General features: G+C 40.4%; 1 protein-coding gene across 3 annotated transcripts; it reads right to left on the bottom strand.

Annotated features, from left to right (window-relative positions):
• Window positions 1-3,491: 3,491 nt before the first annotated feature.
• LOC100665236 (zinc finger protein OZF-like) lies at window positions 3,492-55,497 on the bottom strand. Of its 3 annotated transcripts, XM_023552303.2 has the most exons (6): window positions 55,152-55,497; window positions 46,658-46,754; window positions 46,248-46,486; window positions 8,187-8,313; window positions 7,032-7,182; window positions 3,492-6,670 (listed from the first exon to the last, which is right to left on the bottom strand). In XM_023552303.2, exons 3-6 carry the CDS (start codon window positions 46,248-46,250, stop codon window positions 5,266-5,268), a joined length of 1,686 nt encoding a protein of 561 aa, XP_023408071.1. In that variant the 5' UTR covers window positions 46,251-46,486; window positions 46,658-46,754; window positions 55,152-55,497; the 3' UTR covers window positions 3,492-5,265. The 3 variants fall into 3 exon arrangements, with proteins under 3 accessions (XP_023408071.1, XP_010591569.1, XP_010591568.1); XM_010593267.3 differs by lacking the exon at window positions 46,658-46,754; XM_010593266.3 differs by lacking the exons at window positions 46,248-46,486; window positions 46,658-46,754.
• Window positions 55,498-60,948: the final 5,451 nt, after the last annotated feature.

The following is a 60,948-nucleotide window of genomic DNA, read 5'->3' on the forward strand; positions in this document are numbered from 1 at the left end:
AAGTGTTGAAAAGCAAAGATGTCACCTTGAAGACTAAGGTGTGCCTGACTCAAGCCATGGCATTTTCAACTGCATCATATGCATACGAAAGCTGGACAATGAATAAGGAAAACCAAAGAAGAATTGACGCCTTTGAAATGCAGAGTTGGTAAAGAATATTGAATATACCGTGGACTGCCAGAAGAATGAACAAATCTGTCTTGGAAGAAGTACAACCAGAATGCTCCTTAGAAGTAAGGATGGCGAGACTGCGTCTTATGTACTTTGGACATGTCATCAGGAGGGATCAGTCCCTGGAGAAGGATATCAGGCTTAGTAACATACAGGGTCAGTGAAAAAGAGGAAGACCCTTAATGAGATGGATTGACACAGTGGCTGCAACAACGGGCTCAAGCATGACAACCATCGTAAGGACGGGCCGGACCAGGCAATGTTTCGTTCTGTGGTACACAGAGTCACTGAGTTGGAACTGACTCGACAGTCCTTTTCAGACTGTGGAAAAAAGATATGATCTAAGAAAGTCTTACGACCCGTAACTGAGAGTGCCAGTCACCACCTGGGTAGATGACATAATACCTTGAGACCATGACCACCAAATCCACCTCAGGAGAGAATGACATTCCACAAGTTCCTGAAACCTATGATTTTGCCCTATAAAGCCTCCAGTCTCCAGTTGGGGAGACAGGCTTTGAAGGAGAACACTCCCCTCCATCTCCTGTATATCAATATACAATAAAGCTCTTCCTACTCACCTCAGCCATCTCAGGAATTGTCTCTGAAAATCACCAGGTGGCTCTGACCCACGAAATTGCAGTTAACAGTTCTGTGACACATGCTTCACTTTTAACCTCCCTCAGGGGGTGCAAGGACCCAAGGAGACCACAGTGCACATGGAGGGGGCTGCCTTCCTCTAGTCAGAGGAGAGGACGTGCAGGCCTGGAAAGGTCACCCTGGTCTTGTGGTAACCCTATGTCACCTTGTTACTTTTCACCAGGAAATGACTCAGGCTAAAAATGTGTTGACAAGCAGTGAGTGTGCAGATATGCTTGAATAAACAGACCAGGGCGCTTCATTACCCAGCAGTGTGTCTACTGAGGGCTGCTAAAGACTCCACCTCTACTTGTGTAACCTGTGCTTATAAAATTAATTTGCTTAGAAAGTCCTTTTATAACTGTATAACGATCCACTTCAGCTCCATCCTTGTCCAGGTTATTTTTGAGTCTGGGATGCATTGAGTCATAGCATCATCTTTTTCATCTACATAGCAGAGCATCTCAGAGTTCTCAACAGAAATCAGGGATCCACTTTGAGCCCTCCAGCCTCACTCCCACACCATCCAGAAGCCCCATGTAAATGCGGAAGACCTGTTTCCACAGCAGCATGGGGAGGAAATGAAGGGTGGAAATTTAGTCAGGTGAGTCTGAAGGGGGTTTGAATAGGCTTGGGCCCGGATGAGGCAGGGCCTCGGGTACCCTGCTCACAAGTTCGGTTGTTCTCCAGGTCTGGATGGGCATCTGCGGTAGCAACAGGTCACCAGAAGTCCTCAAGTCCCTCTTACGGGTGGGGCAAGCCAAGAGCTGAGGCTGGAGACTTGCTCTGCCTGGAGCTCTGTGTCCGATGGGGTGAAACACCATTGGGGGAGGCATAGGCCAGAGTCCTGGGACAGGGGTGGTGGCTGAACTCCTAACCCAGTTTATAAGGAGCCTGGGGAACAGCTAGCAGCTCCTGGCACTTGGACAGCACCCCTTCTGTCTACTGTCATGCCCTAGGCTTCCCATCCCTGTTCACTGTTGGTGAATGCCCGAGGGTGCAGAAGGCCACCAGGACTTTCCCTGCTGTCCCTTTGGTCTCCCAGTCCAGCTCAGTCACCAGTCATTGAGAAGTGTTGCCACGTGAAGCAGGGCTGAGTGATGAGGGACGGAGTCAGAGCTAACCTGGCCGAGTTCCTGCTGGAGTTGAGTTGCTGCTGGAGTAGGGGTGGCCGCCTGGGAGACAAAGTTGCCAAGGAGGGTGTGACCAGGCAGTTACAGATTCTAAAGTTCCTGTATCACTGAGGCATGGGTGGGCGGGCAGAGGCCAGCCCAGGGAGGGAGAACCTCTGGGGCTGCAGTGACCCTGGTGAGCAGGACAAAGGCCTGCAGGAAGCACCCACGGTGGGGCTGGAGTCACCAGGACACATAAAGAGGTTTTGCAGAGCTTGGAGCATTCTCGGGTGCCAGGCTTAGGTCCTCAGATCTGTGTTTCTCCCCTCCCACACCAGGATGCCCCTCTGCTTCCCACGCTATGTCTCCTGTTGGAAGGGTCCCTCATCTTCTCCTTAGATGGTCCTGGGATCTGGGCGTAAACACCAGCACTCCAAGATGCCCTGCATGTGCCCAGCTGCATCTGAAACCTGTACAGTCAGGACTGCCCCAATATGTGGACACTGCAGTTCACAGGCGCTCCATGATGATGGGGGTCCTAAACTGGCACGTAGGTGTCCAAAATTCTGGTCCCCAACCACTTCCTTCCTGGACAGGAAAGCCCTCCTCCACGCAAAACTAACTACCCCCCCCCAAGCTGGGCCACTTGCCCCCTCTGCCTCCCAAGTCCTTTCCTGGGCTCCTCTCTCTCTGCCCGTCACCATGTGTGGTTCTGAGCCCACCAAGTGGAACCCTCCAAGAGGGCAGGTGGTCCTGTCCATTCCCAAGGAGACCTCAGTGCCACCACCACCACCAGTGCTGAGGACATGTTTGGTAGAATGGGTGCCAAGGTCTGGTCATAAAGCTCTGATGCCTACCATGGGACACATGCCCACTCGCCTGCACTCGCCTTTCAGACCCATGGAATCTGTAGGCACTAACTTTGGCACCAGGAGCCACTGAGGACTCAGGAGGGCAGCTCCCCTGAGCCCAGCCCCTTTTCTGCACCCACTGCTGGCCCCACACTTGAGGTTTCATACCTTCATTCCCTTCTTCAGGGGCAGGCATCAGTCGGTCTCTGGCCAGGGGTTAAGATGCCCCCAACAGGTGTTTCTGGTGGTGAGCCCCTGGGCCATTCTCCTCACAGGAGCTCCATAGGCCTGGAGGCAACATGAGGGTTTAGCAGAGGCCCTGAACCTGCAGCGCTCTGCAAAGGAGGGCTACTGTTCTTTGGCGCACAGCACAGGAGGTCCTTCCTTTGAATCTTATCAATGATGTGTTCCTTTGCCCTGGTGTTTTTAGACTTCTTGTTATAAGTTGTTTTTATTAAGGTGTAATTCACATAACATAAAATTAATCGTATTAACGTGAATTCCGTGACATTTAATACCATAAGTATATTGTGCAGCCATCACGTCTATCTGGTTCCAAATCATTTTCATCACCCCAAAAGGTAACCCCACATCCAGGAAGCAGGTAATTTCCATTCCTTCCTCCCTCCAGCCCCTGGCAACCACTAATCTGCTTCCTGTCTCTACGGATTTGCCACTTTCAACATTCCATATAAATGCAATAATACACCATATGGCCTTTTGTGCTCGCCTTCTTTCATTTAAAATAAAATTTTTAAGGTTTATCCATGTTGTGGTCCTTTGTCCATTTTTAAATTGGGTGTTTTGTCTCTTAAGTTTAGTTGTAAGACTTTATCTATTTTAGATATTAGGTCCTTAGCAGATACAATTTGCAAATATTTTATCCCATTCTGGCAGCTGTTTTTTCAATTTCTTGATAATATCTTTTGAGCCACAAGTTTTTAACTTCTCAATTTATCCATTTTTTTCTTTACAGCTCGTGCTCTTGGCGTCATTTCATTGCCTTGGACTCCAGAATGAGCTGTCCTTCCATGCAAATACTGCTACTCGCACTGCCATTTGAGAGTAGGACTCTTCTGTGAGCTGGTGGGAAATACGGTTAAAACTTTCTGTGCAGTTTTCTCAACAATAACCCAGGAAAAAAATCACAGCAGGTGGGAGAAGTAGATGCGATGCAAAACATGTCCGCTACAACTATGAACATACAATAATTCTGTCAATAACATTACTTTGCACACAAGGAAGGTTGAAAGAAAATACCAGAAACAAGAGTGGTGAAGTTCTAATGATTTTTGCTTTTCCATACCCTTGTGTCTGTTAAAACAAATTTTCCACAATGAGAACATATCGCTTTATACACTGATAAAATGTTGAAACTTGGTAATTAATCACAGAAAACATTTCAAAACACCAATGTGTTGATGAGACATTCTAATGAAGATAAGTTTTATATAAATAAAACACAAATTATACTTATCAAAATTCATGCCATAGAACTGAAAGTGGGTTTAAGAAGGATATTTTTCACCTTAATGTTTACATCAGAAAATATAAAGTAGAAATTAATGCCCCTGTGGATAAGGCAGTGGTAAACTCCACATTTGTAACTCTGTTAAGATTCCTCCCCTCGTATGAATTTCCTTCGGCACAAGAAGGGAAATAATATGATCAACGGTTTTTACACAATGCTTACAGTCACACAGTCTCTCCAGCATCTGAGGCCTTGAGAGAGGAGGGACACTGAAGTCTACCCTCATCTTTAACATTCACGGGATCAATCCACAGTATAATATCTCACATGTTGTCTAAGAATGGAAAAGCACACATAGACGTTTCCAGGTACCTTATATTTACATGATGTCTCTCCAGTGTCACTTCTCTCAAGTTCAGTTGGGTGAGTTAAGCAAGGCTTTTCCATGGTGCAGTGGTTAAGAGCTCAGCTGCTAAATAAAAGGTCAGCAGTCCGAATCCAACAGCCACTCCTTGGAAATCCCACAGGGCAGTTCTACTCTGTCCTATAGAGTCGCAATGAGTCAGAATCAACTCTACAACAACTCTTTTGGCTTTTTTGGTTTTTCCATATGAGTGAATTTGATTGTCTTTAAAAAGTATGTGAAGAAAACCCAAAATTTTGCCACATTCCTTACATTTCCGTGGTTTCTCTGCCATGGATCTACTTTCAGGTTTGGGAAAAGATGATGGATGAATGTTATCTAACATTACTTAAGACATACATTGTTTCTCTCCAGTATACCTACTCATGCGTTCTAAAGAATGAGGGATATCTGAAGACTTTCCACATCCCTTGCATCCATTAAAGACACTCTCCACTTTATATGCCTACAGAAGGAGGAATGACTAAAAACTTTGCCACATTACTTACATTCATACAGTTTCCTCCATTATGTCTTCTTTTGTGTTCTGTGAAATACGAAGGATGAGTAACAGGTTTCTCACATTCCTTACAACCAAAAAGTTTCTCCACTCGGAGGTTAATGATGTTCATTAAGCACTGAAGCGTGAATAAAATCTTTTCCACGTTGCTTCCATTCAAAAGCCCTCACTCCACTGTGAATTCTTGCATGTCTACTGAGGGATGAGGAGTCAGTAAAGGTTTTCGCACATTCCTTACATTGATAAGGCCTCTCTCCACTGTGAGTTCTTATATGTCTAATGAGGTGTGAAGAACGACTAAATACTTTCCCGCACTCCATACATCCATAAGGCCTCTCTCCACTATGAGTTCTTATATGTTTAGTGAGGTTTGAGAAATGACTAAAGGCTTTTCCACATTCCTCACATTCATAAGGCTTCTCTCCAGTGTGAACTCTTATATGGGTAGTGAGGGCTGAGGAATTACTAAAGACTTTCCCACATATCTTACATTCATAAGGCCTCTCGCCACTGTGAGTTCTTATATGTGTAATAAGAGATGAGGACTGACTAAACACTTTCCCACATTCCTTACATTCATAAGGCCTCTCTCCACTGTGAGTTCTTACATGTGTAGTGAAAGCTGAGGAACCACTAAAGGCTTTCCCACATTCCTTACATTCATAAGGCCTCTCTCCACTGTGAGTTCTTATATGTGTAGTGAGGGATGAAGAAATACTAAAAGCTTTCCCACATTCCTTACATTCATAAGGCCTCTCTCCACTGTGAATTCTTATATGTGCAGTGAGGGATGAAGAATCACTAAAGGCTTTCCCACATTCCTTACATTCATAAGGTCTCTCTCCACTATGAGTTCTTATATGTCTCGTGAGGGCTGAGGAATTAGTAAAGGCTTTTCCACATTCCTTACATTCATAAGGCCTCTCTCCACTGTGAATTCTTACATGTGTAGTAAGAGATGAGGGATCACTAAAGGCTTTCCCACATTCCTTGCATTCATAAGGTTTCTCTCCACTGTGAGTTCTTATATGTGTAATGAGGGCTGACGAATGACGAAAGGCTTTGCCACATTCTTTACATTCATAAGGCTTATCTCCATGAAATTTTTTATGTAAAGTGAGTGATGAGGGACAGATTTTCCAACATTCTTTATATTCACTCTTATGACCTCTCACATGTGTCTGAAAGGATGAGAATCTACAGAAATCTCCCCCATACTGGTGATATTCATAAGGTTTCTCTCCACTAAGATTATTCACAGGAGTGCTTAGGTAATGACAACTGCAGGCTTCTCCATATTCCTTACACTGACAGGTACTGCATCCAGATCTGATACAATGCTTATGTGATGAATGATCTATGAAGACTCTTCCACTCTCAAGGCACTCTGAAGGATTTACCTCAGTAGTTCTTTTGAACACAGAAAGCTTTGGCATCTGACTGAAAGTTTTTCCACACTGATTACCTTCATTATTTTCATGGAGGTTCTCTACCATATGCCTTCTGTTAAAAATAAGAAACATGCTGTTAGAAATAAACCTGTTACCATTTCACAATTACCAAACACAGTAAACATGTATTTATTTTTTGTCCTAAACTGTATCATGTCTTAGTTTAAAAAATCTAGCAGAGATGCTACCATTACTGTCACAGATTTTCCAAAATACGGAAATTTCTCATAATTGTGTGTAAATAAAATATACTTCAAATACTCAACATACGACTCACATTTATGAAAATATCGTATTGTGAAAATTCACTGAACACAAAATTTAGAGATAGTTTATATGTTTATATTTTAATGTCATCACTCTTTCAGACTTTCTACTGAGGCACTGCTCTCTCTGGTGTAAATGTCACTCACCTCAAATAACTCTCTTGGTTGTTATGTTTGTCTTCAATGCCATGAAATTCACAGATTTCTCCTAACATGGAGGACCAGGTGTCATTCTTCATGAATCGCACTATTGTATGTTCACTGGAAAACGTTTCTCCATCACTAAGGTTTCGAGAAACTGACCCAATAATTGACGTTGTGGTTTACAATATGAAACAAAAAGGAAAGGAATGATTAGGAGGAAAAAAGCAGCTGTGCGCAAAGACAGACCTTGAGGCACTTGGCTGTTCCGGAAATTTGGCAATGGTCAAAAGGCAATTTACTAGGAAACACTTTAATGAATATTGAGAGTGACAGTGACATGGTATGTAATTAGGAGAGCAAAGTAGAAAGATATTGGACACAATGCCCACGTAATATGGAAATGGCCCATGTACATGTAACAGAAAAATGGAAAGGTATTCCTCCATGAACACAGTTGTGAGAAGACTGATTAAAGTCAGAAAAGTAAGCTCAGATATCTGTGATGTTCAGTCTCCTCAACCCAAGACTTTTTCTGACTGATTTAACCAAATCTAATTCCCTCTGCGCAGTGCTGGCCCTTCAAAGGACTGTTGCCTTCCTGGTCCTCTCTAACACAGTGGCCCTGGACAAATCCTATCTCTACTCTCCTGACATCTTTCTCTTGCTTCCACAGTAGAACAAATGGATGTAGGTGACATGGTACTCACGGAAAAAAGGCACGTTATGAGGGAACATAGTTAAGAGCAATGCATGTTTCCCTGACACTGAGGCAATACTTTGGTCTTCCGAGTCTCTGGAGATGAGCAGATGTGAATTTATTTGCAGCAAAATAATCATGTCAAATTTTGTATTAAGCACAGGTGAACTCTTTACAAGGTCCCAGACCACAAATCTTATCTATGTGACCCAAAGTGACCCCTGAAGAAAACGGTCACACGTAATGACATTTTTAACCTCAAGACTTTTAACCACAAGAGGAATAAAAACTCAGTTTAATACACAGTTTTATGGTCATGTGGAAGCTGGGATATTTAAGATCCACAGAGCATATGACCATGCCCTGTCCTATTTAACAATGCATTTCCAAATGCTGGAGCAAGGTTGATGAGCGTATTTGTACACTTATGAATAAATTTTTAAAAATGATGCCATCCTTACCTACTGAGGCCAGGTTTATGAAGGTTTCCAGCATCACATCTATGTAGAGTTTTCTCTGAGCAAGATCCAGCAAAGCCCACTCTTCCTGGGTAAAGTCCACAGCCACATCCTCAATGACCACTGAGTCCTAAAAAATCCCACATATTCTGGTTCAGCAAGGTACGATATACTCCAATGTGTGCAAAAGGATGGGTGAAGCAGACAGTCCAGGGAGAACTGAGAACTCATAGGGGTTAGACAAAAGGTTCTATGTTCTACCAAGGTCTACTCTAGGGTTTAGCCATTAGCCTCATTGGTTCACTGCCTACACTCACTTCCTCACTTTTTGTGCCCTGTCTTATAGGCTTAATAGTATTCCCAACACTCTGAGCTAAGCTTATCTCTCCATACATAACTGTGACCAATCCCAAACTTATTCTTTATCTTTATGGTCTAGAACAGTCAGAGCACCTAGCGGAAATTAGAGAAATGTTCTACAAATGAAAATCTTATTTCCACGTTCATGTCACTTCCTTGTGAAAAAAAATTTTTTTTACATCCTTCCACAAACACACCAGAACTCTCAACAAAACATGAATCACAGGATGAAAGCAGAATGAGATATTAACAACAGTGAAACACTGTAGGACTGGCAGCTCTTCCTGTTGACCATCACCATCCATGGGAGGCCCAGATGCCCATACAAACAAGCTGGCAACTCAAGGCCCCTGAGATGGTAGTGTTTTCTTGGAATAACTCCAAGTAATGAGGAGGTGACAGGATCACCTGCTGAAAATAGAATATTCTTGAAAATTATTAATTTTTAAATATCTGTCACCTATTTTTCAATAATTCAGCAGATGCATTGTCATCCTCTCTACTCCTTTCATGGAGTAAGCCAAGGGTATTGAAAAGTTAAACAGGGTTCAGGTGAGACACGAAACATGAGAATCCAGATTTCCCCACAATTATCAAACTTTTGAGGCTTGATGCTACTGTATATCACTTATTAGTGACCATCTCCTCGACAGACATACACCAGACACCCAAAGAAACACAAGCTAATGTTATAAGAGAACAAACTGCCCTCTCTTTGCAAGAACCATGATGAATGTAATCAATATCACTGAATTATTGTTGAATTGGCAAATATTTTGTTATATAAATTTTTTCCACATACCAAAAAAAAAAGGCATTTGTAATTAACTGAAGTGTAGAGGGATTAGCTGTTAAATTCCCTGTGAATCCTAAGAGGGAGAAGTTTACACACCAGACTTCTACAGGCTCTACTCCAAAAATTTTTCACATTTGCAGCTCCTGGTAGAAACATAAGCTTGACTACCCAACCTCTGACTACTGGCATCCCCTGAAATTTAGAACTGGCTTCTGTGAAACAATACAAACCCACTGGCTTCCATATATTGTAAAGAGAGAAATGGCTGCAACACTACACTTTTCATGCTAACACTGGACTGAAGAGCAGAGCAGCTATAGAACAGGAAGGCTCCTCTTCTCAGGACAGAGAATGAAGTGGGTTGCCTCGGTTCTCTCTAACCAATCCTGGTATAATGGAGTCACAATCTTTGACCCACAGCCAAAATTCAAATGTCTCCTCCATTGTAGTGGGCCAGATTACATACTTTAAAGGTATCAAAAACCCTAACATTCATTACTAAAATATATTAATGATAAAATAGTTCATTTACTGAACAACTACTGCATGTACGTGAAAGGTTCAACAAAAACCTTGACACACTAGCTTATTTATTCTCATCATTACTCTCTTAAACAGGTATTATTTCAAACAATTCATAGCTGAGGAAAGTTACAGACAATAAATCACATATTCAATGTTGCAAAATTGGAATGTTGCTGAGCTAGGGCCAGAATGCGGAGCCAACATGCCTTTGAAGCCCTAATTCCTGAAAACTACTTTTCTGTTCATATGCACTGACTCACTGAATAACAGTTTTGTTGTTATTCTGCAATGACACCATGGATGATATACAGCTCTGTTGCATACTAGGAGTGGAGATTCAATTCGGACACCCTGGAGCTCCTTCTCCTGGCAAAGCCCCGTATCTCAGGCAAGACTGCTTCCCTTCAGGCCCTTATCACTGGCTCCTTTATTTATAAAACTGATTGAATAATACTGACACAGAGCCTACTTCATGTGGGCAAAGTAGACACAGCAGTGAACAAAACAGAAACATCTGGATGCACATGGATCATAACTTCTTTGGTGTGGACAGTAAATAAAAACCAAAAAACCAAACCCGTTGCCATGGAGTTGATATAATGCCTAGTTGATAAGTTCTACAGAAAATGCAGCAAGTAAGTGGATAAGCAACAAGTAACACAAACTTATTTATCTTTAGTGAGTCAGTGCAGGGAAAAGCACAATAACCAGTTTCAAAAACACTTGATAGTGAAACCTGGCTTGGTAAGAAAAAAACATGACACTTTCATGTCTAAAAACTTGAAAGCAGCCTGTGATAATTTTGCAAACATTTATGTAGGTTTCAGATGCCCATCAGCTTCAACAAGTCCCAGTGTAGAGGTACAGGAGTCAACTCCATTGACCTTCATGCCCAGGAAAGAGAAGTTACATTGCTTATTACCAGAAATGAAAGGGTCATTAGGAATAGGCTAAACATATAAATTTGGGACACTGGAAAAATAAAAGTAGGAAAAAATTAATAGTGTAAAGAAACAAAAAGGAAAATACAAACACTATAGTAATAATATAAGCCACAAATGACTTGCAGTTGCTGGTACAATATGAAAGATGTGGCAGAGTGGGAGAAAGATGTGGCAGAGTGGGAGAAAGATGTGGCAGTCTGTTTCCATAAAGATTACAGCCTTGAAAACCCTATGGGACAGTTCTACTCTGTCTTACAGGGTAGCCATGAGTCAGAATTGACTCGGTGGCAGCAAGTTTTATATCAATAATCATTTTAAAAAATCAGTGGTCTAAATAAACCAATTAAAAGATAGAAACTACATAGCCTATAAAAAACAGTTCCTTTATTAATAGTGAAAGAAACACAAAGGGAAGATGAAATAACTCCATTAATTTCAGACAAAGCAGGCTTCAGAGCAAGGAAAATGGTCAGGGATAAATTTATTACGTGATAAAATGGTCTATTCCCTAAAAGTCAAGAGCAAGAAAAAAGATCAGGGATAAAGTGGGTCATTACATGACAAAAGGGTCAGTTCCTTAAAAATCATAACCATCTTTAACGTGTATATGCCTAAGAACAGAACACCAAGTTCTGTGAAGCAAAAACTAAGAAAACTGCAAAGACAAATAAATGAATCCACTATTATACCTGGCGACTTCAACATCCATCTATCAGCAATTGACAGATCCAGCAGGTGTAAAATCAGTAAGGACATAGCTGAAGTAGCATCATCATCAACTGACTGGATCTAATTGACACTTACGGAATATGTCAGCCAAAAGTAACAGAATACACATTTTTCTCAAGCTCACAGGGAACAGTCACCAAGAGAAACAACATCCTGAACCATAAAACACACCTTAACAAATTTAAAGATTACAAATCATCCAAACTATACTCTCAGACTGTAATGGATCTAACCTAGAAATCAGTAACATAAAGATTAGCTGGAAAATCTCAAAAATAAAACACCTCAAAATGATAGGGGACTAAGAAGCAGCCTCAAGAAAAATAAAAAGATATTTTAAACTAGGTAAAAATTAATACAGCCTATCAAAAGTTGTGAGATTCAGAGAAAACAGTGCTTAGTGGGAAATTTATAGTACTGAATGCACCTATTAAAAGGAAAGATCTAACATCAATCAATAACCTAAGCTTCCATCTTTGGAAACTAAAAAATAAGGGCAAATTAAATCCGAAGTAAGCAGAAGATAAAAATCAGCAATTAGAGAACAAATCAACAAAAATAAAAACAGGAAATCAATAAAGTCAACAGAACCAAAAGATCAATAAAATTGATAAACTTTGAGCCAGGCTAACTAAAGAAAAAAGAAAGAGGACAAATTACTAATATCAGAAACAAAAGGGAGGGCATTATTATCAATCCCACAGACATTAAAAGAATAAGAAAAGATTATTATAAACAACTCTATGCCCACAAACAATAACCTCAATAAAACAGACTAATTCCTTGGAAAACACTATCAACCAAGATGTACAAAAACAGAAATAAATCATCTGAACAGGCCTATATCTGTTAAGTAATTAAATCAATAAGTAAAAACCTTACAAAACAGAAAGCACTGAGCTCAAATGGCTTCAGTGTTGAAATCTACCAAACCAGACATTTAATGAAGAAAGTATACTAATTCTCATCTCTCTCCCAGAAAAGAGAAGCAGAAGGAATACTTTCAAACTCATTTTGAGGTCAACATTACCCAAATACCAAAAACAGACAAAAAGAAAAACTACAGAACAATAGTTGTCATGAATACAGAAGCAAACTCAACAAAATATTAGGAAATAGAATCCAACAATGCACAATTACACACCACAACCAAGTGGCATTTATTCCAGGTTTGCAAGGCTGGCTCAACATTAGAAAAGCAATTAGTGTATCACATTAACAGGCTAAAGAAGAAAATCATAGGAACAAATCAAAAGACAAAATCCAACACTCATTTATGATAAATTCTCAGCAAACTAGGAAAGAAATGTCTTCAACTTGATAAAGAACATCTATAAGAAACCTACAGTTAATACCGTAATTAGAAGTGAGAAACTAGATCCTTTCCAGCTAAGATCAGAAACAAGTCAAGATTGCTGCCCCTCACCATTCTTACCCAAAACTGTCCTACAAGTCTTAGGTAACGCACTGACAAGAAAAAGAAAGCAAAGGTATATAGACTGGTAGGGAGGAAATAAAACTTTGCTCTGACGATACAACTATTTATGTACAAAAAAAAATCCCCCAAAATCAACAAAAACTCCTGAAACTAATAATCCATCACACCAAAGCTGCAAGATAAAAAGTTAATATACTGTCTGAGGAAAAGAAAACTTTCAGTGCCGTAAGTGAGACGGGGCATAACACGCTGACTGTGCTAATTTTAATCTGGTTTCTAGACTAACAGCTATATTTTTGAGAAAACCAAGTTTTTCCTCAGTGGTCAAAACTAGGATGTGAAACCACACACCCTGGGGGTCTTGACCAAGTGACCACCTGCACTCCTCAAAATACACGTACTCATAGGAACGGTGATGTCTTGGTGCTGCTGCCAACAAGGCATTTTGCAAGGTAGGCAAAGAGAATAAATGTGAGAATCTTGTGACTATGATCTAAGCATTCTGAGAAACTATCTGTAATCCCACCAAAAACCCACTGCTGTCGAGTCGATTCCGACTCATAGCGACCCTATAAGACAGAGTAGAACTGCGCGACAGAGTTTCCAAGGAGTGCCTGGCAGATTCGAACTGCCGACGTCTTGGTTAGCAGCCGTAGCACTTAACCACTATGCCACCAGGGTTTCCTATCTGTAATCACTACTACAATTACTAATAATCCGTAACCAATCAGAGTGTGATTATTACAAAATTCATTGATTTTCCTGTATTTGCCTCCCATATGGTTTGGTTCCTATGTTTCACCCCATAAGAATACTTGTGGAAACCCTGGTAGCGTAGTGGTTAAAAGGTACGGCTGCTAACCAAGAGGTCGGCAGTTCGAATCCGCCAGGCACTCCTTGGAAACTCTGTTGCGCAGTTCTACTCTGTCTTATAGGGTCGCTATGAGTCAGAATTGACTCGACGGCAGTGGGTTTGGTTTGGTTTTTGGTAAGAATGCTTGTATAACAAAACTGCCCCAGACAACCTAGTACCATTTTTAATGGGCTAAGTAGTTCCCCGATTGCAGTTGTTTTAAACTCTTACTAAACCTCTGTTTTAACTTGAAAGAGAGTTCATGTTTTTCTCTACAATACAAATGTCAATTGCTTTCCTATATACCAAAAAATTACAACTGCCATTTAAAATTAAAAATACAGTATTGTTTATATCAGCAATAACAAGAAAAATGAAATAGTATATATTTAACAAAAGTGTAAAAGATTCACATGAAAACTACAAAATCTGATGGAAAAAATCAAAAAAGATGTAAATAATTAGAAAAATATTCCATGTTCACAGATAGGACATTCAATCTTTAAGATGCCAGTTAACCTAGCAAGTTATTGTATGGATATAAACAAACTTTTTCTAACATTTATATGAAAAGAGCAAAGCTTCAGAAAAGCCAATACAATACTGAAGAACAACAAAGTGGGGACACTAACACTACACTACTTCGAGATTTATTCTAAAGCTACAGTAATCAAAAAACTGTGGTATTGGCAAACAATAGACACGTACATCAATGGGACAGAAGAGAGAGCTCAGAAATAGACACCACACACAAAAAAACAGTCATCTGACCTATGAGAAAGGACCAAATGCCATTCAATAGAGAAAGGACAGCCTTTTTAATAAATGGTACTGGGAAAACTGAACATCCACACGACAAATAATTAAAAAAAAAAAAAAAAAGGGAATACAGACACAGACCTGCAGAAGGATATTACTTGGATCCACAATCAACATCCATGGAAGCAGCAGTCAAGAAACCAAAGGCTTCATTGCATTGGGCAAATCTGCTGCAAAAGACCTCTTTAAAGTATTGAAAAGCAAAGATGTCACCTTGAAGACTAAGGTGCACTGCACCCAAGCCATGGTGTTTTCAATCTCCTCATATGCATGTGAAAGCTGGACAATGAATAAGGAACACCAAAGGAGAGCTAATAATGCCTTTGAATTGTGGTGCTGGCAAAAAATACTGAATATACCATGGAATGCCAAAAGAACGAACAAATCTGTCTTGGAAGAAATACAACCAGAATGCTCCTTAGAAGCAAGGGTGGTGAGACTACGTCTCACATACTCTGGACATGTTAGCAGGAACAATCAGTTTCTGAAGAAGGACATCAGGCTTGATAAAGTAGAGGGCCAGCAAAAAAGAGGAAGACCCTCAACAAGATGGACTGACACACTGGCTTCAACAATGGGCTCAAGCATAGCAACGATCGAGAGGTTGGCGCAGGACCGGGCAGTGTTTCGTTCTGTTGTACATAGGGTCGCTATGAGTCAGAACTGACTCGACGGCACCTAACAACAACAACAGTGAAGTTGAGGGCAGGGAAACGAAAAGGCCCTCAAAGGGTGGACTAATACAATGGCTGCAACAATGGGCTGACGCATAGCAATGACTTTGAGGATGGCACAGGACTAGGCAGTGTTTCCTTTTGTTGCTGCTATAGGGTCGCTATGAGTCAGAACCAACTTGATGGCACCTAATAAGAACAGACAAAGACCTTACATGGTTCACAAACATTAACTTAAAATGGATCAAAAACCTAAATGTCGATACAAAACCATAAAACTCTGAGAAGAGAACATACGAGAAAACCGACATGACCTTGGATTTGGAAATGACTTTTCAGATAGAACACTGTAAGCATGATCCATGACAAAAAAAAATGGATAAAAGGGACTTCAATAAAACTAAAATCTTCTGCTCTGCCAAAGCCACTGTAAGAGAATGAAAAACAAAAGCCGCAAACTGGGAAAAGTCTTTGCAAAACACATACCTGATGCAGAACTGGTATTCAAAATATACAAAGAACACTTAAAAGTCAACAGTAACAAAAAAACCAATTACAAAATGGGCAAAAGATGTGAACAGATACTTCACCAAAGATGATAATATAGGTGACAAAAAGTATGTGAAAGACGTTCGACATCATGTATTATTTAAAAAAAAACAAAACTAAACCCGTTGCCATCAAGTTGTTTCCTACTCATAAAAAAAAAAAAAAAACTCATAGCGATGGGTTATTAGGTAATTACATATTAAAACAACAATACGATGCTTCTACACATGTATTTTTGGAACGTGAACGTGGGCAACAAAGAAGAAAAGATTGGTAGTTGGAAAATAAGGACTTGGTGACAAAAATGACTCCAGAGAGCGCATGGTAGAATTTTATAAGACCAATGACTTATTCATCACAAATACCGTTTTTTTTTTTTTTAACAACAGAAATGGAGACTATACACGCGGACCTCACCAGATGGAATACACAGGAATCAAGACAATGGAGAAGCTCAATATCATCAGAGCAAGGCCAGCAGCTGACTATGGAAGAGACCATTAACTGCTCATATGCAAGATCAAGTTGAAGCTGAAGAAAATTAAAACAAGTCCACTAGAGCTAAAATATGACCTTGAGAATATTCCACCTAAATTTAGAGATCTCAAGAATAAATCTGACACTCTGAACATTAATGGCTGAAGACAACTTGTAAGATAACAAAGAGGACATCATACATGAAGAAAGCAAAAGACCATTAAAAAGAAGGAAAAGACCAAAACAGATGTCATAAAACGCTTTGGAATTTGCTCCTGAATGTAGAGTAGCTAAAGCAAAATGAAGAAATGATGACGTAAAAGAGCTGAATGGAAGACTTCAAATGGAGGTTTCAGAAGACAAAGTAAAGTATTATAATGAAACGTACAAAGGCCTGGAGTTAGAAAACCAAAAGGGAAGAACATGCTCAGCACTTCTCAAGCTGAAAGAACTAAAGAAAAAAATTCAATCCTCAAGTTGCAATAATGAAGGATTCTATGGGGAAAATATCAAACTTTGCAGGCATCAAAAGGAGACAGAAGGAATACATACAGTCACTGTACCAAAAAGAATTGGTCGACGTTTTACCATTTCAAGAGGTAGCATATGATCAAGAACGGATGGTACTGAAGGAAGATGTCCAAGCTGCACTGAAGGCATTCACGAAGAACAAGACTCCAGGAGCTGACAGAATACCAATTGTTTCCACAGACAGATACAGTGCTGGAGGCTCTCACTCATCTATGCCAAGAAATTTGGAAGACAGCTACGTGGCCAACCGACTGAAACAGATCCATATTTGTGCCCATTCCAAAGAAAGGTGATCCAACAGAATGCAGTAATGACTGAACAGTATCACCAAAAGCACACCCAAGTAAAATTTTGCTGAAGATCATTCAAAAACGGTTGCAGCAGTACATCAACAGAAAACTACCAGATATTCAAGCTGGATTCAGAAGATGTGGCATGAGGGATATCGCTGCTGATGTCAGGTGGACCCTGGCTAAAAAAAGCAGAGAACAAAAAAAAGATGTTTACCTGCATTTCACTGGCTATGCAAAAGCATTCAACTATGTGAATCATAACAAATTACGGGTAACACTGCAAGGAATGGGAATTCCAGAAGACTTAACTGTACTCATGAGAAACCTGTACATAGACCAAGAAGCAGTTGTTCGAACAGAACATGAGGATACTACATTGGTGAAAATGAGTAAAGGCGTACATCAGGGCTGTATACTTTCACCACACGTACTCAATCTGTATGCTCAGCAAGTAATCCGAAAAGCTGGGCTATACGAAGAACACAGAATCAGGATTGAGGAAAACTCATTAACAACCTGCAATATGCAGATGACACATATTGCTTGCTGAAAGCAAAAAGGACTTGAAGCACTAACTGATGAAGATCAAAGACTACAGCTTTCAGTATGAATTACACCTCAACATAAGGAAAACAAAAATCCTCACAACTAGACCAACAAGCACTACCGCGATGGAAAAAATACCGAAGTCCTCGAGGATTTCATTTTTACTTGGATCCACAATCAACACTCAGGGAAGCAGAATCAAGAAATCAAACAACACATTAAACCAAAAAACCAAAACAACACATTACACTGGGCAAATCTGCTGCAAAAGACGTCTTTGAAATGTTGAAAAGGAAAGATGTCACTTTGAGGACTAAGGTGTGTCTGACCCAAGCCATGGTATTTTCAATTGTGCCCTATGCATGGGGAAAGCTGGACAATGAATTAAGAAGACCAAGGAAAAACTGATCCCTTTGAATTATGGCGTTGTTGAAGAATATTGAATATATCACGGACTGCCAAAAGGATGAACAAATCTGTCATGGAAGGAGTACAGCCAGAGTGCTCCTTGGAAGCGAGAATCGCAAGACTTCACCTCACATACTCTGGATGTGTTATCAGGCAGGACCAGTCCCTCAAAAAGGACATCATGCTTGGTAAGGTAGCTAGTCAGTGAAAAAGAGGAAGACTATGGACAAGATGGACTGACACACAAGCTGCAACAATGGGCTCAAGCATAACGATTGTTATGATGGCACAGGACTGTGCAGTGTTTTATTCTGTTGTTACCAGGGTGGCTGTGAGTCGGAAGTGACTCAACAGCAACTAACAACCACAATAAATACGTATTGTTATGGTTGTTCGGGGCTGTCAATTCTGACTCAGGGTGACCCCACGTGTAGAGAGTACAACTGCTTCATACAGTTTTCAAGGCGTATCTGTTTTCAAAAGCAGATCATCAGGCCTGTCTTCTGAGGTGCCTTGGGTGGGTTCGAACCCCCAGCCTTTCAGCTAGTAGTCGAGTGCCTAACCATTTGCGTCACCCAGGGACTCCTACAAATGTATTAGAATGGTTAAAATCCAAACCAGTGACAATGCTAATTGTTGTTGAGGATGTGGAGCAACAGAATTTCTCAGTGCGAAATGCTACAGCCAGAGTACAAAAGAGTTCGACAGTTTCTCCCAAAACTGAACATACTCTTACCACACAATCCAGTAACTGTACTCCTTTGTCTTTATCCAAATGAGCTGAAAACACATGTCCACACAAATTTCTGCACAAAAATATTTGTAGCAACTTTATGCATAATCGCCAAATTATGCCAAGATGCCCTTCTGTGGCAATATGAGCCCGTTTATGTAGCCTCTTGCCTTGGTTCTTTGGAAAAACACCTTGGGACATTTTCCCCCAAGCCCCAGGAGTTAACCTATGCCCGAGTTTTCTACCTCAGAGAGTCCATTACTTTTGTCCAGGTTGACGGACATTTCCTGGGTATGCTGTAAACAAATCAATGGTTTGATAACTTTTGTCTAGCCCTGAGCTCCCATCTGCCCTTTGACTGGTCTATTTTACACACCTTGCAGGGACTGGTCAGTTTGCTATGCAAGTTGAATGACTTGCAGACCACCAAGGGGATTGCTAAATTTGCAGTCCTGCTGGGAAGGCCATGCCTTGAAATTGACAAGGAGTTTGCTTATATAAGCAGTCAACCCCACACAGGTTTTAGATCAGTGAGGAGAGAGAAGAGTGAAGAAGCAGCAGAAGCAGAGAAGACTCCTTGAAGAACCGTAACATGGATCAAGGGTTGTAACACTGAAAACAGCAAGAGACCTGGAAGAGGCCCTGGAGTACAGTCAGCAGTGACAGCCTCAAAAGGGGCCCTGTATCACAGCTGGAAGCGACAAGTCCAGAAGGGGCCCAGGAGGAGAGCTGGTGGTGATGGCAGAAACCTACTGCTAGGAAAGCAGCGAAAATAGCTAAGAAAGCTGCTATAGTGGCTATGAGCTGTGGGTCACTTAGCAGTGGAGAGGCCAACAGGAAGGAGCCTGAAAGCAGAGAGAGAAGCCTGCATGGCTGAGAGGTAGGGTGCATGACTGAGAGGAGGCCTTCCCTAAGGGAGCTGAGAGCAGACCTGTCCTGAGGGGGCTCAGAAGAGGCCTGCAAGAAGAGAAGTGGCACGCACAACCACAAGGAGGTCTGCGCAGCTAAGAAAGGGCGTGCATGCCAGGGAGAGCAGCCAGGAGGAGCTGAGATAGCTGTCCTGTACTGTGGAAAGGATAGATGTGCCTCTTGATTCTGAGGAGCCTTCCAGACCTTGCCTACATGCTTCCTGATCCTCAGTTGTAGCCTGTTAATCCTGACCCCAAGATATACTCTGCTAGTTCTTTAATAAACCACTTAACTGTAAGTATGGTCTTTGAGTTCTGTGTGGCCACTGCAACTCATTACCCAGCAGAGATGAGGAGAGTGCTGTAGGGGGAACGGCAGGTTTCAGAAATAGCTAAGAAGTTGGAGAGTGGAGGTATGTCTGACTTCCACCCCACAGGAATCAACTTTGTGCTGATCCTGGTTCTCAGCCCTAAGAAATATAGATGAGGTGTGACTCTGCTGCTGCTAACACTACTACTACGTATCAATGACACTGATTGATTTTCTAGTGCTGAACCACCCCTGCATTCCTGGAATGAATCCCACTTGATCATCACGTATAATCCTTTTAATATACTTCTGTATTCAGTCTGCTAATATTTTGTTGAGGGTTTTTGTATCAATATTTATCATTTATTGATAAATATCATTTATTGATCTGTAGTTTTACCTTTTTTTGGTGGGGGATGTCTTCATCTGCTTTTGGTGTCAAGGTGATGTTAGCCTCATGGAATTGAGAGAAAATTCTCTCCTTTTCTATTATCTGGAACAGTTTTCTTTGGGGGGGTTTTGATTACTTTTTTGATCTCTTCACTTTTTGTAAGTCTGTTTAGGTCTACTACTTCTTGTATTAGTGTAGGAAGTTTGTGTGTATAAGAGTTTGTCCACTTCATCTATGTTGTCAACTTTATTTGGCATACAATCGTTCGCTTAAAAAAAAAAAAACCACAAACATGGCACTACAGACAGAAACACCATGCTGACCCTCGACAGCGAAGACCTGAAAAACTAAGCACAACTGAGACAAATGTCAATCCTGGAACGCTAAATGTCAAATGAAGAGATACAGAACTCAGTCAAGCCCCAAAGGAATAAGAAACCGACAGAGAACAGAGACCGAGGAGAGATACGAGCAGAGGTCCCCAACAGCTAATGCAGAACTGATTTGCCATCTTGGACTCCTGTCGGAGATTGGTGGACAGGGAGCACGGGAAAGCAGCTTCACGAAGCTCCCAGAAGGAGACAGGGCACCCAGTAACTAGTGGTGGATGCTTTCCCACCCCTTATTTTTCTTCTCCCCTGCTGAGCCCCTCCCACTTTCTAGCTGGCAGCATTCGTTCAGCTAGCTGAGAGCTACGGGCCCTGTGCCACCGCTTGGATTCATCCCGCCCACACTGAAGAATGGCAAGACAGGGAATATGGGAAAGCGGCTCCACAGAGCTCCCAAAAGGACACAGAATATCTGGTAACCAGAGATACATGCTTTCCTACCGTCCACACTTCTGCCCTACCTCCCCTGCTCAGCTCCCACCACTTCCTAGCTAGAAACAGTTGCTCAGCCAGCTGAGAGCTGCAGACTCAGTGCTGCCACTTGGATTCGCCCTGCCCACATTGAAAAATGGCAGACGGGAGTACAGGAAAGCAGCTCCATAGAGCTCCCAACAGGAGACAGCACCTGGTAACCAGAGGTACATGTTTTCCTACCCCTCACCCTTCTTCCCCCCTACTCAGCCTCCACCACTTCCCACCCACAGTATCTTGGCCGGGAGGTACAAGCTTCAGCTCTGTGCCACTTGGATTTGCTCTGCCCATGCTGGCTGGCTCTCTCAGTCCCATTTCTTTGTTGCTGGTATTGTTTTTCTCCACTTCTTTTGGATTCTTCTCTGTCTCTTACCTCCTCCCCCTCCTTTCTACAGAACACCCTGCTCCGTGTGACAGCTTTGCTTCTTCTTGAAAGGCTGTGAAGCACCGCTTAGCTGGGGAACTGCTCCCCTGGTCCTAGCCATCACATTGGTCGGATCCCCAGGGCCTTTTATGCTTTGTTTCATTTGTGCTTGATTAGTTTTGTTCCATTCTGTTTTGTTTTGCTTTGATTTTCTTTTTCTTATCACACCTTGAGAGCCCCCTCTAGCTGTGTTGTACTGTACAGCTTGGGAGGCACTTCCTCAGTCTGCACAGCCGCACCAGGGGAATCCCTAGGGGCTTTTTTCTTTTTCTTTTAATTTTTATTCATTTCTTTTTCTTTTCCTCTTTCTCTTTTTTCCTTTTTGTTTTACTCCATTTCTTGGTTTCTCTCCACTCCAACAACAAGCTCCCTTAGTACTTTTTTTTCAATCGGTTTTTTGGCTCCTCTTTCTCCTCTCTATCCTCTTTCCCTGGAAACCCTGGTGGCATAGTAGTTAAGTGCTATGGCTGCTAACCAAGAGGTCAGCAGTTCGAATCCACCAGGCGCGCCTTGAAAATTCTGTGGGGCAGTTCTACTCTGTCCTATAGGGTCGCTATAAGTCGGAATCGACTCAATGGCAGCAGGTTTGGGGTTTTTTTTTAATCCTCTTTCCCACACCCATCTTAATTCCACACACCACATCCTCCCTCCTCCTTCCTATCTACCTGCACCATGCAGCACAGGCTCAGCCTACCAGAACCTGCCCTTCACTGATTCCTGGCCCACCCTACTGGCCCTAGTACCAGCCACAAACAAGCCGTCCCAGCCCCTCTCGTTCAGCTGAACCTGCCCAGCTGCACCATGGCTGAGTGACTGGCCTGCCCATTCGACACAGAGGTGAAAAGTAACGCGCCCACAGATGAGCAAACAACAAAGAATGCACAGCCCACCTGCTCAGACATAACCAAATCAAAAAAGAAAAAAAAAAAAAAGGGCAGGGAGAAACAAATGTACAATCAATAAACGAAAATAATTACTGAATGTCCCAAAGACAGCAGACAATATCAAAACATATTTAAAAAACAGGACAAGAAAGTTCCAGTAGACATCCAAAATAAAACATCAGATGACTTTCCAGGAGAAAAAAAAGGCACAAGAACTACATGATCAGGAATTCAAATCTCTACTATTCAGAGCTATCTAAGAGTTGAAGCAAAAAGCAGACAAAAATGAGGAAAAAATAGACAAATTCATGGAACAGTCACACAAATTCATGGAAAATACAAATCAAAAATATGGAAGAATTCAGGAAAATGATAAAGCAACAAAATGCCAAGATAAATTCACAACTAGAAATCATAAAAAAACAACAATTAGAAATCCAAAAGATAAACAAGATTTCAGAAATGGACACTGCCATAGAAAGGCCAAGGAACAGGTATGAAACAAAAGAAGACAGGATCAGCGAAATTAAAGAGAATAATTTGGATACAACTTTGAGGAAAAATCAGAAAAAAGAACAAAGAAAAATGAAAATCCTGAGATGTATGTGGGACACAATCAAAAGCAAAAAATTTGTGAGTTCTCGGAGTTCCAGAACAGGGGGAAAAAATGGAAAACACAGAGAGGATCACTGAAGAACTGCTGACAGAAAACTTCCCTAATATCATGAAAGATGAAAAGCTGACCGTCCAAGAAGCTCAATGAACCCCGTATAGGACAGGCCCAAAAAGAAAATCACCAAGACATATCATAATCACACTCACTAAAACCAAAGACAAAGACAGAATCCAGAGAGCAGCTCAAGAAAAATGAAAAGTCACATACAAAGGGGAAACAAGAAAACTAAGAACTGATTATCTGGCAGAAACCATGCAGGCAAGAAGGCAATGGGATACCACATATAAAACCTTGAAAGAAAAAAATTGCCAATCAAGAATAAAATATCCTGCAAAACTCTCATTCAAATGTGATAGTGAAATAAGGATGTTTCCAGATAAATAGAAACTAATGGGATACGTAAAAAGCAAATGAAACTTAAAACAATTATTAAAAGGAGTCCTTTCATTTGAGAACAAACAACATCAGACCACAACCTGAATCTAGGATGAAAAAGATCGTACCGGCCAGATACCAACCTAGGAAATGAACTTTCAAGGACTATCTAAAGCCAAAAGAATTACAAGGAACCAGAAAGATTAACCTGTAAATGACAACAATGTGAGAACAATAAAAGAGAGAATAAATGATGTAAGTATAGAATGCTCTAATGGAGAGGAAGACAAGCCGATACCAAGTAACAACAGACTGGTTCAAACCTAGGAAGATGAGAGTAAATTTCAAGGTAATCACAAAGAAAGTTAACAAACCTACTTAACAAAATAAAAAAGAAAGATACAGCGTCAGTAAAAAACAAAATCTACAAAAAAAAAAAAAAATCCACAAACAAAAGGAATTCAGCACAGGAGAGTAAGAGGAACAAAGAAAACGTCAGCACCACAAAAAAAGCACTACAAAATGAGAGCAATAAACTCAAAACCTATCAATAAGTACACTGAATGCAAATGGCCTAAACACACCCATAAAGAGAGAGTGACAGAATGGATAAAAATAACATGATCCATCAATATGCTATACACAAGAGACACACCTTAGAAACAAAAACCTAAGTTTATTAAAAATCAAAGGATGGAAGAAAATGAATCAAGCAAACAGCTACCAAAAAAGAGCAGGAGTAGCAATACTAATCTCAGATAAAACAGACTTTAAAACAAAATCCACCATAAAAGACAAAGAAGGGCACTATATAATGATTAAAGGGATGATCCATCATGAAGACTTAACCATAATAAACATCTATGCACCCAATGACAAGGCTCAAAAATACATAAAACGAACTCTAACAGCATTGAAAAGGGAAACTGACAGTTCCACAATATAGTAGGAGACTTTAACACACCACTCTCAGTAAAGAACAGAACATCTAGAAAGAAACTCAACAAAGATACAGAACAGCCAAAGGACACAATCAACCAACCTGACCTGACAGACATATACGGAACACTCCACCCATCAGCTGCAAAGTACACATTCTTTTCCGGTGCACATGAAACATTCTCAAGAATAGACCACATCCTGGGCCACAGAGCAACCCTCAACAAAATCCACAACACTGAAATAATATAAAATATCTTCTCTGACCACAACACCATCGAAGTAGAAATTAACAACAGGAAGAGCAAGGAAAAAAAAATCAATTACATGGAAACTGAATAACACCCTGCTTAAAAACCACTAGGTAATAGAAGAAATCAGAGATGGAATTTAAAAATTCCTAGAATGAAAACATGTCAAACCAAAACCTTTGGGAGACAGCAAACGCAGTCCTCGGAGGTCAATTTATAGCAAAAGATGCACATATCAAAAAAGAAGGGACAAAATCAAAACATCAGCTACACAACTCAAACAAACAGTAAAGGAATAGCAAAAGAAGCGCAAAACCACCAGAAGAAAGGAAATGGTAAAGGTCAGAGTAGAAATAAATGAAATAGAGAATAGTAAAACAATAGAATCAACAAAACCAAATGTTGGTTCCTTGAAAGGATCAACAAATCAACAAACCACTGGCTAAATTAACAAAAGAAAAACTGGAGAGGGCACAAATAACCCAAATAAGAAATGACATGGGGGTAGCACAACAGACTCAGCTGAAATAAAAAGGATTATGACAAAGTATTATAAAAAACTATACTCCAACAAATTTGAAGACCTAGAGGCAATGGACAATTTTCTATAAACACACTATCTACCTGAGCTAATACAAACCAATGGTGAAAATCTGAACAGACACATCACAAGAGAAGAGACTGAAAAGGTAATTTAAAAAAAAAAAAAAAAGCTCCCAACAAAAAAAAGCCCTGGCCCAGATGGTTTCACTGAAGATTTCTACCAAACTTCCGCAGAAGAGCTTACACCTACTCAAACTATTTCAAAACACAGAAAATGAAGGAATACTTCTGAATTCATTCTATGAAGCCAGCATAACCCTGATACCAAAACCAGGCTAAGACACCACAAAAAAAGAAAATTACAGAACAATATCTCTCATAAATATACATGTAAAAATTCTCGATAAAATTCTAACCAAAAGAATTCAGCATCATGTCAAAAAATAATACACCACTACCAACTAGGATTCATTCCAGGTATGCAAGGATGGTTCAACACTAGAAAATCAATCAACGTAATCCACCACATAAATAAAAGAATCACATGGTCCTCTCAATCGATGCAGAAAAGACATTCAACAAAGTCCAATACCCATTCCTGATTAAAAACTCTCAATAAAATAGGTATAGAAGGGAAAATCCTCAATATAATAAAGGGCATCTATGCAAAACCAACAGCCAACATCATTCTTAATGGAGAAAGGCTGAAAACACTCCCCTTGAGAATAGGAACAAGACAATGATGCCCTTTATCATCATTCCTATTTAACACTGTGATGGAGTCCTAGCCAGAGCAGTAAGGCAAGTAAAAGAAATAAAAAGCATCCAAATCGCTAATGAAGAAGTAAAACTGTCCCCATTTGCAGGTGACATGATACTATACATAGAAAACCCCTAAGACTCCACAAGAAAATTTACTGGAATTAAAAGAAAGATTTGGCAGAGTGACAGGACACAAGACAAACATACAAAAATCAGTTGGATTCTTATACACCAATAAATAGAATCATGAAAAGGAAATCGGGAAAACAATACCATTTACAATATCCCATAAAAAAATAAAATACTTAGGAATAAATCTAACCAGAGATGTAAAAGACCTATACAAATAAAACTACAAAACACTACTGCAAGAAACCAAGAGATCTACATAAATGGAAAAACGTACCATGCTCATGGGTACATATACTCAACATTGTGAAAATGACAATTCTACCCAAAGCCATTTACAAATACAATGTAATACCGACCCAAATACCAAACATTCTTTAAAGAGACGGAAAAACTAATCATTAACTTTATATGGAAAGGGAAGAGGTCCTGGATAAGCAAAGCACTACTGAAGAAGAAGAATAAAGTAGGAAGACTCTCACTACCTGACCTCAGAACCTAGTATACAGCTACGGTAGTCAAAACAGCCTGGTACCGGCACAATGACAGATACATGGACCAATGGAACAGAATAGAGAACCCAGCTGTAAAACCATCCACCTATCGTCACCTGATCTTCAACAAGGGCCCAAAGTCCATCAAATGAGGAAAAGACAGTCTTTTTAACAATGGTGCTGGCAAAACTAGACGTCCATCTGAAAAAAAATGGAACAGGACCCATACCTCAAACCATACACAAAAACTAATTCAAAATGGATCAAAGACCTAAAAAAAAAACCAAACTCGTTGCCGTCGAGCCAATTTCAACTCATAGCGACCCTATAGGACAGAGCAGAACTGCCTCATAGAGTTTCCGAGGAGCGCCTGGTAGACTCAAACTGCTGACCTTTTGCTTAGCAGCCATAGCACTTAACTACTACGCCACCAGAGTTTCCCAAAGACCTAAATACAAAGCCAAAAACTATAAAGTTCGTAGAAGAAAAAAGAGGATCAACACTGATACACGGCATTGACAGGACAGAAACCATAACCAACAACATACAAACTCCAGAAGATAAACAAGAGAACTAGGATCTTCTAAAAATTAAACATTTACGCTCAGCAAAAGAGTAAAAAGAGAACCTACAGACTGGGAAAATATTTCTGGCTATTACAAATCAGGTAAAGGTCTAATCTATAAAATCTATAGGAAAATCCAGCACCTCTACAACAAAAAGACAATCCAATTAAAATACAGGCAAAGGAAATGACCTGAGGCTTCAGCAAAGATGACATTAAGGCAGCTAACAGACACATGAGGAAATGCAATCACCAACCATTAAACCAAAAACCAAACCAAAACCATTGCCATCGAGTTGATTCCAACTCACAGCGATCCTATAGAACAACTGCCCCATACGGTCTCCAAGGAGCAGCTGGTGGATTTGAGCTGCTGACCTTCTGGTTACCAGCCAAATGCTTAACCACTGTGCCACCAGGGCCCCACTAAAGGAGATATCTGTCCATCTGAAAAGGCGATTGTTAAATTTTTCTGAATTATTAATTCAGAAGGCAGTTTTCTAAAACTGCCATAACTTTTTTGTTTTTAATTTTGGCAAAAATATATACAACATATCAAAATCTGTGGCACACAGCAAAAGCAGTGCTCAGAGGGAAGTTCGTAGTGGTAAATACCTATATTAAAAAAGAAGAAAGACTACTAATCAAAAACCTAACTGAAATACTTGAGGAATTAGAAACAAAAGAACAATCCAAACCCGCACCAACCAGAAGGAAGGAGATAACAAAGATCAGGGCAGAGAGAAATACAGAACAGAAAAACTATAGAAAAAAAATCAGCAAAAGCCGACATTTGGCTTTTTGAAAGGATCTATAAAACTGACAAACCTTTAGCTAAACAAATAAAAAAAAAAAAAGGAGAAAACTCAGAAATTAGAAATGAAAATGGGGACATTACAACAGGGCCTAATGAAATAAAAGCAGTCCTTACAGAATGCTATGACAATTGTTTTTGCTTCTCTGTGTACCACAAATTTTGGTATGTTGTATATATTTTTGTGAAATTTTGAAAGAAAAAAAATGTCATAGCCGTTCCGGAAAACTAATACAATTACCTTCTGAATTAATTCAGAATAATTTAACAGCCATCCTTTCATATGGACAAGTACCTCCTTTAGTCTTAGCCCCCTACAAAGGCACTGGTTGTTGAGTCTATGGGTTTAGTGGGACCATCAATTTTGGATCATATTGTTCCAGAATTTCCTTCTTTACGTTTCAGCATTGTGACTGCCTTATGTTAAGGGCTACCACAAGAAGCAGCAGTAAAGACGAATTAGTGTCGTTAGTAAAGATTTTGTGAAGACACCTCAACAATCCACCACTCAATCTCTCCCATGTGGAAAACGAAATTATTTTATTTCCTTTTTTAACTTGGGTACTAGGACTCTTAGAACCAAATCTTCAACTCACCAGTAGTAAATATCTAACACTTTCTGGTCTCTATTTCTAGATTCTAACGCTTGCCACTCCACCCAAATCCCAGGGATCTTGACACTGTGTCTTGATTTCAATTTTTCCTCATCCTAGTATTTATGTCCTGTAAGACAGTAGTAGCACCTAAAGTCCTTTAACTTCAGGAGGAGGAGAAAGAATCATCACCACCGTAAAGCTTATAGTGATGACACGAAGGTCAGAAATATCTCCATTCTCCAACCTTTTTACCAATTCCGACAGCAGCTATCCCGACCACGGCACCCTCTACTTTCCTGGGTTCGATAACGTGTTGCAGTGGTCACACAGAACTTGCAGATCATACTTAACAGTTAAGTGATTTATTAAGGAAGTAACAGGATACAAATCGGGATCGGGATCAACAGGTTACAATTCCTAATCAGGATCAGGAAGCTCTCAAGCAAAGTCTGGAAGGCTCTCGCAAAGAGGAGAGCACATCTCTCCCTTCTTCTGTGCAGGACAGCTCTCGGCTCCTCTAGGCCATGCAAGCAAACAGGCCCTTCTCTCTGCTATGCACAACAGCTCTCAGCCAAGCAGGCCTCCTCTCAGCCCCCTAAGGATAAGCCACCTCTCAGCCCACTCAGAACAAACCTCCTGTCGGCCCCTCAGGCCAGGCCATTCTGGCTTCAGTCTCCCTGCCAACAGCCTCTCCGCTTTTAACTGACCCAGCTCATAGGCAGTGTAGCACTTCTGTTTAGCTCCCTTAGCTGCATTCCCAGCAGTAGTTTTCTGCTGTCACCACCTACTCTGCAACAGGGCCCCTTCTGGGCCTAGTGACTGCTGGCTCTGTTGTAGGGCCCCTTCCAGGACTGCTGCCGCCAGCTCTGCTTCAGCATCTCTTCTACACCTCTCAGTGTCTCCAGTGTGTTACAATTTGTTTAGGAGGCTCCTTGCCTCCTTTCTGCTGCTTCTCTCTTCCTGCCTCTCTTGCCTTTTCTCCCTTCCTGCTTCTTTTTCTTTCTCTTTTTATCTGCAAACCTCTGTGGGGTTGGGTGCATATATAAGCAAATTCTTGGTCAAATCCAAGGCATGGCCCACCCATCAGGGCCACAAACTAACCAATACCCTCTCGGTAGGCCACAGACACTTCATTTACACAGCAGGCTACAATTACTTCATTTGTGAAAGTATATGAACCAATCTTTGAAAGGTGCATAAAACAGACCAATCACAGGGCAGGTAACACGCAGGGCCAGACAAAAAGTATCAAACCACAAATTGTTTACAGCTTACCCAGGAAATAACAATCAACCTGGACAAAAGAAACAAACCCTCCCTGGTAAAAACTAGGGCAAAGGTAACTCTTTAGGGCTTAGGGGAAAAATATCTCAAACTGTTTTTCCCAAGAACCAAGGCAAAAGGCCAAATAAGGAACTCATTTCACCACATTTCTTTACGCTGAATCAATTTTGTATTACGTAATTTTGAAACCTAACTTGTTAGCCTTGTGGCATTAAATATTACTACAAAACGACAGCAATAAATTCACACCTACCTATAATCACACTGAATATGAATGGCTTAAGAGCACCTGTAAAGAGACAGTGACAGGATGGATTCAGAACATGAACCATCAACATGCTAACTACAAGAGACACACCGTAGAAACAAAGACATAAATACGTAAAAAATCAAAGGACGGAAAAAAATATATCAAGCAAATGGCAACCAAAAAACAGCAGGAATGGCAATGATATTATCAGATATAACAGACTTTAGCGCAAAATCTACCGTAAGAGTCAAGGAAGGACAATACATAATAATTAAAGGGACAGTTTACCATGATGACATAACCACAATAAATACCTATACACCCAAGGAAAGGGCTCCAAAATACATAAACTCTAATAGCATTGAAAAGAGAAATTGACAGTTCCACAATAATAGTAGGAGACTTCAACATACCACTTTCTGTAACAGACAGAACATCTAGATAGAAACTCAACAAAGATACAGAAGATCTTATGGCCAAAATCAACTATCTTGACCTCACAGAAATATACAGAACACTCTACCGAACAAAAGCAAAATATATTCTTTTCCAACGCACATGGAACGTTCTTAAGAGTAGGCCACATCTAAGGCCACAAAGCAACCCTCAGCAAAATCCAAAACAGAGATAATACAAAGCATCTTCTCTGATTCCAATGCCATCAAAGGAGAAATTAACAACAGGAAAAGCAAGGAAAAAATTCAAATGCATGGAAACTGAATACACCCTGCTTAAAAACCACCGAGTAATAGAAGAAATCAGAAATGGAATAAAAAAATTTCTATAATCAAATGGGAATTAAAACACATCATACCAAAACCTATGGAACACAGCTAAGGCAGTATTCAGAGGTCAACTTATAGCAATGTTGTTGTTGTTAGGTGCTGTCGAGTCAGTTCCAACTCATACTGAGCCTCTGTACCAGAGAACGAAACACTTGCTGTTCTGTGCCATGCTCACAATCTTTGTTATGCTTGAGCCCATTGTAGCAGCCACTGTGTCAATCCATCTCATTGGTGTCTTCCTCTTTTCCACTGGCCATGTGCTTTGCTAAACAATTGTGGCAATAAGCACACGCATACAAAGAAAAAGATACAAAATCAAAACACTAGCCCTACAACTCAAAGAGCGCACAGCAAAAGAAGCCCGCAGCCACCAGAAGAAAGGAAATAATAAAAATCAGAATAGAAATAAATGAAATAGAGAATAGAAAAACATTAGAAAGGATTGACGAAACCAAAAGTTGGTTCTTTGAAAGGATCAACAAAATCATCAAACCACTGGCCAAACCGACAAAAGAAAAAGAGAAAGGGAAGCAGATAACTCAAATAAGAAATGAAATGCGGAACATTACAACAGACTCAACTGAAATAAGGATCCTAAGAGAGTACGGAGTACCATGAAAAACTGTACTCCAACAAATTTGAAAACCTAGAGGAAATGGACAAATTTCTAGAAACAAACTATCTACCTAAACTACCATAAATTGAGGTAAAAAATCTGAATAGACCCATAACAAGAGATTGAAAAGTTTAAAAAAAATCTCTAAACAACAAAAAAAATCCTGACCTAGATGGCTTCACTGGAAGAATACCAAATATTCAGAGAAGAACTTGCACCAGTACTACTCAAACTATTTCAGAACACAGAAAAGGAAAGGATATTTCCAAATTCATTCTACAAAACCAGCATAACCCTAATACCAAAACCAGGCAAAGACACAACAAAAACAAAAATTATAGACCAATATTTCTCAAGAATATAGATTCAAAAACTCTGAATAAAATTCTAGCCAATAGAATTCAGCACCAGGTAAAAAAAAATAATAATACACCACAACCGAGTGGGATTCCTACCAGGTATAATGGATGGTTGAACATTAGAAAAATCAATCAACATAAACCACCACAAAAATAAAACAATCGCATGATCATCTCAATCACAGCAGCAAAGTCCAACATACATTCCTGATAAAAACTTTCAATAAGATAGGAACAGACGGGAAATTCATCAACATAATAAAGGGCATCTATACAAAACCAACAGCCAACATCACTCTTAACGGAGAGAGGTTGGAAACATTCCCTTTGAGAACAGGAACAAGACAAGGATGCCCATTATCACCACTCCTATTTAACATTGTACTTTAAGTCCTAGCTAGAGCAAAAAAGGCAAGAAAAAGAAATAAAGGGCATTCAAATTGATAAAGAAATAAAACTATCCCTAACTGCACATGACATGATACTATACGTAAAGAAACCAAACAGCTCTACAAGAAAACTACTGGAACTAATAGAAAGATTTACCAGAGCAGCGGGATACAAGATAAACATACAAAAATCAGGTGGATTCCTATACACCAATTAAGAGAACTATGAAAAGGAAAGCAGGAAAGCAACACCATTTATAACTGCCACTAAAAAAATAAAATACTTAGGAATAAATCTAACCAGGGATGTAAAAGACCTAGACAAAGAAAACTACAAAATGCTACTGCAAGAAACCAAAGGTGACCTACATAAATGGAAAAACATACCATACTCATGGATAGGTAGACTCAACATTGTGAAAATGTCAATTCTACTCAAAGCAATCTACAAATACAATGCAATCCTGATCCCAAATACCATTACTGGCACAAATAAAAATAAATAACAGAAAATAACAAATGTTGGAGGGGTTGCAGGAAGATTGGAACACTTATGCACTGCCAGTGGGAAAGCAAAATGGTACAACCATTTTGGAAAACAATATGGTGCTTCCTTAAAAAGCTAGAAATAGAAATACCTTATGATCCAGCAATCTCACTCCTAGGAATATATCCTAGAGAAATAAGAGCCGTTACATGAATAGACATATGCACACTCATATTGACTGCAGCATTATTCACAATAGCAGCAAGATGGAAACAACCTAAGTGCCCATCGACAGATGAATAAACTATGGTACATACACACAACGGAATAAGATAAAGAACAATGATGAATCTGCGAAACATCTCACAACATGGATGAATCTGAAGGGCATTACGCTGAGTGAAATAAGATAATCACAAAAGGGCAAATACTATGTTGTTGTTGTCGTTAGGTGCCATCAAGTCAGTTCTGACTCATAGCAACCCTATGCACAACAGAACAAAACACTGCCTGGTCCTGCGCCATCCTTATAATCATTGTTAAGCTTGAGCTCATTTTTGCAGCCACTGTGTCAATCCACCTTGTTGAGGGTCTTCCTCTTTTCCGCTGACTCTGTACTCTACCAAGCATGATGTCCTTCTCCAGGGACTGATCCCTCCTGACAACATGTCCAAGGTATGTAAGACTCAGTCTCGCCATCCTTGCTTCTAAGGAACATTCTGGCCACACTTCTTCCAAGACAGATTTTTTCGTTCTTTTGGCAGTCCGTGGTATATTCAATATTCTTCGCCAACACCACAATTCAAAGGCGTCAACTCTTCTTCCATCTTCCTTATTCATTGTCCAGCTTTCACATGCATATGATGTGACTGAAAATACCATGGCTTGGGTCAGGCACACCTTAGTCCTCAGGGTGACATCTTTGCTCTTCAACACTTTGAAGAGGTCCTTTGCAGCAGATTTACCCAAAGCAATGCGTCTTCTGATTTCTTGACTGCTGCTTCCATGGCTTTTGATTGTGGATCCAAGTAAAATGAAATCCTTGACAACTTCAATCTTTTCTCCGTTTATCATGATGTTGCTCATTGGTCCAGTTGTGAGGATTTTTGTTTTCTTTATGTTGAGGGGCAGTCCATACTGAAGGCTGTGGTCTTTGATCTTCATTAGTAAGTGCTTCAAGTCCTCTTCACTTTCAGCAAGAAAGGTTGTGTCATCTGCATAACGCAGGTTGTTAATCAGTCTTCCTCCAATCCTGATGCCCCGTTCTTCTTCATATAGTCCAGCTTCTCATATTATTTGCTCAGCATAAAGATTAAACAGGTATAGTGAAAGAATACAACCTTGACGCACACCTTTCCTGACTTTAAACCAATCAGTATCCCCCTGTTCTGTCCAAACAACTGCCTCTTGATGAATGTAAAGGTTCCTCATGAGCACAATTAAGTGTTCTGGAATTCCCATTCTTCGCAATGTTATCCATCGTTTGTTATGATTTACACAGTCAAATGCCTTTGCATAATCAATAAAACACAAGTAAACATCCTTCTGGTATTCTCTGCTTTCAGCCAGGATAGATCCGACATCAGCAATGATATCCCTGGTTCCAGGTCCTCTTCTGAAACTGGCCTGAATTTCTGGCACTTCCCTGTCGATATACTGTGGCAGCCGTTTTTGAATGATCTTCAGCAAAATTTTGCTTGCATGTGATATTAATGATATTGTTCTATAATTTCCAGATTCGGTTGGATCACCTTTCCTGGGAATAGGCATAAATATGGATCTCTTTCAGTCAGTTGGCCAGGAAGCTGTCTTCAGTATTTCTTGGCATAGACGAGTGAGCACCTCCAGCGCTGCATCTGCTTGTTGAAACATCTCAATTGATATTCCATCAATTCCTGGAACCTTATTTTTCGCAAATGCCTTCAGAGCAGCTTGGACTTCTTCCTTCAGTACCATCAGTTACTGATCAAATTCCACTTCTCGAAATGGTTGAATATCTACTAATTCGTTTTGGTACAATGACTTTCTGTATTCCTTCCATCTTCTTTTGATGCTTCCTGCGTCGTCTAATATTTTCCCCATGGAATCCTTCACTATTGCAACTCGAGGCTTGAATTTTTTTCTCAGTTCTTTCAGCTTGAGAAACGCTGAGCGTGTTCTTCCCTTTTGGTTTTCCATCTCCAGCTCTTTGCACATGTCATCAGAATACTTTGTCTTCTCTAGAAGCCCTTTGAAATCTTCTGTTCAGCTCTTTTACTTCATCAATTCTTCCTTTTGCTTTAGCTGCTCGAGGCTCAAGAGCAAGTTTCAGAGTCTCCTCTGACTTCCATCTTGGTCTTTTCTTTCTTTCCTGTCTTTTCAATGACCTCTTGCTTTCTTCATGGATGATGTCCTTGGTGTCATTCCACAACTCGTCTGGTCTTCGGTCACTAGTGTTCGATGCGTCAAATCTATTCTTCAGATGGTCTCTAAATTCAGGTGGGATATACTCAAGATCATATTTTGGCTCTCGTGGACTTGCTCTGATTTTCTTCAGTTTCAGCTTGAACTTGAATATGAGCAATAGATGGTTTGTTCCACAGTCGGCCCCTGGCCTTGTTCTGACTGATGATATTGAGCTTTTCCATCATCTCTTTCCACAGGTGTAGTCAATTTGATCTGTGTGTTCCATCTGGCGAGGTCCATGTGTATAGTCTCTGCTTACGCTGGTGAAAGAAGGTATTTGCAATAAAGAAGTCGCTGGTCTTGCAAAATTCTATCATTCGATCTCTGGCATTGTTTCTATCACCAAGGCCATATTTTTCAACTACTGATCCTTCTTCATTTCCAACTTTCGCATTCCAATCCCCAGTAATTATCAATGCATCTTGATTGCATGTTCGATCAGTTTCGATTACAAAAGGACAAATACTATATGAGACCACTATTATAAAAACAATCTTTGATAGGATGAGGTAAAGGATGGGGAGGGAAAAACATTTACTTGATAGTAGATAAGTAATAGTAAGTAATTGGTAACTTTGGTGATGGGTAAGACAGTACACAGTACTGGGTAAGTCAGTACACAATACTGGGTAACTCAGTACAACTCGACCAAGGCAAAGTCACAGAAGCTTCACAGACACATCCAAACGCCCTGAGAGACTGAGCTACTGGGCTGAGGGTTGGGGACCATGGTTTCAGGGGACATCTAGCTCAACTGGCATAACACAGTCTATAAAGAAAATGTTCTACATTCTACTGTGGTGAGTAGCGACTGGGATCTTAAGCCTGGGAGCAGCCATCTGAGATACATCTGCTGGTCCCATCCTGGCTAGAGCAAAGGAGAATGAAGAAGATCGAAATAACAAGGGAAAGATTAGTCCAAAGGATTAACAGACCACAACCTCCACGGGACTGAGCCCAAAACAACTAGATGGTGCACAGTTACCACCACCAGCTGCTCTGGTAGGGATCACAATAGAGGGTCTCGGACAGAGTAGGACAAAACTGTAGAACAAAAATCAAATTCACCCCCAAAAAAAGCAACAGGCTTCCTCCTCTGATAGACACTGGAGAAACCCCAAGCATATGGCCCCTGGGCACCCTTTTAACTCAGTACTCAAGTCACTCCTGAGGTTCACCTTTCAGCCAAAGATTAGACAGGTCAGTAGAAACCCTGGTGGCATAGTGGTTAAGAGCTGTGGCTGCTAACCAAAAGGTCGGCAGTTGGAATCCACCAGGCATTCCTTGGAAACCCTATGGGGCAGCTCTACTCTATCCTTTAGGGTCGCTATGAATCAAAATCGACTCAACGGCAATGGGTTTGGTTTGGTTTGGTTTGATTATAGAGCCAACAATAACACACATGAGGGATGTGTTTCATAGTTCAGTCATATATAGGAGACTAATTGGCACACCAGCCCAAAAGCAAAAATGAGAAGGCAGGAAGGAACAGGAAAATTGGACGAATGGAAACAGGGAACCTGAGGTAGAGAAGGGCAGAGTGTTGACACATCGCTGAGTTAGCAAGCAATGTCACAAAACAATTTGTGTATTAACTGTTTAATGAGAAACTAATTTGCCCTGTAAGCTTTCACCTAAATCACAATTTGGGAAAAAAAAAAAAAAATACGCTCTAAAGAAAAAATAATTGACTGGAAAGCATAGAACCACCACCACCACACACAGTGGGGAAGGGGGTGGGGGAGAACAGTAGATAGACATTTGCATGTAAATGCATAGAATGTATCAGAAAGATGCATCAGAAACAAACAGCAATAGTTGATTCTGAAGAGAGGAACAGCGTGGCTGATGAACACCCTTTTAAATTTTATACCATGTGCACCTATGACCTTTTTTGTTGTTGTTGTTAATTTAAAGGTAGTGAAATTGCCATCTCTGGGTCACTTAAACAGGGCTGGCTATTTGGCAGACTATTACAGAGAACATTCGAGCTTTATTAGAGTGGTCCAAATAGATTTCCTTACGACCTGGAAATTCTAGGAATTTCCTGAAATACATAAGCACTACATAATTTCATTGTACTTCTATTAGATTTATAGAAGCGTAGCATGCTTTTGACCTTCAAGTCCTCAATTCTACTAGCATACTGCAGAAGGGGGGTTCTTTTGGCTCACCCAGACTCCAGTCATGCCTCTGGAACATGTAGGATTCCCTTCCTTCTACACAGCATTTGATGATGACTCAGCTCTGAGAGGCTATCACAGACACAGGGAAGGGAACAGAATGTGGGTTTTAAAATAAATGGAATTTGGAGATTATTTTCAGAGCCGTAATACATGCAAGCCATGATGCAAAAGCATTTTTAGCTTCCAAATGGTAACTGACCTTTGGGAGCTTATTAAAAATAAATAAATATTGCCTAATGGGGGGAGGGGAGAATGCAATATATGTTAGTAAAAAATAAAAGGTATGAAAAAGGGGTGCAATTAAGTAAATAAAAGATCCTAAAGAAAAAATTATAAAACATTATTAAATAACACCCAAACAGAAATGAAAAGACACCATACTCTTAGAAAATTGTTATCCAGAATAGATCATTATTTCCAATGTACATCTTCCATAAAATTCTGACCATTTTTCTTTCTTTTAGAACTTCACCAAAAACTGCTTCCAAAATATATCTGGAAGTGTAAAGATACACAAATAGCCTACATGTTCTAAGGCATAAGTCATGAGGACTTGTCCAAACATATCATATATAAAATTGTATTTTCACACCCTAATTTATAAAGTTGTAATACACTAGGCAGTATATTATCAGTATAAACCCAAACCCATTGCCACTGAGTCAATTCCAAGTCATAGCTACCCTAAAGGATAGAGCAGAACGGCCCCACCACAGGGTTTCCAAGGAGTGGCGGTAGATTCAAACTGCCAACCTTTTTTGGTTAGCAGCTGTAGGTCTAAACTATTGTGCCACCACGGCTCCATAGTAGAGGAATACACAAATAGACCAAGGAAAAAAATAAACAGCTAAGGAAAAGGTCCGTGAATCTATATGGAAAGTTGATTCATGACACAGCAAGCACTGCAGGGCAGTGACAAAAAGCACTTCCATATGTGGGGTATTATCAACTAACGATCTAACTAATTATTAAAATAATTAATCTATGTACTCCATATGGAAACATCAATTTCAGGTAGGTTACTTTTAAATATAAAAACACAGAATTACACTACTTTAGAAGTTATAAGCAAATGATCTTACGACATCAGAACAGAGAAAAAATTCTCAAGAGAAGTAAGACAGAGGGGAGAGATTGACAAATTCAACTATATTAAAGGTCACAACTATTCATTAAGGGACAGGGAAAATGAGTGAAAAGGTAAGTTACAAACTAGGAAAAAAAATTTTTTGAAGTTTACAAAGGAGCTTAAAAAGTGGGAAAATATGCACAGCCTTGTTAGTAGTGGAGCAGTGTAGGGTAACTGCAGAATAAAATCAAAGCAAGATACCATTTTATACTTTTTATAAGAGCAAAAATTATTTAGATAATACCAAGAAGATGGAACAAATAAAATACATATGCATACTTTGTGGAGAGAAATCTGTAAAATACATCAGCATTTCTTAATAAATTCAACTGTGGCTAAGATCTGCAACTCAGCGATTTCTTCTCACTGGAAAATTATTTTGCAAGAGCACTTGGAGCTTGGGAACAGAATGAACAGAAGAGTAGCAATATTCACAAGAGCGAAATTACTCCTGAGCCACTCAAATCCTGTAAGCTCTACAATGAACAGGTAAAAAGTGGCCCATTCATATAATGGGAACATCCACACAAAAGAACATGGGTAGACTAAAGCTACATCAGCATGTATGAACTGAAAACGATCCTGAGGAAACCAAGTCACTCAGGAACCCATATAGACTAATAGCTGAATTTATAGAAGGGTTAAAAGTGGCAAAAGTAAACAGAATAGAGTTTAAAGAATAAGACAAGGATGGTAAAGCAATGATAATACCAATAATAATTGTAATAATAATAAACTTCTAAAATATACATAGTAATCCTCAGGCAGGAAGGGGATGAAATCAGGGAAGGACGCACCAGGAGGCCATAAAAACTAAGGTCTATTTATTATCAGGGATTTAGATTATTGTTACATAAATTATACAGGTAAACTTTATTCACTCCTTGTTTATGATATAGTTAACAAAAGAAAGTCTAAACCATTACTTAAAACTTGAAAGAAATTTAATTTTCTTATATTCATTTCACAAAGTCATGTGAAAACCCTTAATTTTGATTTGTCTTAGGTTCAGAAGGGCTTTAATACCTAAACTTTTGATACCTGGATCTGAGAAATTTACATTCACCAGAGCAAGCTTTGTAAAAGCAAAATATTAAACAGAAATAATTCAAGTGTCGCTTCATGGTGATATGGTTAAAAACAACAAAACTAAGATCAACCGTATCATCAGGAAGTTTTACAAGAATTTAGATTTACTCTTTAACTAACGGTGCTGGCATACTAGTATCCATCTGCAAAAAAATGAAGCAAGACCCATACCTCATACCATGCACAAAAACTAACTTAAAAATGGATCAAAGACCTAAATATAAAATCTGAAACGATAAAGACCACGGAAGAAAAAAACAGGGATAATGCTAGGAGCCCTAATACATGGCATAAATAGCATACAAAACATTATTAACAATGCACAAACACCAGAAGAGAAACTAGACAATTGGGAGCTCCTAAAAATCAAACACCTCTGCTCATCCAAAGACTTCACCAAAAGAGTAAAAAGACTACCTACAGACTGGGAAAAAGTTCTTAGCTATGACATTTCCGATCAGCCCCTGATGTCTAAAATCTACATGATACCGCAAAAACTCAACTACAAAAAGACAAATAACCCAATTAAAATATGGGCAAAATATATGAATAGACACTTCACTAAGGAAGACTTTCAGGTAGCGAACATACGTAAGGAAATGCTCACAATCATTAGCCATTAGAGAAATGCAAATCAAAACTACAATGAAATTCCATCTAACTCCAACAAGGCTGGCATTAATCCAAAAAACACAAAATAATAAATGTTGGAGAGGCTGTGGAGAGACTGGAACACTTACACACTACTGGTGGGAATGTAAAATGGTCCAACTACTCTGGAAATCGATTTGGCACCTCCTTTAAAAGCTAGAAATAGAACTACCATACGATCCAGCAATCCCACTCCTTGGAACATATCCTAGAGAAGAGAGAGCTGTCACAGGAACAGATATATGCACACCCATGTTCACTGCAGCACTGTTTACAATATGAAAAAGATGGAAGCAACCAAGGTACGCATCAACAGGATGAATGGATAAATAAAGTATGGTATATTCACACAATGGAATACTACGTATCGATAAAGAACAGTGATGAATCTGTGAAACATTTCATAACGTGGAGGAACCTGGAAGGTGTTATGCTGAGTGAAATTAGTCAGTTGCAAAAGGACAAATATCGTATAAGACCATTATAATACCTTGAGAAATAGTTTAAACTGAGAAGAACACATTCTTTTGTGGTTACCAGGGGGGAGGGAAGGAGGGTGGGAGAGGGTTATTTACTGATTAGATAGTAGATAAGAACTACTTTAGGTGAAGGGAAGGACAACACTCAGTACAGGGGAGGTCAACACAACTGGACTAAACCAAAAGCAAAAAAGTTTCCTGAATAAACTGAATGCTTCAAAGGTCAGCAAAGCAGGGGCAGGGGTTTGGGGACTACGGCTTCAGAGGACATCTAAGTCAACTGGCAAAATAAAATCTATTAAGAAAACATTCTGCATCCCACTTTGAAGTGTGGTGTCTGGGGTCTTAAATGCTAGCAAGCAGCCATCTAAGATGCATCAATTGGTCTCAACCCACCTGGATCAAAGGAGAATGAAGAACACCAAGTTCACAAGGTAATTATGAGCCCAAGAGACAGAAAGGGCCACATGAACTAGAGACTACATCATCCTGAGACCAGAAGAACTAGATGGTGCCTGGTCACAACCGATGACTGCCCTGACAGGGAACACAACAGAGAACCCCTGAGGGAGAAGTAGATCAGTGGCATGCAGACCCCAAATTCTCATAAAAAGACCAGACTTAATAGTATGACTGAGACTAGAAGGATCCTGGCAGTCAGGGTCCCCAAACCTTCTGTTGGCCCAGGATAGGAACCATTCCCGAAGCCAACTTGTCAGACATGGATTGGACTAGACAATGGGTTGGAGAGAGATGCTGATGAGGAGTGAGCTACTTGTACCACGTGGACACTTGAGACTATGTTGGCATCTCCTCTCTGGGGGGGAGATGGGAGGGTAGAAGGGGTTAGAAACTGGCAAAATGGTCACGAAAGGAGAGACTGGAAGGAGGGAGTGGGCTGACTCATCAGGGGGAGAGTAAATGGGAGTATGTAGTAAGGTGTATATAAGTTTACGTGTCAGATACTGACTTGATTTATAAACTTTCACTTAAAGCACAATAAAAATTATTTAAAAAAAAAAAGAGTAAAAAGATTACCTACACACTGGGAAAAAGCTTTTAGCTACGACATTTCTGATCAGCGTCTGATCTCTAAATCTACGATACTACAAAAACTCAGCTACAAAAAGACAACCCAATTAAAAAATGGGCAAAGGATATGAACAGGCACTTCACTAAAGAAGACATTCAGGTAGCCAACAGATACATGAGGAAGTGCTAATGATCATTAGCCATTAGAGAAATGCAAATCAAAACTACGATGAGATTCCATCTCACTCCAACAAGGCTGGCAATAATCCAAAAAACACAAAATAAATTTTGGAGAGGTTGTGGAGAGTCTGGAATGCTTACACACTGCTGGTGGGAATATAAAATGGTACAACCACTTTGTAAATCGATTTGGTGCTTCCTTAAAAAGCTAGAAATGGAACTACCATACGATCCAGCAGTCCCACTCCTTGGAACATATCCTAGAGAAATTAGAGCCTTTACACAAACAGATGTATGTATACCCATTGCAGCACTGTTTATAACAGCAAAAAGATGGAAGCAACCAAGGTGCCCATCAACAGGTGAATGGATAAATAAATTATGGTATATTCACACGATGGAATACTACGTGTGGATAAAGAACAATGATCAATCCGTGAAACATTTCATAACATGCAAGAATCTGGAAGGCATTATGCTGAGGGAAATTAGTCAGTTCCAAAAGGACAAATATTGTATAAGACCACTATTATAAGAACTCAAGACACAGTTTATACAGAGAAGGAAATATTCTTTGATGGTTACAAGAGTCGGGGGGAGGGATGGAAGGAGGGGGTTTTCACTAATTAGATTTAAAAAAAACACAATTAGATATTAGACAAGAACTATTTTAGGTGAAGAGAAAGACAACACACAATACAGGAGAGATCAGCACAACTGGACCAAACCAAAAGCAAAGAAGTTTCCTGAATAAACTGAAGGCTTCCGAGGTCAGTGTAGCAGGGGCGGGGGTTTGGGGACAATGGTTTCAGGGAACATCTAGGTCAACTGGCATAATAAAATCTATTAAGAAAACATTCCGCATCCCACTTTGGAGAGTGGTATCTGGGGTCTTAAATGCTAGCATGCAGCCGTCTAAGATGCATCAATTGGTCTCAAACCACCTGGATCAAAGGAGAATGAAGAACACCAAAGACACAATTATGAGCCCAAGAGACAGAAAGGGCCACATAAACCAGAGACTACATCAGCCTGAGACCAGAAGAACTAGATGGTACCTGGCTACAACCGATGACTGCCCTGACAGGGAACACAACAGAGAAACCCTGAGGGAGCATGACAGCAGTGGGATGCAGACCTCAAATTGTTGTAAAAAGACCAGACTTAATGGTCTAAGCCTAGAAGGACCCCGGAGGTCTTGGTCCCCAGGTCTTCTGTTAGCCCAAGACAGGAACCATTCCCAAAGCCAACTCTTCAGGCAGGGACTGAACTAGACGGACAGAAAATGATACTGGTGAGGAGTGAGCTTCTTGGATCAAGTAGACGCATGAGACTATGTGGGCAGCTCCTGTCTGGAGGAGAGAAGAGAAGGCAGAGGGGGTGAGAAGCTGGCTGAATAGACAAGAAAATAGAGGGTAGAGACGTGTGCTGTCTCGTTAGGAGGAGAGCAACCAGGAGTATATACCAAGGTGCATACAAATTTTTACATGAGAGACCGACTTGATTTGTAAACTTTCGCTTAACCAGAAAAAAACCAAACCCACTGCCATGGAGTCGATTCCAACTCATAGCAACCCTATAGGACAGAGCAGAACTGCCCCATAGAGTTTCCAAGGAGCACCTGGCGGATTTGAACTGCCGACCTGTTGGTTAGCAACTGTAGCGCTTAGCCACTTCACCACCAGGGTTTCCAAACTTTCACTTAAAGCACAATACAAATTAAAAAAAAAAAAAAAGAATTTAGATTTAGGCCCACTACGTACTTTTGGGAAATCCTAGTGGCATTGTAGTTAAGTGCTATAGCTGCTAACCAAAACGATGGCAGTTTGAATCCACCAGGTGCTCCTTGGAAACTCTATGGGGCACTTCTACTCTGTCCTATAGGGTCGCTACAAATCGAAATCAACTCAATGGCAATGGGTTTGGTTTTGTTTTTTTATGTACTTTTACAAGGTAGAGTTGACTCAACGGCAGTAGGCAGTGGGTTTTTCTGAGTAGTGCAAGTGGTTTGCCTTGGACTACTAACCAAAAGAATGGCTGTGTGAACTCACCCAGTGGTGCCATGGAAGAAAGGTCTGGCAATCTGCTTCCCTAAAGATTAAGGCTAAGAAAACCCTATGGAACTCAGTTCTACTCTGTAACATATGGGGTCACCATGACTTGGAATCAACTCAACTACTAAAGTTGCGTTTGTTTGTTATACATTGTTATTGTTATCAAAGGAGTCCCTGGGTACTGCTAATGGTTAAGGGCTGTACCATTAACCAAAATTGGCAGTTCAAACCCACCCAGACGCACCTTGGAACTAAGGTCTGGCAATGTACTTCCCAAAGGTCACAGCCGTGAAAACTGTACGGAGTGCAGTTCCACTATGACACTTGTGGTCACCATGACTCAATGACAACAAAAACATTGTTTGAAAAGATCTCCAGGATAATTTGTTAATTAAAGAGCAAGTGTAAATTCTATGCTACTTTTTGTGTAACAAAGTATGAGAAATAAAAATTTCTATTTCCTTGTTTTTACCTAAGCACTGGCAAGATGCTCCAGAAAGTAATACAGCTGGCTATCTAAAGGTAACTGGTAGAAGAGGAATGAGCTGGATGAAAACAACAGTAGGAACAGGTCTTCATGAAGTATACCTTAAAAGTTCATACTGAATTTTTTACTTTGAAGGTAATATTTACTGCAAAAACATACACTAAATTGTACTTTCAAATATGCTGTAAAGCAAATAAGACATGTAAATGTTTTTACTAGGAATTCTCATTTGAAATTACAAAACCATTTAAAATTTAGTCTTTTGTATCTATTATTAAATTGTCCAATATATTTGTGCAAATCATAAAAATGTAAATTAGAGGTCTATTCCTAGTGACCAGTTTATCTCAGTCAGGAAAATGTTCCTAAAATGGCTAAACTATTTAACAGAGTAGAAATTCTGGCATGATTTCTTACGCATAATAGAAGTCTTTAAAATTCTTTTCAAGGTTTAAGTAAGCTTTAGAGTAACTTTTACATCAGTTAAAACAGGCATTGTTTGAGAAGTCCTATATCCACTCAACTGGAACACTCTCAGTAGAAACAATCTAATCTAGAAATTGTATTCCAGTGGAAAATGTAAACTCAAGAACTTATATACACCCACCCCATATGCTGAGATTCTCTAGCAAAAAAGAACACTTTAATTTTAGATAAGTTCTACGCACAGGTGTGTGGGAGGACAAGGACCTACATTAGAGAATCAGGCTTCTCTCACACCTGAGAGCCTCCCCAATGGAAAAAGGATGGGTCTGGGGACCCCACACATGACCGAGCTGGAATCACTGTCCCCAGTGTCATTCTTTTGGTGACATCATGAGAGCACCAAGGCCCACCCAGGACCCCATAAACAGTCAGACCTTCCCCTATATCTTAATTCATTCTTTATTACCCCCTCACACAGTGTGAGAGGTAGAGCTACAGCTTCAGAACTGCACAAAAAGGCTGCAGTTCCTGGGGAAGCCACCGTTTGCAGTGATGGGACGAGGATGGCTCGCTCTGGAGGGCCTGGGGCTCAGCCTCCTCAGCCAGAGCAGCTCCATCTTCAGGCTCCGGTCAGGGGATTCTGTCACTAACACCAAGCACCAAGGCCCCGGGTGGGGATGGTAACGGCCCATGGTACCAGTTTCATGGGTCACATTAAAGGTGACCCTGGGCATCCAAACCAAAAAAAAAAAAACCAAACCCAGCGCCGTCGAGTTGATTCCGACTCATAGCTACCCTACAGGACAGAGCAGAGCTGCCCCACAGAGTTTCCAAGGAGCGCCTGGCGGGTTTGAACTGCTGACCCTTTGGTTAGCAGCCGTAGCACTCATCCACTACACCACCAGGGCTTCCCCTGGGCATCCAGTACTTGAAAAACCACATATGTGTGAGGAAGGGCCCAGTGACAGTGGGAGCAGGGTCTTAGGATGCCTCTTAGGACCCAATCCCTTGGCCCTCTCTGCCACCTTTTTATCTCATTGAGAAATCACAGGGCCCAGAGCACACAGCTGGTCCCCCAGCAATTCATATCAAGCCTCACCACCTTATGATAAGAATACCCCAGATCTCTGTAGTACTCACCATTTCCTTGCTCCAGTTTCTGGAAGTCTAAGTGAATGTTCTCTCTAAACCCAAGAAGTGACTTCAGTAAAAGGAATGGGAGTGGAAGCAGAGCCACTAGGCAGTTTGGAGGCAGATGAATGGTTTGCCTGTAAGAGCAGCTGCAATCCTTATTTGTGATTCCAGGGATGTGCAAGATAGTCACTGTAGGTCCCCAGTTGCCTGGACTAGACTAGTTCTCCCTATACCACACCTGGGATCTGAAATGGAAGAAAGATAGGGGAGACAGTGTTGAGTAAGGAGGGAGTGACAGATTCTCAGACTTCAGCTCCTTCCCTGGGCAGGGATTCCTCCAAGGCTCAAGGCAACAGTCCACCCTGAGGGTATCTGTATTTAAGGCAGGACAGGCCCCAGCCTTCCAGAGCAAATACCTGCATTCTTCATGAAGCTCTACAGGCCTCTTCCTTCTGGTAACAAGATCACAGATGGAGGAATTCACTGGCTCAAAAGCAGGAGAAGCATCCAGCCCTGGCAAGGTTGGAAAACTTGAACCTGATTTCCTTCAGGGAGTCAGGGTCCAAGGCTGAAGTTGAGGGTTCACCTACGTAACTTTGTCCCTTATAGACCAACACACACACTGTTATTTAATATCAACATGGGAGAATTTTCAGGGATAGCATACAGCTTGGTCAATGAACTCAGCTTACTTCCACTGACCTTTAATTACATGCAGTTAAAACCCTTCTGTTATTTTTTTTTTTTTTTTAATTTTCATCTCATTCATAGAATTGTAATATGTTGCAATGCAGTGAATTGCTTTTATATGGCCTTTCTAGCCATGGTCTTGTGATTCCCACAAAATGACTGGCTGGAACTATGTAAATAAGGTGTGTAAAACTCTTGTAGGAATTGAACAGCAACTATGCAAATAAGATGCCTATGGCCTGTCTTAGTTACCTATTGCTGTTAGAACATAAATACAGCAAGTGGATGGCTTTAACAAACTGAAATTTATCCGCTCACAGTTTAGGACGCTAGAAGTCCGAATTCAGGGCCCAGCTCTAGAGGAACGCTTTCTCTCTCTGTTGGCTCTGGGGGAATGCTCTTGTCCAGTTTCAACACGTGCGGGTCTGGTGTTCCTTGGAAATCTCCATGTATCTTGGCATCAGTCTTCCCCTAGGTCTAGGAGGCTCTCAGCTCAGGGACCCCAGGCCCAAAGGATGCACTCCGCTCCTGGCTCTTCTTTCTTGGTGGTAGTTAGGTCTCTCTCTGCTCACTTCTCTCTCCTTTTATCTCTTATAAAAGGTATGACTCAAGCAAGGGTGATGTATCCCACCCTAATCCTGCCTCATTAACATAACAAATATAATCTAATCCTCATTAACATAATCTAACCATGCCTCATTAACACAAAAACCAAACCCACTGCAATTAAGTCGATTCTAACTCATAGTGATCCTATACGACAGAGCAGAATTGCCCCATAGGATTTCCAAGGAGAACCTGGAAGATTTGAGCTGCCAACCTTTTGGTTAACAGCTGAGCTCTTAAATACTGCAACACCAGGACTCTGCCTTTAACACATAGAGGTCAGGGTTTACAACACATAAAATGGAGGATAACCAGAGCACAAAATGGAGGACAACCACACAACACTGGGAATCATGGCCTAGCCAAGTTGACAAATGTTTTGGAGGGACACAATTCATTCCATGATACCTACCAAGTGGATTGGTCAACTCTGCCATCCTGCTAGGCTTAAAAGAGCCAAACCCACAGAGGTTAAGGGGGACCTCACTACCATCAAGGAGAGTTGGGAGCAGGGCACATCTTTTTGACTCAGAGTCCCTGTGCTGAGAACCTCCTAGATCCAGGAAAGTGAGAGCTGTAACAGTGAAGACCACGAGAGACAGTACAGCCAGTGTGGCAAGCAGCATGAGACAGCAGGACGCAGGGGACCAGCACAGACGCTGTCCTGATTGATGAACTATATCCTGAGTTGTATCCTGTTAACCTCCAAGTTGATCCTGATTCTGAATTATAACCTGTTACTTCACTAATAAACCCCATAACTGTCAGTACAGTCTGTGAGTTCTGTGTGGCCACTGCTACAAATGATTGAACCCAGCAGAGAGGCAGATAGTGCTGTGGGAGGGGCAGTTGGTACCAGAATTGGTAAAAACTTTAGAGTTAAGGTGTGTCTGATCTCCACCTTTTAGGAATCAGCTTTGGGCTGACGCTGATTATTCTCATTCCGTTTCCTGAAGTTAGGAGAAGTCTGATGTTACCAGATTACATACGTGGATCAGTAACTTTCCTGTAGATTTTGCAATTAACATTTGTTTCTTCCCCTCAAGCTTTTCTCTTTCTTTGTCCTCTGACCATGACGCCAGCAGTCCCCAAGCTTTTAAGAAATCTGGAAGGATTGCTGAACGCTTTCTCTTTTATAATAATTGGCCAACCAATAAATCAGAAAATCATTTAAGTTTTTTATAAGGAGCAGTCTCCTGCCTCTATTCCATTTCTTCCCACCTCGCTTACCCACTTAGCTGACTTCTACTCCTTTATTTCTTAATCTCAGTGTAATGTTCTCTCTCTCCCTCTCTCTCTCAGTCTTTATTTCAGTGTCTCCCTTCAAGCATTATCCTTCATTTTATTTTTTTCTCTAATACCACTCTCTAATTTTAATATACACTTTTTCCCCATACTTATTATTTTCAGCATAAACTGGGAGGTTGTTATGTAAAATCTCAGGCCCTACCCTAGACCTGCCAAATTAAAATATACATTTTAACAAAATTTAGACATCCACATTCAAGTTTGAAAAGCACTCGCTACTCTAGTCTCTAGATGAAGGAATGAACATTCTGTGAATTGAAGCCCTTTAAAACATCTACATCTACATTGTATCATTCCACTATCTTCCTGATTCAGGACCATCTTCCATGCCTAGGCCTCCTCACATTCTTCTTTAACTTGTTCTAAAAAGCTCCTGCTTGACTTCATTCAGTCATGGTTGTCATTTCCAAAATATATTTACATACAGGATCTGGAGTGTTCTGTTTAAAGTCAAACATACTCACATCTGTCTCTGTTTAATGCTTATCAGCAGCTGTCCACTGGCTTTGGAGAAAGCCCAAAGTAGTTCTAAATGACCTGCTGACATTGCCTCCTCCAGTTTTGCTCACAAATGCACACACAAACACACACACACTTTCCACTTTGTTTTCTCTGCTTCAATCACCTCTGATTTTCATCAAGAAACAGATGTTACTGAGTTCTTCTCTGCTGACTCAGTGATTCATAGTCATTTTTCCCAACTGAAATCTCCTTCCAACCCTACCCATTCCACATTCTATCAACCCTGCTGAACCGTTATAAAGCCAAATCCAATTAATTTTATGAATCTTCACTTAAATAATTTTCCCTTTCAAGCAGTCTAACCTAGCTCTCGGGTTAAGTGTTTTTATTACAGACTATCAGATGTCCTGGCTTTTCATTATTTAATTAAAACCGTCTGCCATGCTAGACTATAAATCTACGGGCAGACACTATGTATTTTGTTTTCTTGTTCCTCTGGCCTATTAGACTGATCATTGAGGACACACACAGAATAATCACAAACACAGATTATCACATGTTGTACATATTCTTGAGTAGCACTACCCAAGGAAACTTTCTGTGAAGATAGACATTTTCTTTTTCTGCACAGTCCGATATGGTGGCCCTTGGCCCAACTGGTGTGGCTATTTAGCTCTTAACATATACATAACTGCTATAACAAAAGAGCTAAATTTTTCCTTTTAGTTTCAATTAATTTTAATTGAAATAGCCACATCTGGCTAACAGACATTACAGCCCTACAGGGCTCACCAAAACGCAAAAAGACCACACATCAGAGAGGGTTGAAAGCTGCCATCAGCACAATGCAGAACTTCACAGCTTTTTGTTTGCAGGAAGCCTGTCATATAGGGAAATAGAGTTGATAAAGCAAGTAACATTCAATTCAATTTGAATGCATTTACATGATTTAGGTTAATATCAACCTAAATTAGATTTACCTCGTTGTGAAAACTGCAATGATATTTAAACATAGAAATAAGAGGAAGTAACTGAAGGGACAGAAGGGGGGCAATCTCTGAGGTGACATTTGAGGTGAGGCCTGAATTATGGGATCCCCGTGGTAAAAAAAAAAAAAACTTCCATCAGAGAAAGTAACTGGTGCAAAGGCCAAAAGCAGGGAAAATCTTGACATCTTTGAAAAAGTTTTTTAAAAATATGTCAAGACTGCCCTGACGGGAACACAACAGAGAACTCCTGAGGGAGCAGGAGAACAGTGGGATGCAGACCCCAAATTCTCATAAAAAGACCAGACTTAATGGTCTGACTAAGACTAGAAGGACCCCGGCAGTTAGGGTCTCCAAACCTTCTGTTGGCCCAGGATAGGAATCATTCCCGAAGCCAACTCATCAGACATGGATTGGACTGGACAACGGGTTGGTGAGAGATGCTGATGAGGAGTGAGCTACCTGCACCACGTGGACACTTGAGACTATGTTGGCATCTCCTGTCTGGAAGGGAGACGGGAGTGTAGAGGGGGTCAGAAACTGGCAAAATTGTTACAGAAGGAGAGACTGGAAGGAGGGAGCGGGCTGACTCGTTAGGGGGAGAGTAAATGGGAGTATGTAGTAAGGTGTATATAAGTTTATATGTGGGAGACTGACTTGTAAACTTTCACTTAAAGCACAATAAAAATTATTTTTAAAAATGTCAACAGTTCATCTAACATGAGAGTGTTATAAATTTAAGTCAGAAAGCTATACATAAGCGTGCCCAAGAGGACCTTGTTGGCCAACATAAAACATATGGGTTTTATTCTATATGTGATTGATAGGTTACTTGGTTTACAATTTTGAAATATGCCACTTGCAGCTGAGTGGAGAATATACCTTCTTGTGACAAGAGAAAAAGCAGAAGAAAGTTCACAGACTATTTTCATAAGGTAGTGCTCTCAGAGTAGCTTGGACTAGGATTGCGGCCACAAAGACAGTGGTTATATTATGGTCATAAACCAACAGGACTTGGTGCTTTCTTGAGGGTGGAAGATGAGTGAAAAAGAGGACAGAGGTGAACTGAGCGTATCTCCTAATCTAGTGAATGGATGCTGGTGCCATTTACTGGTAAGGGAAAGCTAGGTGAACAGCAGATTGCTGGGGTAAGATTTTGAGAGCACTGTTCTAGACATGTTAGCTTTCAGGGCCAGGTGGAGTATGGAAGAGTTTGGTGTCCAAGTCCACTGCACCCAAGCGTCCATATCTCAACCTGTAGGTTGCCTCCTCCTTGCCACAAAGAATCAAAGTGTTACCTCTAAAACAGGCTTCACTCCCTTTCCTGAAGCTTCAAGTCAAAGGAAAGGAAGAGCACAGTCCTAGCATACATGAGGGAGGCCTTTAGGAAAAGTAGGTTGGTATTGTAGTGTTATCTGAGGGGCAACTCTTAGATTCGGAACTAGGAAAATTCAGTAGTTTTTAAACAAGATTTGAATTTGACATGAAGTGACTAAATTACCAGCCACGTCTCCAAGGGGAACTTTAGTTAAAAAAAAAAAAAAAAAGGAACACTTCTAAAATATCCCTCTCTAGGGAAGGAAATGGAAAAATAAAAGGCACCACATTTCTCTAGAAGTGTTGAGATTACAAGTAGTGCTTCATGGTAATTTTCCTTAACATATTTTTGTAATTTTTTAAACATGCAGCATTTTCACAACTTAACTGAGAACTTTTATTTTCTCCACACACTAGTTTTCAACAATGGATTCTTAGATATGATATTAAAAGCATGAACAACAAGACAAAATAGATAAATTGGACTTCATCGGATTAAAAATTCTGTCCATCAAAGCACTTATCAACAAAGTGAAAAGACAGTCTACAGAATGGCCGAAAATATTTGGGAATCATACATCTGATAAGCAAAAAGAGAGCTCTTACCACTCACCAACATAAAGACAAACAAACCATTTCAAAAATGGACAAAATCTTAAGAAGCAGACATCACACCAAAGATATACAAATAGCCAACAAAAACCCAAAACCAAACCTGCTGCCATCAAGTCGATTCTGACTCATAGTGACCCCACAGGCCAGAGCAGAACTACCCAGTAGGGTTTCCAAAGCTGGAAATCTTTATGGAAGCAGACTGCCCTGTCTTTCTCCCTCAGAGAGGCTGATGGGTTCCAATCGCCAACGTTTCTTTCTGTTAGCAGCCAAGTGCTTTAGATAAACAGCCAATAAGCATGTGAAAAGACAGACATTCAAAGTCATTAGTCATTAGAGAAATGCAAATCAAAACCGCAATGAGATATTGCCTCACTCCACTATGATGGATACTATCAGAAAAACAGAAAACAAGAGTTAGGGAGAATGTGGAGGAATTGCTGGTAGGGCTGTAATACGGTACAGATTCCCTGGAAAACAATTATGTGGTTCTTCAAAAAGTTAAACATACAATTACCACATGACCCAGAAACTTCCATTCCTAGGTATGTACCCAAAAGGCTTGAAAGCAAAAATGCAAACAGGTATTTTAACACTGCAGCACTATTCATAGTAGCCAAAAAGTGAAAACAATGCCAATGTCCATCAACAGATTCACAGATAAACAAAATGTAGTCAATCCATCCCAAACCAAAGCCAAACTAGTTGCCATTCAGTCAACTCCAACTCATAGAGACCCTATAAGGACAGAGTAAAACTGCCCCATAGAGTTTCCAAAACTACTATCTTTTAGAAAGCAGAATGCCACATCTTTCTCCAGGAGATTAGCTGGTGGGTTCAAACCGCTGAACCTTTTCGTTAGTAGCTGAATGCTTAACCACTGTGCCACAAGGGCTCCTATTCAGTCATAAAAAGAAATGAATTTCTTATAAATGCTAACACAGAGATGAACCTTGAAAACACTATGCTAACCAGGATGGGCACACAATGAGAAGAACGTACCCAGTGTCACTGAACAATTTATGTAGAAATTGTTGAATAGGAACCTATTTTGCCGTGTAAACTTTCACCAAAAACACAATATTAAAAAAAAAAAAAAGTATGCAAGTGAAAGAAGTCAGACACAAAAACATCGTACGATTCCACTTAGATGAAATACCTAGAATAGGCACTTATATAGCAACCAGGGGTGGATGAGTGGAGAATGGGAATGTAATGCTTAAGAGGTGCTGAGTTTTTCTGCTAAAGGGTGATGGAAAAACTTGGAAACTGATAGTGGTGATGGCTGCACAACATGGTGAAAGTAATTAATACTACTGAATTGTACACGTAAAAATTGTTGAAACAGGAAAAGGTTTTGTTAAATGCATATTTTACCACACGCACACAAAAAGATAGAATGAAATGATACCACTAAATAAAGGGAAGAAACTTAAGTTTCTTGGGCTGTGTGTGTGCGTCAAAGGAGAGATTTAGACACTACAGGGATATAGGAGTCCTGGTGGTGTAGTGAGTTAAGAGCTCAGCTGCTAAACAAAAGGTCAGTAGTTCGAATCCACTAGCCGCTGCCTGGAAACCTTATGGGGCAGATCTACTCTGTTCTATCGGGTTGGTATGAGTCAGAATTGACTCAACAGGTTTGTTTTTTAGGCCATGCTAACATAGAAAAATAAAACCACATTTGAGGAACTACAGTATATAAGGAATGCATTTTTTAAGGTAAATAGTTCTGAATCACCTCGTTATTAAAACCAAAAATTTTTTTGAAATGATACATGCAGCTGCTGCTACTTAGTGTCTACCTATTTTTTCCTATCCTTTTGTCTACGTAAAATATCCTTTCTTTGCTCTTACATTCAAAGATCTGATACACACATATTACCTTCATTCTACACTGCTACATTTGGTTTAAAAAGAAACATATTGTCTAGTCACATTAAAGATGCCACACCCATTATTTACTTATACATTTAAGCTTTTCATGTTCAAAATTATTTACTATAAACCTTGACGTCCTAACAGTTGCACACTTTACACACATTTATCTAAGCAAAAAAAAAAAAAAAAAAAGAGTACTCTTGCTTAAAAAAAATTTTTTTTTTTTTTTTTTAAGCAAGAGTACTCTAAAATAATTACTACAAAAGATGAGCTACTTTCTGCAACACTGCGGTGTGGCTGACCTTCTGGGGTCTCTGTTCAAGTACCTGGATTACTTTCATTACACAGGCCTACCATTTCGCCCTCAGTCTCAGTATCAGTTGCTCCGACACTGGGAACACGCACAGCTTCTGCTTCAAGAGGCCTCGAACCTATTAAAAAGCGTGGCGCTTTGGTAACAGAAATTGTGGTTGAGCCACCAGCATTCGATCCCGCAAAGACTCTGCCTCAGCCAAACCTTAAGATCTTGGAGACATACTGGGTGTGTGATCTCTATAAATCACTCATTCCCACGTTAAGTTTGCTCCTCCACATCACATTTTACTTTTGACTTACTAGGACTGACCATATTTTCAAGCAATCATGACAAAAATCTCTTACAGCCAAAGAAATTCCTCGAAACGTGCCTCTTACTATTTTTCTCCTGAAATTGGGATAAATGTGGTCTTAAATGCATGTATTAGTTCCAACTCATGCTTCTTAATTCTTCATCGGTGTTAAAAACCTATAACCATTAACTGAGAAGGGTATATTCCTCACCATAATCTTACTTTTCTCTGATCAGCAATATTTAACAATACTCCTGCATTGATGAGCACAGAAAACAAAGGGGAGCATGGTGACAGGCGGACAGAGGTGGGAGCAGGGCGTTTAGACACAGGCTAATTACCCTGGGCTTCCATGAGGCCATTTCTCACAAACTCCCGGGCATAGCTGACGCTGCTGGTCTGGGAGCCACGCTATGAATAGGCGAGGACTAAAACGATTTTACCTGTTCATGCATCGAGCGACCTAGATCCAGTCCACCACCTCCGCTGTCCCGATCCCGGACCAGGTGGACGCGCGCGGGGTGGGCAGGGCTCTCGGAGAAAGCGGCGGTGGCAGGAAAGCGGCCGTGGAGAGAGCAAGAAAGCGGCGACGGCGGCGAGGACGGGAAACCCCAGGCACAGCCCGGCTAGAGGAAGTCAGGACTGCGCAGGAGAGCGAGAGCAGCGCCCTTAGTCTCGTGGGCTGCACTTAATAATGGACCAGGCAGGACAAAACAGACAAAAAAAACCCCCCTTCCACCGAAACAGAAGCGCAAGGAAACATGGCTGCCGTCCCTGGGCGCGCACTTCCGCTTCCGGTTTCTGGGACTCTGTGGGCGAAGGGGAGGGGTTCGGTATGTGGACCGAGAGGCGCCAAGCAGTGTCTGTAGTGGTTCAGTGACTTTCCCTGGAATTTGGGATGTGTCTTTATGTCCTCTGCAGAGAAAAGCCTAGGTTTTCGTATATGTGCGTTGTTATTGTTATTAGGTGACCTCCAGTCTGTTCTAATAGCGACGAAACAGAACTAAAGGCTGCCCAGTCCTGCACCATTCTCACAATCCTTGCTATGTTTAATCCCATTGTTGCAGCCACTGTGTCAATCCATCTAATTTAGGGTCTTCCTCTTTTTTTGCTGACCCTCTATTTTACCAGGCATGACGTCCTTCTCCAGGGACTGGTCCCTCCTGATAACATGTCCAAAATATGTGAGACGAAGTCTCTCCATCCTTGCTTCTAAGGAGCATTCTGGCTATATTTCTTCCAAGGCAGATTTGTTTGTTCTTCTGGCACTCCATGGCACATTAAGTATCCTTCTCCAACACTATAATTCAAATGCATCGGTTCTTCTTCTGTCTTCTTTATCCATTCTCCAGCTTTCACATGCATATGATGCGATTGAAAATGCCACGGCTAGGGTCAGGTGCACTTTTTTTTTTAGGTCAGGCGCACTTCAGGCCTCAAAGCAATGTCTTTCCTTTTCTATGCTTCAAAGAGGCCTTTTGCAGCAGATTTGCCCAATGCAATACATCATTTGGTTTCTTGACTGCTGTTTCCATGGCCGTTGATTGTGGATCCAAGTAAAATCAAATCCTTGACAACGTCAATCTTTTCTCTATCTATCATGATGTTGCTTATTGGTCCAGTTGTGAGGATTTTTGGTTTATGTTGAGGTTCTACTGAAGACTGTAGTCTTTGATCTTCATCAGTAAGTGCTTCAATTCCTCGTCACTTTCAGCAAGCAAGGTTGTGTCATCTGCAGATCCAGATTGTTCATGACCCTTCCTCCAACCCTGATGTCCCGTTCTTCACACAGTCCAGATTCTAGGGTATTTGCTCAGAATACAGATTGAATAAATATAGTGAAAGGACACAAACTTGACCCATATCTTTCTTGACTTTAAACCACGCAGTATCCCCTTGTTCTGTTGGAACAACTGCCTCCTGATCCATGTATAGGTTCTTGGTGAGCACAATTAAGTGTTCTGAAATTCCTATTCTTCAAAATGTTATCCATAATTTCTTATGATGCACACAGTCGAATGCCTTTGCATAAGCAACAAAACACAGGTAAACATTTTTCTGGTATTCTCTGCTTTCAGCCAACATCCCTCTGACATCAGCAATGATGTCCTTCATTCTACGTCCTGTTCCGAATCTGGCTTTGATTCTGGCAGTTATCCTGTCGATGTGCAGCTGCAACCACTTTTGAATGATCCTCAGCAAAATTTTAATTGCATGTGATACTAATGATATCGTTTGATAATTTCAACATTCTGTTCTATCACCTTTCTTTGGAATGGGCACAGATACAGATCTCTTCCAGTCGGTTGACCAGGTTGCTGTCTTCCAAATTTCTTGGCATAGACAAGTGAGCACCTCCAGCGCTGCATCTGTGTGTTGAAACATCTCAATTGGTATTCTGTCAATTCCTGGAGCCTTGTTTTTCGCCAGTGCCTTCGGTGAGGCTTGGACTTCTTCCTTCAGTACCATTGGTTCTTAATCATAGGCTACTTCCTGAAAGGGTTGAACATCAACCAATTCTTTTTGGTACAGTGACTCTGTGCAGTCCTTCCATCTTCTTCTGATCCTTCCTGCATCATTCAATATTTTGCCCATAAAATCCTTCAGTGTTGCAACTTGAGATAATAACCCAGTGCCATTAAGTCGATTCCAACTCATAGTGACCCTATAATACATAAAATGTAGTGCACAGCATATACTAATCCTAAGTGTACAATGCGATGAATTTTTATATCTGTATGTATACTTATATAACCTCCTCTGACAGCATGTTAGGGAAGTTTCTTAACACCCCAGAAGATTCCCGTTACCCTTTTCTCAGGTTGATACTCACATAATCCAAATCATACTGCATGAAGTATATCGTATTTGAATTCATCTATTCAACATACGGTCTGTGAGATTTGATTTATGTTGTTACATAACAAAAACCAAAACCAAAACCCAGTGCCATCGAGTCGATTCCAACTCATGGCAACCGTATAGGACAGAGCTGAAGTGCCCCATAGAGTTCCCAAGGAGCACCTGGTGGATTCGAACTGCCAACCTTTGGTTAGCAGCTGTAGCACTTAACCACTACACCACCAGGGTTTCCATGTTGTTACATATAGCAGCAATTTATCATTTGTTTTTGTCACTGTGTAGTATTCCAACAGATAGATATACCAGAATTTTTCTTCTTTATTTAGTCATTCATTTTATTCTATTGTTAAGTTTTGTATTAGAACCTAGGATATGGTCTATTTTCCTGAATGTTTAATGGGCACTTAGTTACAATGTATCTTCTGCTGTTGTTGGGTGGAGTGCCCAATCAATATCAGTTATGTCAAGATGGTTGATGGTGTTGTTCAAGTCTTCTTTATGCTTGCTGACTTCCATATCCTTATCATTTTTTTCTATTTCATCACTCAGTTATATTGGTTTTTCCTTCATAGATATTGAAGTTCTCCTGTTAGGTGTATAGACATTTCAGATTATTATGTCTTCTTGTTGAATTATGAAATGTCCCTCTAATAATTTTCACTCTAGCCTTCTGCCCTTGCTAATTATAATGGTCTTTTATCTGACGGCGAGAAGCTTTGTTTGCATTATTTGCAGTTTATCTCTGCATTGTTCAACCCTACTTAAAATGTAATTTCAGAATTGCTAACCAATACCAATCTGAGAAAAAAGTTTAACAACTCATGTAGTAGTTCTTTGCAGTTTTCTTTGTCATTCACCTTAATTGCCAGGGGGAAAAAACATGATCTCCAAAGGTCTTCAGGTCAACTCCTTTTTTTCTCACCACTGTCAAGGAGATTATATCATACATTTGTAATAGAGTAAAATGCATTTTTTTTTTCCTCATTTTGATCTGGCTATTTTAACTCACAAAAATACATTAAAGATTTATCCATCTTCTAGTGTGAGAATCAATAGTGAGTTCTGTTTATTGTTAAGTAGTATTCCATTGCATTGATATGTGCCAAAGTTCGGTAATCCATTCACCTGTTGAAGATCATCTTGGTTGTTTCCAGTTTTTGGTGAGGACAAATAAAGCTGCTACAGAAATTCCATACATGTTCTTGTGTGAACACAAATTTTCAGCTCACCTGGATAGATACCCAGGAGTGAGATCACTATGTTGTCTGGTAATTGTACCTTTAGCTTTACAAGAAATGCCCCAACAGTTTCCAAAGTGGCTGTACTATTTTGCATTCTAACCATTAAGCACAAGTTCCTTTTGCTTTGCCTTCTCACCAACATTTATAAGTCTCAGTTCTTTTTTATTTAGTCATGTTAATAAATGATAGTAGTATCTAATTGTGGTTTTTAATTTACACTTCCTTAAGACTAATAATATTGAGCATATTTCCCTAATGATTAATAGTGTTTAGCAATAATGTTGACCATATGCATTTAAGCTTATTTGCCATCTATACATCGTCTTTGATAAAGTGTACAGCTCTGAAATTTAAAACTCTCACCACATTTTCTTCTTTTTAATTCCTCAAAAATAGCAATCTTTTTCTTCCTCTATGACCTTTGCAGAGCCCTGGTGGCATAGTGGTTAAGAGCTCGGCTGCTAATCAAAAGGTCTGCAGTTCAAATCCACCAGTTGCTCTTTGGAAACCTTATGGGGAGGTTCTACTCTGTCCTATAGGGTTACTATGACTTGGAACCGACTCGACAGCACCAAACAACAACAACATGAGCTTTGCACTACATATTTCCTCTAACTGGATTTTCTTTCACTAGGTATTCCATGGTTCGTTCTTATGCCAGAACAACACTGTTTAGATTATTGTAACTTTGTCATATGTATTGAAGTGGGAAAGTGTGAATCTTCAAACTTTGTTTTGTTTTTTCAAAAATTGTTTATTCTCATTTCACAACATGAAGGAACCTGGAAGGCATTATGCTGAGTGAAATTAGTCAGAGGCAAAAGGACAAATATTGTGTAAGACCACTATTATAAAATCTTGAGAAATAGTATAAATTGAGAAGAACACATACTTTTGTGGTTACGAGGGGGAGAGGGAGGAAGGGTGGGAGAGGGTTATTTACTGATTAGTTAGTAGATAAGAACTACTTTAGGTGAAGGGAAGGACAATACTCAATACACGGAAGGTCAGCTCAACTGGACTGGACCAAAAGCAAAGAAGTTTCCGGGATAAACTGAACGCTTCAAAGGTCAGCAGAGCAAGGGCGGGGGTTTGGGGACTATGGCTTAAGGGAACTTCTAAGTCAATCGGCAAAATAATTCTATTATGAAAACATTCTGCACCCCACTTTGAAATGTGGCGTCTGGGGTCTTAAATGCTAACAAGTGTCCATCTAAGATGCATCAATTGGTCTCAACCCACCTGGATCAAAGGAGAATGAAGAACACCAAGGTCACACGATAACTAAGAGCCCAAGAGACAGAAAGGGCCACATGAACCAGACTTATATCATCCTGAGACCAGAAGAACTAGATGGTGCCGGGCCACAACCAATGTCTGCCCTGACAGGCAGCACAACAGAGAACCCCTGAGGGAGCAGGAGATCAGTGGGATGCAGACCCCAAATTCTCATAAAAAGACCAGACTTAATGGTCTGACTGAGACTAGAGGAATCCCGGCGGTCATGGTCCCCAAACCTTCTGTTGGCCCAGGACAGGAACCATACCTGAAGACAACTCATCAGACATGGAAGGAACTGGACAATGGGTTGGATAGAGATGCTGATGAAGAGTGAGCTACTTGTATCAGGTGGACACTTGAGACTGTGTTGGCATCTCCTGTCTGGAGGGGAGATAGGAGGGTAGAGAGGGTTGGAAGCTGGCAAAATTATCACGAAAGGAGAGACTGGAAGGGCTGACTCATTAGGGGGAGAGTAAGTGGGAGTATGGAGTAAGGTAAGTGGGAGTATGGAGTAAGCTTATATGTGACAGACTGACTTGATTTATAAACTTTCACTTAAAGCTCAATAAAAATTATTTTTTTTTTAAATTGTTTAGTCTATTCAGGTACCCTTGAAATTCCATATGGGCTTATGAACTAGCTTTTCCATTTCTGCAAAAACAGGCTATCGAAATTTTCACAGGGAGTGTATTCAATCTGTGAATCACTCTGGGTAACATGTGTATCTTAATATATTAAGCCTTCCAATCCATGATCCTGGGATGTCTTTCCATTTATTTAAGTCTTCAATTTCTTTCAGAACTTTAAAAAAATACCATTTAGTGTACAGGTCTTTCACCTCCATGGTTAAGTTTAT

This window comes from Loxodonta africana, chromosome 3 (genome assembly GCF_030014295.1).
Source record: "Loxodonta africana isolate mLoxAfr1 chromosome 3, mLoxAfr1.hap2, whole genome shotgun sequence".
NCBI classification, from domain to species: Eukaryota; Metazoa; Chordata; class Mammalia; order Proboscidea; family Elephantidae; genus Loxodonta; species Loxodonta africana.

What these genes read in the sequence shown, in the direction of transcription:
- LOC100665236 (XM_010593266.3), bottom strand. An exon ending in CATAAACCTGGCCTCAGTAG is followed by an intron (nt 7,183 to 8,186) that starts GTAAGGATGGCA and finishes TTATTGGGTCAG; the next exon opens with TTTCTCGAAACCTTAGTGAT. An exon ending in AACCAAGAGAGTTATTTGAG is followed by an intron (nt 6,671 to 7,031) that starts GTGAGTGACATT and finishes TATTTTTAACAG; the next exon opens with AAGGCATATGGTAGAGAACC.